The sequence below is a fragment of the Canis lupus genome, chromosome 9 (assembly GCF_048164855.1).
Source record: "Canis lupus baileyi chromosome 9, mCanLup2.hap1, whole genome shotgun sequence".
NCBI classification, from domain to species: Eukaryota; Metazoa; Chordata; class Mammalia; order Carnivora; family Canidae; genus Canis; species Canis lupus.
The window spans coordinates 66,180,799-66,252,887 of NC_132846.1; the positions used below are offsets into that span (position 1 = coordinate 66,180,799).

General features: G+C 45.0%; 1 long non-coding RNA gene across 4 annotated transcripts; it reads left to right on the top strand.

Moving 5' to 3' along the window:
- The first annotated feature begins 4,467 nt into the window (after positions 1-4,467).
- Positions 4,468-39,502, top strand: LOC140640441 (uncharacterized). Of its 4 annotated transcripts, none has more exons than XR_012037172.1 (5): positions 4,468-4,629; positions 27,953-29,852; positions 30,577-30,749; positions 35,078-35,194; positions 37,942-39,502. It is a non-coding gene; the product is annotated as an uncharacterized lncRNA (long non-coding RNA). The 4 variants fall into 4 exon arrangements; XR_012037175.1 differs by having other exon boundaries at positions 27,953-29,051; XR_012037174.1 differs by lacking the exon at positions 37,942-39,502 and adding an exon at positions 37,013-37,491.
- Positions 39,503-72,089: the final 32,587 nt, after the last annotated feature.

The window sequence follows — 72,089 nt, forward strand, 5'->3', positions numbered from 1 at the left end:
TGCAACTCTTTTCAACAGAGACAGTTTTGTTTGGGCCTCAGAAGCCCCAGTGATTTTTCAAGTATGCTAATTCAAAACGTATTGAGGGGAAAAACTTTCCAACCCTCTGAGCAGCCTCCCTCCCATTGGTTCTTCTAGATTATTTTAATCCACAGCCTGCAAATAAAGTGGCCAGGCCTGTTGGGTGTGTGCCGGGCGCGAGGGGCCGCACTCTCCTGCGTCTCTGGCACGCCCCGGTCTCAGTCCTCCTCTCACTTGGCAGGACCCAAGCACACACACTGCTTACACTCGCAGCTTCCCTGAGGATCTGGAGGCGTCTTCAGGGAATCAGGAAGAGACTGCCAATGGCCCTGGGTCTTCAGTCCTAAGTGCTCTGAGCCCAGCTTTGGGATGCGAAGCGCTAAGCACAACCACACCAGGGGTTTGTGCTCTCCCCAGCACTTTGCCCCCAACCTGCAGGAACACCTCACAGCGATCCCCATGAGATGTGTGGGCTTATCCCCGTTTTACGAGGTGAAGGAAAAGGCTCTCCAGAAGGCTGATTTGTCCAAGTTTGCACAGTTAGGAAGCAGCAGAATCAGGCTTTCGGCTATGCATCCACTTGCCGTGAACACGTTGCATGGCCCGGGCTGCGGGGCTGGGCGCCACTGGAGTCTGGCTGGTCCGGGCTCAGAGCACACTGATCCCCAATCCCCCATCTCCTGCAGCTGGTGGTCCCCCGGGCAGCGTGGCGGAATTGATGCATCTCATTTCTACCCCCAGGAAAAAAACTCAGAAGGCCCAGTCCTGGCAGCAGAGGAGGTCTGGAGCTGCAGAGTGCTTGCCTGGGGCCCGAATCCCACTTTAGGCTCTTAGGAGTGGGCAGTCCACGCCAGCTCTGCTGGCCCTGGTGTTCCTCACAGGGGCGATAATGGTCCCCAGAATCCGTCAGGTGGATATGTTTACATCATTTAACTGATGCAGGAAGTGTGATGGGCAAGGTGAGTCTACTGGGCAGAGGCCCAGGGACTGACTGTGAGCTCGCACAGCAAGGTGCTGGACCTAAGTTCTAGGGATGGCTGCCCGAGAATGGCATTGAGACCCCAAAGAAAGAGCCCCGGGGAGCCTGAGGCTCAGTGGAGGGGACAGGATGCCTCAAACACCTTCAAATTCACTGTGAGGGACCCAGACTCTGTGAAGGCAGAGGGAGGGGCTTGGGGTCCCTCGGATTCTATGGGATTGGGGGGGGTGCAGGACAAAGAGACCATTTCCCTAGGATTTTTTTTCTTTTTCTTTTTTTTAACCCATAAGCCACTGAAACCCAGACAAGATCAAGTCCCTTAGTCACATAACTCGAGAGTCCAGAGATGTCAAGGGAAGTCTGGTGAAAGAGAAATCTCCATAAAGAGATTTTTTTTTTCTTTTAAAAAGAGCTTCCTGGATATTGGCTGGGCCCCAAGGCTTTTTCCCAGTACATGTTCTGTGATTTCTATGCAAAGCGAGTGGCTTCTCAGGGAATCCTGAGCTCCGTGCCCACCTTGTCCTCCGGAATGTACCATCCCAACCCCCCAGAAAGCACAGCTCTTGGGTGCTCTCCTGCAGGGAGGGCTGAGCCTCTTTATGCTCTAACATAAAGGACCTTTCATTATTACTTGTCTTCTCATGAGTCACAAATGCATGGTCACAGTTGAAAAGAATTGATACTTAAAAAAAAATTCTGGGGGATCTCTGGGTGGCTCAGCAGTTTGGCGCCTGCCTTTGGCCCAGGGCGCGATCCTGGAGTCCCGGGATCGAGTCCTGTGTAGGGTTCCTGGCATGGAGCCTGCTTCTCCCTCTTCCTGTGTCTCTGCCTCTCTCTCTCTCTCTCTCTCTGTATCTCTCATGAAAAAAAAAATTTTGCATTTTTCTAAATTAAAATAATCTCCAGATATTGCCACCCAGAATCAAGTTGAGTTTTACTGCATACATATAGACCAGGTGGCTCGCACAGCTGTTTGGTGAGACCATTTTCCTTGCAATATTAAAATGCTGTTGCCTTTCGGCAAGGCACACTGTTTAGGACATCATCCCGACACTCCCTGTTATAAAGGACAGCTTCCCTTGTTTCTCTTACTTGCTGGGTCCAAAGGCATTCTAGATGCCCATCCTCAGCAGCCATCCAGACTCTTCCTCATGAGTAGGTTGGATGTTGTAATTAACACAAATGGAGCCACGCTGTGAACACAGCTCCCAGATACTTTGTCATTAAGGATCAAGACTGTCCTCGCATATGAGTGAATCTTGGGATTCTGTTGAGAGGTGCCCTCACCGATGTCCCTGTTTTCTTGCTGTTGGATTTTTAGGTTGTTGACAGTATTCACTATGAACCACTCAGCCTTCTCTTTAAAGCATCCCAAGCGTTCTGGGAAGACCCCTTTGAGAGGCGTCGGTGGCTTCCTTCATGACAGCTTCAAGGACACTGTCTGAAGGAGTCACTCTCCCAAACTAAAGTGGCAATGGGGATCCTCCGGATGCTCAGGCAACATGCACCCACTCTGGTCCCAGCTCCAGAGTGGACCCTCACCGAGTCTTTAGAGACTTCCAGGTGGTCAGGCATGTTTGCAAGTGGTTTGCAATTGGAACCCCCGGTGATGAGCTTGGCCAGGACCCCGGGACGCAGGTGGTTGTGCTGGTCTTAGATGGACCTCACCATCTCTTCAGCTGGGTTTCCTCATCTGTCAAAAGCTGACAGTGACACCCAGATCCCAAGTCATTGGAAAGTCAAATGAGACAATGCAGAGAGAGCTCCCAGCAGAATGCCTGGGAGAGCAGATGTGCTGTCTTGACGCCACTGTATACATTGAGGGATAGCAAGTCATAGGAAGTCTTTCAATTAAAATGTCAATCTCTCACTGTTTCCCTCCCCCTCCTGCCTCCCTCTCTCCCTATTTCTCTTTCTCCCTCTTTTGCTCCCTCTCTCCCACCCTTCCTCTCCTCTTAGCACCTGGGCCTCAGTCCGCTTTCCTGTGAACATTGCCATCGGCCATGCGTGACCTTGGGGCTCTCTCTTCCCATCAGCTGCCTGCAGAGGATCAGAAAGCCCACTGGTGGCCTTGTTTCCTTGTTCTCTGCAGAAACAACCCCATCCACGTGTAAGCACCTTCCTGAGAGCTACTTAGGGCACCCAGACTGGCTTCCATAATATCACACACTGGGAAGAGAAAGTTCCAGAGGCCTAATTCCTGATTCGCTCTCTGAGAGTGCTCTCTAGAAGACCCCGTTGCTTCCACCTCCCTAAAGGCAGAATTTCTGTGATGAGACTCCCCAGAAAGACCCCCTTGTGAGTTGGGGCCTGGTCTGACTTCACTACATAATGATTCTTCCTTTTCATGGGAAGCAGATGGAAGGAACAGACCACTGATATTTTCCATTGTTCGTAAACACGTTACACAAAATTGTACACACTTCTGGAAGAATAAGGGCTACATATTGCTGTGAGAAGCAAGATCACAAAATTTATCTGTAAATTTTTCCCTACAAGAGTCTTTGTTAAGGGGCATGTTTGCTAGACAATAATGGGGGAATTCAGCAGAATAAGAGTCAGATTCAGTGCTTCCACAGCAGAGTAATCAAGGGTCAGCGCACCTCCCTGCCTGGGATAACAGCCTGCCAGGTACATAGGCTTGGCCTTAAAGCCTGGACCTTCAACTCTGTTGCCTGTCCTGGTCACTGAGAGGACAGCACAACTCAATGTCCTGTTCAGACAGTAGAGGCATCCCACCTCCCAGCCAAGGGCAGGAAGCAGTAGGATAACAGCTGAACAGTCTTAAGCATTACAATTAGTAAAAAAAGAACAACAACAAAAAAAAAAAAAAACAAGGAAAACGTCTCTAGTCTCTGTCTTATTGGGACTAAAGGAATCAAAGTTAGAACAAACAGAGAGATGGGTCAGCCTTAATTCTGATAAGATCCAAAGACCACTCCCCAAATCCTCCCTACCTGTAAGCCACCATCTTCCTTTTCATCAGGAAGGGGTCACTCCTGTCATGAAAGGCCAAAGGCACAGAACGACGGTGATCCATTGGTGTGGACCAGCTACAAATTCAAGCTTCTGAGGTGCCTGTACATCACTTAATTTGTGGGACCTCCAGCCCAGGAAAGGTCAACTTCAGGCACTTCCTCACAAACCTGCGTATTCTAGAAGAAACTTGTAGGTTCCACTGGAGTCCATACATGGTTAGCTTACCTAACCCCTCGGTCAGCTCCCAAAGAGACTCATGTCTCTCCCTTAGAGAGAGACTCATGTCTCCCTTAGAACAGGAGTCAGGAGACACCTCACAGCACTGTTGTCCTTCCTGTGGTTATCGCCCTCCCCCTCTTCTTGCCATCTGAGCCCTCTATTGTCCCAGCCTGTGAAGTCATGATCTGACCTAGGCTGGCTATGTTCTCGCTTTGGTCACTTTGTGCTTCGTTCTGAGGAGTTTATGTTAATGTTTTTAGCTCTGAAGACTCTGCCGTAGAACTTTGGATTCTGACGTTCTAAGATTGCTTCACTATTAAAGAGATGTGTGAACTCGGCTTCAATGGAGCGCTCTGGGTTGGTGTTGGCTGGGCCACCAGAACTGGGCAACAGTTCTTTTGTATCCCACCTCCCTCTGGAAAACTCAGCGGGTAAGTACATTGACTTGGGTATTTAAGCAATAAATGTGTGCAGAAATCCCATCAACTCACTCCTCACCAATGAGTATCCCCTCGCTTTTTCTGAGAGCCAGGAAGTCATCCAGAAATGAAGCTGGGGTACAGGACCTGACAAATAGGTGTTTCAGTTCCAAATCTGCTACTGATCAATCATAGATCTTAGGCTGGAAACTTGATGTTTTAGAACTTCGATTTTCTAGTCATGAATTTAATAAATCTGCTCCCTCAGTGTAATTGTGTAGATTACATTTCTATGTAATATCATTTGGGGAACTAAAGAATGTAAGCTTCTATGAACTATTAACAACAATTAAAAAGTATGTGTATTTAAAACTTTTTTTCTACTAAGGAATGATGGTAAGGATACAGAAATCAGATTCAGTAATGTTTCAAAATCCTTTTTTTATTTTTTTTATTTTTTTAAAGATGTATTTGTTTGTTTATTTATTTATTTATTTATTTACTTATTTATGATAGACATAGAAAGAGAGAGAGGCAGAGACACAGGAGGAGGGAGAAGCAGGCTCCATGCCGGGAGCCCGACGTGGGACTCAATCCCGGGACCCCAGGATCGCACCCTGGGCCAAAGGCAGGCGCTAAACTGCTGAGCCACCCAGGGATCCCCTGAATCCTTTTTTTTTAAATAAAGATTTTATTTATTTATCCATGAGAGAGAGAGAGAGGCAGAGATATAGGCAGAGGGAGAAGCAGGCTCCATGCAGGGAGCCCGACATGGGACTCGATCCCAGGTTTCCAGGATCACACCTTGGGCTGAAGGCAGTGCTAAACCGCTGAGCCACCTGGGCTGCCCTCAAAATCCTTTTATGGACAAAATTAACTATGTAGCTTCACCTGGGATGATGGCAAAGGTCTATTTAATTGAAGAAATTAAATATTAGGGATTTGGAAGTAGCTACATATTGAAGTGTGAGCACAATGAACTCTTCATAAGGAATCTGAGATTTTAGCTCTGTCTTCTACTCACACACACAAAAAAATGAGCACAGGAAAAATCTTAGGACGACAAAGGTATGGGTGTTGCAAATAACATGGCAGGATGGGAAAGTGTTTACATTTCCTGTATAGACCGAACTTGTCATATACTTTAATCCCTGTATTCCAAGCGATCCTCAGAAGAATCCTTGTGGAGTGGATGGGGCAGGAGACCAACTGTCACTCAATCGAGAATTAGCCACATCCTTCTTGAATCCCTAGACCAGTGTTTCTGTCCCCTATGCTAGGAGAAGACAGAGCCACAGTCATGGCTGCTAAAAGGGGTCACCACAGGGCTCTTGGTCAGCTATAGTAGATGGCACTTAGATTCCTGAGGTATATCATTTCTCTGAGCTTCAGCTCATCTGTAAGATTGGATGATACTTTGCAAAGATCTGGTAAGGATTTCTAGATCATGTTTGCCCAATGCCTATCAGGTACTTGGCACATAGAAGGTACTTACTGAATGGGAGTTACTACCATTATTTCCCTAACACATAGGAATAAAGAACTTGATTCAGCTCCTTTGTGATCGGCTTCAGTAACCACTTCTTCCAACACAGCATTCTAGATCCTTTTTCCTAAGTGATCTCACATTGGAAAATGTAAGGAGTTGAAAGCTTCTACTACCTACTAGCTGTATGACCTTGAGACAAATGACTTGTCTGAGCATTTTTTTTTAGAGGGGGTATTGCTACCTGAATAGAATCTTCAGGAATGGATAGGGACATACCAAGATTTAGTGTTTGTAGCTTACTCTTGTTAGCTAGTTCCCATGCCATATGGGTGAGTAGATATTTTATTTTATTTTTTTGAGTAGATATTTTAGATGATCACTTTGCCTCCATCTGTTACCTTATCTTCAGGCTTCCCACAAAGGACCAGTACACTCCTCCACCTCTAGCACTATATCCCCAGCTTCTGTCAGCCCCCACTGCCTGCTTCTTTCCAGGTAGAAGAATCATTGAGAAAAATCTCCTGCAAAAGTTCTTATGATTGATCCAGCACTGATCCCTATTACAGGATATGCCATTCACGATGCCCAACTTCTCTTTCTAGCTGAGGCAGTCTCACCAATTGTACTCTACACAAAGCGATACCAGACTCTTCTTGGCTCAGGGATAGCCATCAAAAGTCCAAGGATGGACACTTGACCCATAGGTAGCCTTTCCACTGACAGGACACTTGCTTCATGTAGCCCGACTCAGAAAGTTGGACTGGGCCAATGTAATTCCCAAGAGATATAAATAGGAGTTTCTGATGAATGGATAAAGAAGCTGTGGTCTATGTATACAATGGAATATTCCTCAGCCATTAAAAACGACAAATACCTACCATTTGCTTCAACGTGGATGGAACTGGAGGGTATTATGCTGAGTGAAATAAGTCAATCGGAGAAGGACAAACATTATATGGTCTCATTCATTTGGGGAATATAAAAAAATAGTGAAAGGGAATAAAAGGGAAAGGAGAAAAATGAGTGGGAAATATCAGAAAGGGAGACAGAACATGAAAGACTCCTAACTCTGGGAAACAAACTAGGGGTGGTGGAAGGGTAGGTGGGTGGGGGGTGGGGGTGACTGGGTGACAGGCACTGAGGTGGACACTTGACGGGATGAGCACTGGGTGTTATTCTGTATGTTGATAAATTGAACACCAATAAAAAACAAATTTATAAAAAAAATAAATAAATAGGAGTTTCCAAGAAAGACCCAGTCAAAAAGAGAAATATATTGAGAGCTTTCATGACATAGACAAGGCTGGGAAAATCTTAGGAACCGTGTACACAGCCTGAAGGCGTGAGTACGGTGGTCAGAAGAGGCAAATGAAACATACGGACAGTGTGATAGATTGAATTACTGCTTTTGATTTTTTAGTCCTATATGGTAGTGTAATATGCTCTCTTTTCCTCTTCCACCCCCCACAGTTAATGCTTCAGCCTTTACTTTGGGTTTGGCTACATAACTTGCTTTGGCTAAAAGAATGCTAGTGAGCATGATCCAAGTAGAGTTTTAGAATTTGCTTTTGCCTTTGGGTTTTCGCTTTAGAGCTTGTGACATAGTCATGAGAGAATATACTCTGGGTATCTGCTGCCACTGCAACCTGAGTCGGAAAATAAGCCACCAGGATCAGAGTTTCCCCAGCCACCCTGCAGCCTGAGCCACCCTTGTGAATCTGAAGACATGCGATGAGAAATAAGTCATTGCTGTTGTATACCACTGAGCTTCTATGGTTGTCTCTAATCAATAGCTGACTAATACAGGCAGAGCAAGGTGGTTATACCATGGCAGAGAGAGAAGCTTTTATTTTTGGCACTTCCATCATGGACTTTCCCCGAACCTGGCAGTGCCCTCATTCTTCCTCTCGGATTTTCACAGAGCTCTCTCTCTCTCTCTCTCTCTTTTTTGTATTTGTGCATTAAATTATTTTTTATGGTTTTATTAACATGGACACAACATGCACATAAGCTGTCTATTCATTTTCTTCACTGTGCAGCCTGGCATTTGGATTAGTGATTTTGATGACCAGCTGCGCTGTTCTTTCCACAGTGGCTTTGTGGTTCTTGGAGGAGACACCGTGACCAATCTCTACACAGTAGATTTGTTGCAGATCAGCAGCACTTCAAGTTCCTTGACATTGTCAACTAGGAGCTTCCAGAAGCCACTGGGTAGCATGGGCTTTGTTTTCTTGTTGCTCCTGTAACCAGTATTGGGTGTCAAGATCTGGCCCTTGAATCTTCTGCTCACCCTATTGTCAGTGCTTCTGGGTTTCTGCCAGTTGCACTTAATTTTGACATATCGGTCTGACTTGTGCCAGATGAACTTCTTGGTCCTCTTTTTTTTTTTAAATTTTTTTCTTGGTTCTCTTTTTAATGATCTTGGGCTTCACCAGAGGTTTGAGGGTGGCCGTGATGCTGACTAGGAGAAGGTTGGGACCTCCACAGGCAGCACCAAGGAAGTGAGTGTAAGCTTTATTTTTATTTAAGAAAATAGTCTTGTGAGAGACAGACTCAGTTTGAGGGTCTACAGTTTCTACAACATGGGGCCCTCCTTGAGAAAAAGACACAGAATTACAAACACAAAACTAGGTGCTGACGTAAACCCTTATTTATAATGATAAATACATGACAACAAATTACTGGATTTTAAAAATCTGAGCAGACTTCTTACTTCTGGCCAGATGGAGTAACTGATACCAGACCAACCCTCTTGCCATAAACAATTAAAAACTAGACAAAAGGGATCCCTGGGTGGCGCAGCAGTTTGGCGCCTGCCTTTGGCCCAGGGCACGATCCTGGAGACCCAGGATCGAATCCCACATCAGGCTCCCGGTGCATGGAGCCTGTTTCTCCCTCTGCCTATGTCTCTGCCTCTCTCTCTCTCTCTGTGACTATCATAAATAAATAAAAATTTAAAAAAATAAAAATAAAAAAATAAAAAATAAAAACTAGACAAAATATATGAACCGACTGCTTCCAACATCATCAGGCAACAGGCAACACAGGGCTGATCCCTAAGAGAAGGGAAATACATGAGATGAGCCACTACACACCATTATCTCTCACTAACATAGATGCAAAATCCTTAGAAAATTCATAGATCACATTCAGCAATATATAAAAAGAATAATAAGTGACCACAAAGCAAATGTAATTGTTCTCAGAAATGTAAAGTTGGTTTTACATCTAAAAACCACTCATTGTCGTTCACCATATTAACAATAAAAGAGGCAAAACATGATCCTCTCATCCCAATAGATGCAGAAAAAGCAGTTGGCAAATTCCACACCCATTCATGATTTTTTGAAAAAAGATGTTTGTAAGTTAGGAACATATGCAAACTTTCTTTTTTATTCTTTAAAGATTTATTTATTTGAGAGAGAGTGTGTGGACAAGGAGGGGCACAGAGAGAGAGGGAATCTGAGTGTGGAGCCCACTGAGTGTGGAGCCCGATGTAGGCCTTGATCTCCTGATCCTGAGATCATGACCTGAGCTGAAATCGAGAGTTAGATGCTTAACCAAATGAGCCACCCAGGTACCCCATAAGCAAACTTTCTAAAGGTGTTAAAGGATGTATAATAAAATCCATTGATAAAATTACTAATCAATGGCCAAAAACAATGCTTTCCCCCTAAAATTGGGACAAAATGCCAATGCAAAAAATATTAAGTAATCAAAAGTAAATTAAAAAATATGGGCAACAACTGCTCATCGAAGTGACAGGTTTTTGCTAAAAGACATTTCAAAAGATCTAAATAAATGGAGAGATATTCCACATTCATGTATTCAAAGAGTAACATTGGTAAGATTTCAGTTTTCCCTATGTTTGACCTATCATTCCACACAGTCCCTATCAAATTCCAGCAGCCTTTTGGGTAGTAATTGACAAACTGATTCTAAAATGTATATGGATATTCAAAGGACATGTAAAAGCCCAAATAATTTTTTAAAAGAAGAATAATTATGAGGATTTACACCACTCAATTTCAGGACCACTCAAAATTACAATTAACAAAATGTTGTGGTCTTCGTATAAAGTGCAACAAAGGGATCAACAGAACAGAGTAGAAAATCCGGAAGTAAACCTGTAGGTCAACTGATTTTTGGCAAAGGTGCCAATGCACTTTAGTGGAAAAATTTAAATCTTTTCATGTGCTCAATTAATTGAAAATCCGTATCGGGAAAAAACTTGAACCTTGACTTTCTATCTCATACAAATAATGCAAAATTCACTTGACATGAGTCAAAGGCCAGTGTAAAGACTAAATCTATAACACTTCTACAAGAAAACCCAAGGGAATATCTTTCCACCTTAGGATAAACAAAGAATTCTTGGAGAGGGCACAGAATGCACTTACTAAAAACAGTAAATTGATAAATCATACTTCATAAAATTTAAATCTTTTATTCATCGAAAGACACCAGTAGAAGATGAATAGTCAAGACACAGACTAAAAGGAAATATTCACAGTACATTTATCTGACAAAGGACTTGTAATCAGACTATATGAAGATCTTATACAAATCAATAATAAGGACAACTCACTTTTTAAAAATGGGCAGAAGGCTTGGACAGACATCACACAAAGGAAGACATACAAATAACCAATCATGAAAACTTCCTTAATCATCAGGGAAATACAAATTTAAAATACCAACCACACACCCACATTTTGTATAAAGCTTTCCCATATTGTTTGTGTCTCCTGAGCCTCCAAAAATATTCACCAGGCTCTCTGAGATGTCATCCACAGTGCAAGGGTTGTACAGTTTCATAAAACATGGATTTTTTCCTTGCTCCAAAAGTCCAAGTTGTCATGTGCACTTAAAACCACCCAACCATGAGACTCTGGAAGCTTGAAAGAATCAGAAATTCTGCAGATAAGCTTCTTTCTTATATATTTCAAACCGTATTTCTCCTCCATTATTAACCACATGCATCTGGTGCTGGTGCCATAAATCATGTTCATATTGGGAATCCATCTCTGGCTTTGCACTTTTCGTCATAATGCCAGTTAAGTCAGTTAAATGAGAAGCAATTTTCCTGGAAGCTCTTCCTGCATTGGGCAAGCTAGTAATAGCTTAACTATATATGGAAGTAACTATGAATGACATACATTTATCTCACAAAACTAAAAATAAATGTGTCCCTAACTCAACATCCTTTTAGCCAGATACCAAAAATGTCCACAGCCACTCCAATGTCACCTCATACAGAAGGAGATGTGACAGAGGGGAAGTCAGATTGGAAAGAGACAGCAGCACTAATTGTGGTTAAAATATTTTACTTTTATAAAAACATATGGCCTGGTGAACACATTGTTGGCACCTCACCAAGGGCCTTATAAAAAGTCTGTTAGTTCATGGGAAATCTGGATCTTACAGTGGACACCTACTATCTCGTAGGCAACCACCCACATACCCAGCATTGAGTGGTCTGGGGATAGTCACCTGACCCAAGTGGGGGCAATTAGAACTAAAGATCCATCCCTTCAATGGCACAGCTGTGAGATGCCAGCGGAGATCATCATCATCATCATCATCTTCGACAAAACTTACTGACCACTCCATAGTATTTGTAATACTATTATATTTTATGCAACAGGCTTCAATATCATCTGCGTTATACAGATAGGAACACCGAGGCTTGAAGAGGTAAACAGGCCTGCTGATGGAACAGAGCTAGTAAATAGAAAAGCTGCAATTTGAAGGTTCCATGCTTCATTGGTGCTCTACATTGACCCTTTGATTTCTGCTGTGGGAGAAAGCTGATCTGAAAGAGTAGAGCCCACGTGCAATAAGACACAAAGATGAGTAGGAGGCCTTCAGGCTCCTGAGCTGTGGTTCTGGAAACTTAGAAAAATTTTGTGTTAATCTCCACCAGCAATCAAACCTCTTATCACACTCTGTTAGGGTCTATGTGCAATAGGATAGGAGGAAGAAAAGATACGAACCTATCCTGAGATCCTGCTGACCCAAACATTAAACATTACCTTCTCTTCCAGCCATCCTTTATTTAACACATCTGGTTACAAAATGCTGGTTTTGTTTTGCTAGATGCTGTGGACCTTCCTCAGCATCTGAACCCCTCTCTGTCCAGCTTGCAAGGACCCGTGAATTAACAATTATGTACACACAGCTAGGGGACCTTCAGCATCCTCTAGTCCACCCCTTCTGTTTTACAGTTGGGGAGACAGGCACAGGCAGGGGAAGTGACTAGCCCAAAGTCACACTCTGAGTAGGTGGCATAATCAGATGAGAACTACCTACCTGCCTAATGACACCAGGTGAAAGGGCCAGACCTGGTGTGGTTCCTACTTTGCAGGCTGCTCTGGACTACTGGCTGGCTACCTCTGTAGAGGATGCTGTTGCCAGCTGGTGGAAAGAAGACACAACCCATTTGCCTGATGTCACTTGGAAATGTGGCATTCCTTCCTGCCAAGTAATGTGAAATATTTATTTTCTTTGTTAACAGCTGGCCCCTAGTTTTTATGCCCTTGAGTCCCCATCTAAGTGGAGAATATATATTGGCTTCCTAAGTCTGGCATGCAGACTGTCAGATGTATAAAGAACCAGATTTGTTCTAAAACCCAGACTTGTGCAAACCCTTCTAAATGCCCATCCATGGACTATAACTCCAAATTTTTGGCACAATCCTCCTCATAGGGCTGTGTAGCTTGTCAAGCTACAATGAAGATGGAATTGAGTGTAGAGAATATGGCAGGGAGGCCTGGGCAATGCCAGCTGACCTCAATTCAAGGGGAAGGAGAATGGAGCTATGACTGATCAGGAGATTGTAGAGGACAGTGATTAAGACCAAGGTCTTAGAGTTCAACCCCTTGGTTTAGATCCCGTCTTTACTATTTACTAACCAGAAAACCTTGGCAAGTTACTCAATCCCTTTGTGCTTTAATGATCTTGCTTGTGAGGTGAGAGTATACACCTGTACAGCCTGTTGCATAGCTGTGTTATGAGAATTAAATGAGTTTTTGTACGTGTGAATAACCAAGAACAGTGATTTGCTGTTATGATGAAGGACCTGCTATGGCTCTATGCAATTCACAGCCTCCTTGAACCTTAATCACATCCCCATGAAATGCTTCTAAAGTCATAGTAATGAAAACACAAGGACTCAGGAATGAGGTACCCTTCCTTGCCCGCCATCCCGTGGGCAGACCTTCCAGATCTCCATCATTCATTCTGATCCTCTCTAAGGTATCTTAGCTTTCAGGTCAAGCTATCTTAGAGTTGGCTTATTTCCAACTTTCCCCTGTAGCTAGTACACAAAAATTATATAATGGGACATCTAATAGCTTTGACTGAGGCGCCGAGGTACACTGTTGTACATTGGTACGTATTTGATGTCAAAGTGGGTGTTGAGACAGCCCCTTGCTCACACTGGGGTATGAAAGGGCCAAGCATGGAGCTTGGGAAAGAGTCTGCATGGAGCAGGTCTTTGGGAAGGGACGAGGGGTAATGCATCCCGTTTTTCTGGAGGATGAGCAGTGTCTTCCTCTTCACTTAAAAGAGAGTCTTCAAGGATATGACTCAGAGAGTAATGGGAGTATCTGCAGGCTGAAAGTAGGTGACACAGAAGACTAGTATCTTAAGGACAAGGGTTTAACTGGCCATTGGTACACACCAACAGAGTGTGGTTAGGTTGGGACTGGCTGCATTCAGAGTTTGTCAGGACATCAGAAGTGTGGTTCCCATCCGCTACTTAAGTGACATTGGAATGACAGCCGGGAGAGCCCATTTCCAATCCTGCCCAAGAGGACCACCTGGAGGGGCAACGGACTTCTACAAAAGGAGTCTTATGGAGGAGTTTGCCAAATATAGAAGCTGGAGACAGTTAGAGGAAGGTACTTTGGTGGGGGAATGAGAGGTAAGTGGTCTTTCATACTGGAGTGGGATGAAGTCTCTGAAGAATCCACAGAAGTGCCCTCTGGGAGAAAGAATCAGGTTTAGAAATCCTCCAGGCTCAGCAAGCATGAACCAGCTGTTTCAAAGGCCAAAGTCAGTTAAGAGAAACAAAACAGAATGGAGCAGGAGCTCATGACTAGGAACAGTGCAGAGCTGTTACCTCCTTTAGCCTGAAAGCACATGGAAGGGAGAAGTCTCCAGAGCCCAGATGGAGTAGCTGCAGGGGATAGCTGCTTGACAGGAGCTGTGGAGACTCTGACCACCCAGGCAGTATAGCAGGGAGGGAGCTGGTGGTTCTCCTCTTCACTCCTCTCCCACTCCCTGGCCTCCTGCTAAAACTCGTATGAGGTGGACCAACTAGAAGTCAGAAGACCAGGATACCTGTTGATGGTTTATGCAGGTCAATGAAGGAATTGGCTGGAGAGTGAATCTAGGAGGCCAGTGGAAGATTCTAGCACACACAGCATCCTTGGCCTGCTTCCTTGGAAGCCTGTCAATCTATCACTTCTAACATCAGCAGGGCTTTGAAGGTCATGTGACTGAAAGAGAAGCTCAGGAAAGGTAGAGACTTTAAATGTCTGGTATATACTGGAGCTCTGGCACCAGGAACAGTGTCTGCCATACAGTAGTCATTGATTGAATGAATGAATGAATGAATATTCTCCCTCATGCATGGAAATTACCCCTAAAGCTGAAGGGATATGGTGTCTAAGACAAATAATATCCACAATATCCGTAATATCCTCAGCTGGGAATGAGGATCCATGGGTAGATTTTAAAGAAGGGTCATGGCTTGGTCTGAGTTGTGTTGTAGGAACATAACTCTTGCTGGAGCGTGGAGATGGATTCAGGTAGTAGGAATCAGGCTCAGGGAGGTAACTCAGTTCAGAACTTAGTTCAGCTCAAAGACACTCTGGACATAGTCCAGGACCAGAGCAATGAGAATGGAAAACATTGAGGGAAGAGTGAGAAACATGGAGTAGCCTGTTGACTGGCACTCTGGGAATTCCTGGAGAGCCCTCTGCATGTTGTCTGGGAAATGATACCCTGCAGAGTCCTGTCCTTGATGTCTCTGACTTTAGGTACAGCAGCCTGAAGCCATATTATTCATTGTGGAATATGTGCCTAGCGATCAGCATGTATAATCTCATTTAAGACTTGCGGTAGCCCAGAAGGCTAGGTATGATTATCCTTATGTCACAGACAAGGAAACAGGAGCACATAGAGGGTAAATCACTTCCCAAGTGAGTGACAAAGCTGGAGCTTGAACCAGGATTGTCTGATAGCAAAGGCTTTGAGATTTGGGGGACCTTGGCTTCATGTTGCTAAGAACTTCCACTGTTTGTCCCCTGAAATGTAAAGCAGGAACGGACTGACCTCCCAGGACTGGAATCACATGTGCATTCCAGGAAAGACCCCAGTGGCCCATTGTACATATCCCTTGCATTACTTTCTTCCTTTTTGAAACGTTTGCAATTCTGGCAGGTGCCCCCACCCCCACTCCACTGCGCCCACAGAACTGACGCAGCAGCCTGCAGTGGAATTTCTTACACAGCCTCTGTGAGCCCTTCCTCCAACACCTGAAGTTAGCATCTTCTGAAACTGCACCATCTACTGAGTTGCTTACTCATGTAGCCAAGCTGTATGGATCACCAGGCACTGTGCTCAGCTAGAGGCTCTGGATATGATTGTGACGTGGTCTCTGGCCATGAGGAGGAGCTAAGTTATAGACCAGTAGGGGAAACAGAGTGGTCATCATCCTATTACCCAGGAAGCTTCGTGAGCCGGGGTGAAATGGAAAATAATGGAAGCTTTCATAGAAATGTGACACTTGAAGAATGAGTAGGGTTTGGTCATGGGATTAAAGGTGCAAGGTGTTCTAGGCAGAGGAGACATCAAACACAAAGATACCAAAAGGAAAGAAACAATGAGGCTGTCTCCAGCCCCAGGGAAGACCTACTGGCACATATGTCTATTGCCAGAACTTTCTACCACTATGTCAGAACACTGGGTTGTCCAGAACCTAGCAGTTTGGTGGTTTTTAATTTTTTTTCAGATAAATAGACTTGATTTATTTGTTTATTTCCTTAACAGACTTAAGGTGGGCAGAATTTGATTAATCATTATCCTTGTTCCTTTCTGTCATTACCTGTTCAAGTTTGAATCACTTGTAATCATTTTAGAAAAAGTATTTATTATTATAGTTGACATATAATGTCTCATTAGTTTCAGGTGTATAACAGAGTGATTCAATAATTCTTAAAAAATGTTTTTTTAATTTAAAATTCTTTAAGTAAACTGTATACCCATCATGGGACTTGAACTCATGACCCTGAGTTCAAGAGTCACATGCTCGGGGTGCCAAGAATACTTTATCCAGCAAGGCTCTCATTCAGAATAGAAGGAGAGGTAAAGAGCTTCCAAAACAGGCAGGAACTGAAAGAATATGTGACCACCAAGCCAGCTCTGTAAGAAATTTTAAGGGGGACTCTTAAAATTCCTCTTTAAGAAGTCCAATGGAACAATCCACAAAAACAGGGACTGAATAGGTATCATGATGACACTAAACTCATATCTTTCAATAGTAACTCTGAACGTGAATGGGCTTAATGACCCCATCAAAAGGTGCAGGGTTTCAGACTGGATAAAAAAGTAGGACCCATCTATTTTCTGTCTACAAGAGACTCATTTTAGACATAAAGACACCTACAGCCTGAAAATAAAAGGTTGGAGACCATGTACCATTCAAATGGTCCTCAAAAGAAACTAAGGGTAGCCATCCTTATATCAGATAAACTAAAATTTATCCCGAAGACTGTAGTGAAAGATGAAGAGGGACACTATATCATACTTAGAGGATCTATCCAAGAAGAGGACTTAACAATCATCAATATATATGCCCCAAATGTGGGAGCTGCCAAATATATCAATCAATTAATAACCAAAGTTAAGACATACTTAGATAATAATACACTTATACTTGGTGACTTCAATATAGGGCTTTCTACACTCGATAGGTCTTCTAAGCACAACATCTCCAAAGAAACAAGAGCTTTAAATGATACACTGGACCAGATGGATTTCACAGATATCTACAGAATTTTACATCCAAACTCAACTGAATACACATTTTTCTCAAGTGCACATGGAACTTTCTCCAGAATAGACCACATACTGGGTCACAAATTAGGTCTGAACTGATACCGAAAGATTGGGATCGTCCCCTGCGTATTCTCAGACCATAATGCCTTGAAATTAGAACAAAATCACAAGAAGAAATTTGGAAGGATTTCAAACACGTGAAGGTTAAGGACCATCCTGCTAAAAGATGAAAGGGTCAACCAGGAAATTAAGGAAGAATTAAAAAGATTCATGGAAACTAATGAGAATGAAGATACAACCGTTCAAAATCTTTGGGATACAGCAAAAGCAGTCCTGAGGGGGAAATACATCGCAATACAAGCATCCATCCAAAAACTGGAAAGAACTCAAATACAAAAGGTAACCATACACCTAAAGGAGCTGGAGAAAAAACAGCCAATAAATCCTACACCCAGCAGAAGAAGAGAGTTAATAAAGATTCAAGCAGAACTCAATGAAATCAAGACCAGAAGAACTGTGGAACAGATCAACAAAACCAGGAGTTGGTTCTTTGAAAGAATTAATAAGATAGATAAGCCATTAGCCAGCCTTATTAAAAAGAAGAGAGAGAAGACTCAAATTAATAAAATCATGAATGAGAAAGGAGAGATCACTACCAACACCAAGGAAATACAAACAATTTTAAAAACATATTATGAGCAACTATACGCCAATAAATTAGGTAATCTAGAAGAAATAGACGCATTTCTGGAAAGCCACAAACTACCAAAACTAGAACTGGAAGAAGTAGAAAACCTGAACAGGCCAATAACCAGGGAGTAAATTGAAGCAGTCATCAAAAACCTCCCAAGACACAAAAGTCCAGGGCCAGATGGCTTCCCTGGGTAATTCTATCAAACGTTTAAAGAAGAAACCATACCTATTCTACTAAAGCTGTTCGGAAAGATAGAAAGAGATGGAGTATTTCCAAACTCGTTCTATGAGGCCAGCATCACCTTAATTCCAAAACCAGACAAAGACCCCACCAAAAAGGAGAATTATAGACCACTATCCCTGATGAACATGGATGCAAAAATTCTCAAAAAGATACTAGCTGAAAGGATACAATACATTAAGAAGATTATCCACCATGACCAAGTAGGATTTATCCCTGGGACACAAGGCTGGTTCAACACTTGTAAAACAATCAATGTGATTCATCATATCAGCAAGAGAAAAAACAAGAACCATATGATCCTTTCAATAGATGCAGAGAAAGCATTTGACAAAATACAGCATCCCTTCCTGATCAAAACTCTTCAGAGTGTAGGGATAGAGGGAACCTTCCTCAACATCTTAAAAGCCATCTACGAAAAGCCCACAGCAAATATCATTCTCAATGGGGAAGCACTGGGAGCCTTTCCCCTAAGATCAGGAACAAGACAGGGATGTCCACTCTCACCACTGCTATTCAACATAGTACTAGAAGTCCTAGCCTCAGCAATCAGACAACAAAAAGACGTAAAAGGCATTCAAATTGGCAAAGAAGAAGTCAAACTCTCCCTCTTCGCCGATGACATGATACTCTGCATAGAAAACCCAAAAGCCTCCACCCGAAGATTGCTAGAACTCATACAGCAATTTGGCAGTGTGGCAGGATACAAAATCAATGCCCAGAAGTCAGTGGCATTTTTATACACTAACCATGAGACTGAAGAAAGAGAAATTAAGGAGTCAATCCCATTTACAATTGCACCCAAAAGCATAAGACACCTAAGAATAAACCTAATCAAAGAGGTAAAGGATCTATACCCTAAAAACTATAGAACACTTCTGAAAGAAATTGAGGAAGACACAAAGAGATGGAAAAATATTCCATGCTCATGGATTGGCAGAATTAATATTGTGAAAATGTCAATGTTACCCAGGGCAATTTACACGTTTAATGCAATCCCTATCAAAATACCATGGACTTTCTTCAGAGAGTTGGGACAAACTATTTTAAGATTTGTGTGGAATCAGAAAATACCCCGAATAGCCAGGGGAATTTTAAAAAAGAAAACCATAACTGGGGGCATCACAATGCCAGATTTCAGGTTGTACTACAAAGCTGTGGTCATCAAGACAGAGTCAATTTTTTGTGGTCTGAGTGAGCTACCTTCAATTGGTTGGATGCCATCAATGTTCATAAGTGGGCCGTCATCTTGACAGCCAGCCTCAACTTCTAAAACATTTATGAAACATGCAATTGGCCCTTATCCACCCTCTAAAATATTTAGTTGCCAAAGGTAAGGCACTCCTGCAAAAAAGTGGGCTATACCCCTGGGCTCAGACTGGCTCCATTCTGCACCAAAGCACTCTTGAAACCAGCTCTTTTGTTAAAACTCAAATATTAATATGAAAGGTGAATAATTCATTACTGAGGCTGAGTTCCTGAGAAACTCAGTGGAAATCCCTGAGAGGAGATCTTGGTGCCACAGTGACTACAGACCCCACTCTTTCTACCAAGTTCAGAGTGAAAGGCACTGGTTCTAAACATAGGCCCTTGAGCCAGGCTGCCTGGAGCTGCCTGCTAGCTCCCTCACATAGCAGGGGTGCTGGATGTCTTCCATTTGTTTCTCCAAACCACTCTACACTTATCCACTCTGCTCTTTGCTCCAAGGGGCTGAGCTCCATGGAGAGCCGCAATGGGTGCTCTTTGCCTCTGGCTTCCGTTTGGGTTCAGCCCATGGGGAGCTCCAGGGGAAAATGCAGTAATTGAGAAAAGGTAGGTTCAGAAACTTATTCCTTCAGCTCCCTCCTTGATGGATCACTATGGGCTCATCAGAAGCCACATCTTCTCTTGGGTGGCCTCTCTCTACAGTTCTCTTGAAGCCTTGGTAACCACCTCCTCCTCTTGCTCCATCAAATGGTGTTCATTCGATGTGGAGGAAGGGAAATCCCATTCCATGGATATTAATTCCATGAGATAGAAGAGTCAGAAGAATGGACTCATGACTATCTGAGCAGGAAGGAAACAGGATCCTCCGCAATCTTCAGTGAAGACAAATGGAAATAATTTATGTTTATGTAATTGCCATCGCTTGGAAAATTCATTAATCTGTTCCAGTTTAGCTATTCAATTAAAAATCTATTGAGTGCCTGCTATATGGCCATCAGGAACCATGGAAATACAACAGGGAGCACACCAGGGACTCCCTCCTCCCTCTGCTCATCTCCCGGGAGGAATACAGTCAAGGAAGCCAAATGTTACATTGCGGAGTACTCAGTGATGAGGGAAAGCCAAGGGCAGCGTAGGGTCCCAAGGAGCACAGACCCTAATTCGGGAAGTTAGAGGATAACTTTCCACAGAGGGAACCGTCTGATCTCTGACCCAAAGGAAGAGCAGGAATCTTCCTAGCAAAGGATCTGGGCAGTGAAGGGAACAGTATTCCCATAGAGGGAACAGGATGTCAGAGGGAACAGGATGTCAGAATCTTCCTAGCAAAGGATCTGGGCAGTGAAGGGAACAGTATTCCCATAGAAGGAACAGGATGTCAGAAAGGTAAGAAATGAGAAATGATAGCCTATGTAGGGGGAGTCAAAGAAGTTCACCATGGCCGGAGCATGTCCTTGGTGGCCTAGATCAGTCCCCAGTACACAACAGGTACTTAGCAATTAATGAAGGAACACGGGGTAACAGCCACATCTCTAATATACACGTATATGGAGGAGAATATTCTCCAAGTATAAAGCTTTCTCTTCCTTTCAGTTTACTGAATGCTGCTGCTCACCTCAGTGAAGAACAGCGCCCTGGGCCCCTTGGGTAACCCCCTTCCTTCCTGTTCACTCACCCTGTATCTGAATGTCAGAAACAAAAAAAGTCAGATCTTCAGAACTCAGAGGGCAGGAGAAGGAAAATAGCAGATGGCGAGAAGTTAGAGGTCAAGCCTTGGGGGAAGGGCCTTTGAAGACAATTGAACGTATGTTGAGATTTCAAAACAAAGGAAGATTTTTTTCTTCTCATTCCAATACCACTTGCCCTTCCTGGTTCGTTTGCTTCACACTCCACTGTGGTTCATTTCCCTCCAACACATTGCTACTTCAAAGGTGTAGATGCCCAAGACAATCCATTGAGAGATTGGAACAAAATGTGAATTCCTATATTTTAATATTAAATTTTGTGTATATCATATACACAAATGTTGCTGCTGTAGTAAATGTATACAGTGCACAAATAATTTGTACATGTGTAATCCACAAAGAGAGGGGACCCAGCATAGGGGTTCAGAGTAGGGGCTCTGGAGCCAGGCTGCCTGAGCTCTGCTCCCATCTCTGCCACATACTTGACCAAGTTGTTGAATCTCTGCGTGCTTGTTTGTTCATTCCCAAAATGGCAATAATAAATGTCACCACTCATAGGTTTGCTATGAGAGTTAAATCACTGTATAAATGCAAAACACTTAGGATGGGACTTGAAACATAGTAAGTGATCTGTATTTGCTCTTTTCACTGTTACATAGTGCAGGTATGGGGTGAAGGGGGTGACAACTAGTTTAGGTTTTTGTGGTTATCCCCTCATCTGAAACACCCTCTCTTACCCTTCCTTTGATGTGAGGCATTCTCTCCTCCAGGAAGCCTTCCTTTCCTGTCCCCCCAACCCCTGCCCCCGTCGCCATGGGGGTAGTGACCTCTGGGGACATGCACAACCCTATGCCCACAGTACAGAGGGATTGCCCACGTCTGGATTATCAGCATCTTCTTGGAAAATGGACCTTGGAACAGACAGGACCTGCCAGATGTGTACTGACAGTTCCTGGCATAGGGTGTGGCACATGGCGGATGCTTTCAGTACACGAGAGTTAAAAGAAATGGAATTGATCTGAATTAGAAACATAACTGCTTTCAAATCCAAAGCAATTTACCATCACAGCCCATGTGCCTGGGGAGGAGGGGGGGAATCCTTTGCCAGCCACATAGAAAGAAAATTAGCAAGATCTCCCCCCCAGTTCCCATTCCCTCTGGAAGAGGCAGCTGAGATTCTTCTCTCTAAAGAGAAATTAATTCTACTCAGAATTAAATCCCCAATGAGCCTCCCAGGGAGGCCATTAGTGAGCCACGGCTATCTGCTGGCAGGAGTTCCTTCCTGTGCAAGAGTCCCACTGAGTCACCACTGAATTCTTTTCTCCTGTGTAGCAGCTGGCCGAGCTTGAGGGATGGCCCATAATTATGGTAGAGTAAATATTTCAGCAGCATGGAGTTAAGTTCTCGACAGCCAACAGGAAGCTGTTTCTCTTTCCTTTAAACTGTTTGTTAAAACTCAAGGTTAACTCCAGCAAGGGAATACGTTCCACTGCCTCCTCCTCCTCCAATTAGCCAGCTACTTCAGCACTGAGACTTTTCTGGCTTTGGCAAAGCCTCCTCATCAACTGCAGGTGGAGTGCGCTCCCCTCAGGGCATTACAGGCTGACATGGAACCAGTCAAATCCCATCTCTCCCAGGACCCAGCTATGTGACTTTAGGCAAATCACTGTGCAGTCTCCTGGACTTCAAGTTCAAGAAAATGGGGCTAGAAGCACCTCCCTGCATGTTGCAGAGACTTGCGGGGTTTAAAGAACATGAAAGTGGCCAGCTCCAGGGATAACACTGAAGGAATCAGTAAACTTCATGCCTACCCTCAGCTCCTGTCTAACAAAATTGCTGTTTTGTTAAATGAACAAAACAAGCCTTGGGCATAGAAATCCTAACCCCCTTCCATGACCGGCTTGAGGAAGAATGTAGGATGCACAATATGGGCCAATGAGATATGAGGGGCCGTAAGCTGGTGTAGGGCCTTCTGGCAAACATATCCTCACTTCCAAAAGAGGTACTGTAAGGAGGGACCTTGGTGAGAGGGGCGATCACCAAAATCCCCCCTCAGCAACAATAATTTGGCAGCCATCCATAACAAAAGTGCCTCTGCGGGAACTTTGGGATCTGGGAAGGAGATGGTGAAACCCAGTGGAGCCCAAGATCAAGAAGGCCACGTTGCAAAGGCAGATCCTTGCCCAAATGGCAGACTCGCTGACCGTGGTCCTGACTACAGGCCAGAAACAGCCCCATCCCCCTTGTGGACTAGGTCTAGCCCAGTTGACCTTGATCCTGAAACCTACTCCATTCAACAAAGGGACCGACAGGGGTCACGGCTGCCTATGCCCCATGTGACAGTCCTGCTGACCTCAGGTCCAGCAGCGGGTCCTGAAGCAGCCCATGGCCTGGCTTTAGCCCCCACTTTCACCTCAGGCCTGTCCACCTGGTGTTAAGACAGGAGGCACACTTATCCGTGTCCCTGAGGCAGGCCTACTGACCATGGTTTGACTGCAGATCCTGAAATGGCCCTGTAGTCTGGCTCCAGCTCCTCTCCACTGTGGAATGGAAGTGCTCCTGCCTGCTCAGGGACCTCTGGGATATGTGACCTTCGGTGCCTTCAGAGACAGACCTGCAGATCTTCATCCCAGCCTGGACTCCAAAGCAGCCCTGTGACTCATTTCCAGCTCTTCTTGGCCATCATCCAGGACCAATTCTGCCTGCCTAGGAACCTTCTCAGCAACCTGTCAAGAGCTCTCCCAGGGTCCCAGGGGGAGCCATCCCCATATGTGTACCCAGAAGAGGCCCACTGTCTATAAACCGTAAAATAGACCCTGTCCCAGTGCCAACCCTACTGATCAATGTCCGGAAGGTCATTCCATTCACCAAGGGACAAGACAGTACACATGCTCAGCTAAGCCCCTGGTAACAGGCCTACCAATCACAGACCCTACTGCAGACCCAGTAGCAGCCATGTGACCCAGACTCAACCCCACTCAACTGCAATGCCAGAGATAATACCATCAGCCTGACTACCTGACAAGGGAAGTCTTTACCTGATAAAACCAGTCTATAAATATTGGAAGAGAACAAAAAATAAATAAACATTGGAAGAAATGTTTGCTTCTTTAAAAGCAGACACCAGTGCAAGGCTACCTGGATCACAATGAATCAAACAAACATGATATCACCAAAGGAAACTAACAAAACACAAGTAATGTAACCAACCCCAAAGAAATGGAGGTCCACAAATTGCCTGACAAAGAGTTCAAAATAACCATCTTAAAGAAGCTCCATTAGGAGATGCCAGGGTGGCTCAGAGACTTAGGGTCTTAGCGGTTTAGTGCCTGCCTTGGCCCAGAATGTGATCCTGGAGTCCTGGGATAGAGTCCCACGTCGGGCTCCCTGCAGGGAGCCTGCTTCTCCCTCTGCCCGTGTCTCTGCCTCTGTCTCTGTGTCATTCATGAATAAATAAAATCTTAAAAAAATAAAAAATAAATAAAGATTTATTTATTTATTCATTCATGAATGAATGAATGAATGACACACACACACACAGAGGTAGAGACACAGGCAGAGGGAGAAGGAGAGAAGCAGACTCCATGCAGAGAGCCAGACGCAGGACTTGATCCTGGGTCTCCAGGATCACACCGCAGGCCAAAGGCAGTGCCAAACCACTGGGCCACCAGGGCTGCCCAATAAATAAATCTTAAAAAAAAAAAAATAAAAAAATAGAAGCTCCATTAGTTGCAATAGAACACAGATAGACAACAAAACAAAATCAGGAACAATGCTTGAACAAAATGAGTTTAATAAAGAAATAGAAGCCACAGAAAAGAACCAAACAGCAATCAGTCCTGGACCTGACAAACACAGTGACAGAAGAATTCAAGAGAAAGGCTTCTGCAGCAGACTTGAACATGAAGAAGAAAGAATCACTGAACTTGAGACAAGTTATGTGCAACTGTCCAGCAAGAGGAACTTCTCTGACTTTGTTAAATTAACATTTGCTAAGTGGAACACAGGGTGCCAGATGGTGAGCTATAGTTCAATAAAAGGCCACAAGAGAAATTGAAATAGAGAAGTTTATTACTCTCAGTTCCCAGAGCACATACATAGCATTCTTTTCAGAACCACATGAGACATTAAAGTAGAGTGTAGGCAGACAGAGAGCAGTAGGACGTGGGGCACATGTCTTCTTTTTTTTTTTAAGATTTTATTTATTTGTTTATTCATGAGAGATACAGAAAGAGAGAGAGAGAGAGAGATGCAGAGACACAGGCAGAGGGAGAAGCAGGCTCCATGCAGGGAGCCCGATGTGGGACTCGACCCCCGGACTCCAGGATCACGCCCTGGGCCAAAGGCAGGTGCTAAACTGCTGAGCCACCCAGGGATCCCCGGCACATGCCTTCTTTAGGCCGTGGTTGGAGAGCTTTGGAGTTCCCCAGCCAAGTCTGGATTGCTCAGGTCAAACCAAAGAGAGCAAGATTTTGGTAAACTCCATAGGGTTTTTCTCTAAAGGGTGCAGAATGGGAAGGCCCTGGGAGGTGGGGAGACTGTTGAGCACAAGGGCTACTCGGAAGTCACATCAGGAACTTTCTTTTACTTGTGACTCTGCTAGCTATTATCTAGAACATGTGCTTACATGAGGGCTGGTGTTAGTTTAAGGCCCCTGCAGGCTGCCTGGCCAACCAAAAAGGATGCTAAGACAGCAATACCATGGGGTAGCTTAACTAAACTCTCAACAAGAACAGAAAGAAAAATGAATGAAAAAGACTGAAGAAAGCATCCAGGACCTAGGGGACCTCATCAGAGGAACTAATCTAATACACATTAGGGGATTCCCAGAAGGAGAGAGAGACAGGAAGCTTATTGAAACAAACAATGGCTGAAAACTTCTCAAATCTTGGAGGGGATATGAACATCCAAATACATGAAATTCAAAGGATCCACCCAAAGGAAATTACCCAAGACACATTATAATCAAATTATCAAAAGGCAGAAAGGATACCTCAAGAGGAAATATGTAAACGTAGTAAGGAGATGTTCTGCATTACCAGATATTGATGTCTGTCTGTGATGTCTGGAAGTGCTGCAACCATCTTGTGACCATGAGGCAATAAGCTTGAGAATGAAAGCTACCACATAGAGATGACAGACAGAGTAGAAAGACAGGAAGGACAAGAGGCCATGATAATATCATTGAGCCTGTGAATTCAGCAATGCCGACTCTACCCTATTTCCGGTCCTAGTCTAATTTCTGGGCATGTGAAATGATTAACATCCGTTATTGTTTAAGTAACTTTTCATGGAGTCGTCTATTACAGGCAGCTGAAATCATGCTAATAAGAACACCCACCAAAAAAAAAAAAAAAAAAAAAGAATACCCACCAAGAATAAAAGCTCAGACTTGTGGCATATTTATCATGAGAACTTTTTCTGGCTCTCTACCCAACTAGCCAGCAGCCAGCAATTAATAAACACCTACTATGCATGCATAATGTGCTGTCTCAGAGTCTGCAGTGTCATGTAAAGTAAAAAAAAAGGAAGAAGAAAGAAGAAGAAGAAGAAGAAGAAGAAGAAGAAGAAGAAGAAGAAGGAGGAGGAGGAGGAGGAGGAGGAGGAGGAGAAAAGAAAAAAAGAAAAGAAAGAAAAGAAAAGAAAAGAAAAGAAAAGAAAAGAAAAGAAAGAAAAGAAAAGAGAAAAGAAGGAAAGGAAAGGGAAGGAAAGGAAAAAAGATACCAGGACATTTTTTTTTCTTGAGTCATTTTAAATCCACAACATAAATCATAACCATGATGATGATGATGATAGGATTTTTAGTTGTGGACAATAGGATCTAATCTATTCAGTTTAGATGGAATTAGAATTTATAATGGTTATTAGGCGCTCACAGACTCTTCAAGAGAGCCAGAAACTAGGGCCTGGAGGCCACATGTCCAGGAACAGCATCCAGATCACCCTCCTGCGCTGCTCCTAGCTCGTCAGATCTCATGGCCTCTGGGTACAGGCCCCGCAGATGCTGCGTGCAGGACACAGCTGCTGTGTCCTTGGGCCCTGCTGGCTCTGCCATCCGGAGGCTCCCCTGCCCCTCCCCTCTGCCATCCTCACCAGGAAAGGAGTCCATGTGGGCTCTGCGTCCTTCTTCCAAATCAAAGCCTTGCCTGGATCCCTCTGTTGGTCTGAGGGTAGCCTACATTCTTGCATTCATGAAAGGCCAGGAACTGATCTCTGGTCTCCACTTAGGAAAGAGGGCCTCAAAATATGGCAGTTTGGACAAATACAGATAAAACGTTCTTAAATGTTGAGTGACATGACAAAAGTCCATTATACCATCTATCTGGGACTTTGATTTCTCTAGAAAACTCCTTTTGGACAAGGGGGTGGGGGGGTTGTGGGACAATTTGGTGGTAGTAATGGTTAAGTTAATGGTTAAGTTCCCATCCTGGAAATCTGAAGACCTGGCTTCATGTCTTTGCTCCAACACCAGCCTGCTAGGATCAAGTAACTTCCTGTACTGCTAATAGTGATCTGGTGATCCCCCTGAGACTTCTGCATCTGGACCCCCAGATTCTCATGCCTCCTTGGGGAGAGCTCAGAGCCAGGGCGGGGCTGGGGTTTAGTCCTGGCTTGGCTGCTAACTGCCTTGGTGACCTTGGTAATGTCATAGAACCTTCTTGGGCCTTGGCATCCATGCTTTTTAATGGTAAGCCAGACCAGCTGGGGTCTAGGCATCCTTCCTGCTCCATTCCTTGACCCTAAAAACGTTGTCACATCCGATGACTCTCCAAAGTGCTCAGTAGTTTCCGTCTCTTTTGTAGAGACTACAAAAAGCAAATTCCCCAAGGAAATCTGATGCTCAAGCATTAGTAAACTTGCTCCAAATATCTCCCAAGTTAAAAGTGACCAAGTAGAGTTTTGCAAACAGAGCACCACGTCAACACCTTCTAATAATACAACAATCTCTCCCCACAGGCGTGCCACCAACCCCGGCTGCCCAGCTGACTCATCCACCTTGGGAAGGCGGACGGGTTGGCCTTGAACGCCAGCCTCTGCCAGCCCCTCTGGCCCCTGCTGGTCCACGTGCGACATTCCACTCCACTTTCTCCCACCAGCTGTCCACGGAATGCCGTCCACGCCGGCTCCCAGTGAGAAGGAGTGACTTCTTTCTCTCTCGCCATGGAACATGCATGCATTATAAACACAGCAGCCTGTGTCTCGGAGAACTCCGTCCCCCAGCATCCCATATGTACCACGAAGACTCATGTCTCCATTCCCACTTGAGGGCTGGAGCCCAGTCTTCCCAGGGCATGGCAGTTAGCAGTGACATGCCTATTCGACCGCGGACGAGCTGCTAGCTCCCCTTCTGAGCTAGCTCTCTGTCTCTATCCTCAAAATAGGGACAAAAATACCCACCACAAAGAATCGGCAAGTGAACGTGTGCAGCAGCTCCTAGCCGGTGGCAGGCAGAGAGTATAAGTTCCTTTTCTTCCTTCAATGCCCCCTTGTTACTTGGGTCCCCCTCTCTTTGTAGGGTGCTCCCAAGTGAGCCCCCAGTCCTCCCTTCAGACTTGTCTTCTGGAGCCTGTAGGGGTTCCTTCTAGCACCAACGTTCCAGAAACCCTGCTCTCCCCTCACTCCTGTCTTCTCTTCTGACCCCCGAGAAGCCTCACCCTGCCTGAAAACAGAGCAGTGGCCTGTGTAGATGAACTAAAAGGACACTCCAAACTGATGATTGAATTATGGCCGAATACATATACATTAGGAATTGCTAGAACTTTCATTGCAAAATCTTACCTGGAGAGAGGTGGTGCTATAGGGGCCGTGACAAGCCTTCTTGGGCTTATGGTTCCAGTTATTCAGAACCTGTCCCTGGCTGGCAGCTCCCAGAGAGCTGGTGCTGTGTTCTTTGTGTTCTTGTTTTACCTGTGACCGGAAGCTGGGCTCCTGGTGGCTGAGGGTCCTTGTGCACCGGCCCCATGAGTCAGTGGCTCTACAGTGCACCAGGTGTCACACCCACCCAGAGAACCAGGTGGCTGAGCCCAGCCCGACGCCACTCGTCCTGCACTAACTTGTGAGGCTTTGGGAACAATCACCCCTCCTCTTAGCTACCCTTCCCTTTCCCTTAAAATAAGTGTGTTCCATAAAATGGCTGTCCGTTGAGCATGAGCTACGGGTCAGATGCTCCAGCTGAGCACTTTCGGTCTATAAGCTCTAGCACTTTCGGTCATTGCAACAGCCCTCGGAAAAGGCTCATGACCATCGCCACTGAGAGGAGAGGAAACTGAGGCATGGCCCCGGGTCACATAACTGCTAAGCAGGAGGGGCAGGATTTGACCCTCAGAGCCTGTGCATTGCCCACCCCACTGATCCGCCCCTCCCCACCTCAGGTGACCTCATGAACTGACAAGAGGACATGACATTCAGGGCACTCCAGTGCAAGAAGCAAAAATCTTTACAAGATCCAGGTCTTGGGATCCCACCCTGAAAAATACACGGGGAATAGTCACTGCGGCTTGCCACCACCCACTACGGGTTATGTCCATGGCAGTGTGGCAGAGGGTGCCCATCGCAGGCTCTGGAGCCAGGCAGACCTGAGTGCCAATCCTGCTCTGTTGCTGTGTCGTCCTTGGGTGCAGGCACTTACCCTATCTGAACCTCAGTCTCTCCACCTGTGAAACGGGCCAATCCTCTCTCTCAGTGGCAACCATGATGAGGCTTAAATGATGAGGGTATGAGGTGCCGAGCAGGAAGCCTGCCCCAGGGAGCCCTGGGGAGCTACTGCTGTTGTTGAAATGTACTACTGCCTTGGAGTCATAAAGCAAGCTCAGCTGATTTGCTTAAAAAAGGGATGGGTTTCCTTACAGGCTCAAAGGTGAGTCCTGCCCCGGCCCCAACTCTCCCGTTTGGTCCCTCTTACTGTTACCTCCCCTCCTCTCTCCCTTGAAGAAAGAAAGCTGCTCATCGGAGAAGGACAGACATTATATGGTCTCATTCATTTGGGGAATATAAAAATAGCGAAAGGGAATAAAGGCGAAAGGAGAAAAAATGAGTGGGAAATATCAGAAAGGGAGACAGAACATGAGAGACCCCTAACTCTGGGAAACAAACTAGGGGTGGTGGAAGGGGAGGTGAGCGGGGGGTGGGGGTGACTGGGTGACGGGCACTGAGGTGGGCACTTGACGGGATGAGCACTGGGTGTCATTCTGTATGTTGGCAAATTGAACACCAATAAGAAATAAATTTATAAAAAAAAAAAAAAGAAAGCTGCTCATTTAAAACAAAGAGAGAAAAACCACTCTCAGCAGCCTCAGGCTGCCTCCCTCCCGCCAACTGCTGTTGCCATGGTAACCGTCGGGCATCTTCCTGCCTGTTTGGGCTGTGCCTCTCATGTGCACTGGTCTTCCCCCACTCTCACCACCACCACCCCCGGGCCTGGGAAGCTCCAGAAAGCCATTTTTGGGTTCCCCTATCTGTCCTTAAATATCCCAGCCAGCACCCCACCCTCCCTGTCTTCCCTGTCTTACACTCAAGAGGTAGGAAGGCCTGTTGCAGCCGCCCCCAAAGCAGGTGACAGCCTTCTTTCATTCGCTCCACAGCTGTGTGTGGCTGGCCTGCTGTGCGCGCCAGAAATCTCCCAGCTCCAGAATGGATGGAGAGGACCCCCCCTCGTTTTACCAATGGAGAAACTGAGACCCAGAAAGGGAAGGAGACTGCCAGGTCCTATACAGGGCAACAGAGCCTGTTTTCAAAACCTGGCGTCAGAAGCCAGGTGAGTACGGTGCTTTTGTATCCGTTAGCCTTCGCCAACAACCAGGCACACGCGTGCCCAGGCTTTCCATCTGCAAATGCAGCGGAGCCTTGGAGCCAGTAATGGGCAGAGCTGGCCGGTCTTCAGAAGATCCCACCTTGCTCGGCTGCAGCTGGCAGGGTTAGGGCCCAGACCTCCCCAGGAGCATCCTCTAGGCTCGGCTGAAGCAGGCCTCCCCCACGGCTGGCTGCAGCCTTCCAGGTGTGTGCGGAGCCCCTCCTGCTGCCCCCGCCCCGTCTGGCTTCTCAGCGCAGGCCCAGCTGGAGCGGTTGTGGCTGCGGCCAGCGCTGCTCCACTCACCTGCCAGCTCCATCTGGGGGCTGACGTGGCCTGAGCCGGGCGCTATTCCCCCCAGCGTTCCCTGCTTATTGAAACGCCGTCCTCCTCTCCTCCACCATGAAGAGGTTTGCTCGGCAGCACAGGCTCAAGCTGCTGTCCCTGGCTGGCAGCTCCCAGAGAGCTGGGAAGGGAGCTCGGGGAAGGGAGCAGGGAGGGAGAGGGGGCATCCACAGGTTCCCAAAATTAATGTGCAACGAAACCTCAGCTCTGGCTCCCCGTAGGGGGGCTGGTTGGAGAGGCAGGTGGATGCTAACAGGCTCTGATCACCTAGTAAGGAGTCTTTAAAAAGCGAGCACCCACTGCTCCATTGCTCTCCCTTCAAGGACGCATGGGAAAAATGCTAAGGGAAGACCTCTCCGGGTGGGGCTCTGGGTGCACGAACCAAGTCACTGTCACCATGCCCACGGCTTAGTGAGCACTTCCTGGGTGCTCGATCAGGCCTCCTCATTCCTCCTTGCACTCACACCTGCTTCCTGCCCGTGCATCTCTTCTGCCTTTAACACTGTCCCGCTCCTCAGGGACAGAGGTTTCTGATTCTTTCCCCTGATCTGTTGCATATTTGCTTCCATAGGTACCTGCTTGGTTTGGGGCATCCTCTGTTCCACGTGGTGAGTTTCGTTTTCCCAGGGGTGGCGACCCCAGGTACACACCTGGCAGACGTCTTGCTGCGGGAGTCAGCCTGGCTGGCAGCCCTGGCTGCCGCCCCCTTGGATCCACTGCCACATTCTCTCCGGGCCACATTCCTGCAGCCCCGTGACTGAGCACAGGCCTGTTCCTGCAAAACTCAAAGCTCTTCCAATGGGCATCTTTGGCTGGAGAAAGTCCCATCCTTCCAGATGCTTCTTTCATGGAAATGCACTGCGGTCCAGATCCTTGAGGCAGCCCTGCATACAGTCCGCGGGCTCTCCTGACCTCTCTTCCCCCTTCCCCTCTGTCATTCGGTGTCTCCCCAGTCAATCTCCATCTCAGGGTCCTTCTCATCCAACCTGACCTGTCAATCACTGTTTCTCCCCCACATCCTTTGTCTAGATTTTTGCTACGTGCTTACCACTAATTCCACCCTGGACTCTCCTGATGGGGCAGTCTCTCCCGGAAGTGTCCCAACACACAGGGACACCTGTCAGTTTCATCACCAAGCAGCCTCTCCTGGAGCCTCTGACCTGCTACTACTGGACTGACCTCCTCCATCTGTCCCCCTGGGGACCTCTCCCTTTTTGTTACTCCCCACTTGCCTGCTCGCATGTCTTGCTCTCCCATGACTCATCCCCTCATTTGGTGCAGCACACCCTCCAGAAGCTTCTCGAGGAGGAGTGCAAGAGCTGTAAGCTGTGAAACTGTCTTTATTCCACCCTCGTGAGGTGTCGAGGGTCCGGCTGGGCATGGCGTTCCAGGAGGGAATCGTCTTCCTGCAGAATCTGGAAGGCTCGGCCCCACTGCTTGCTCACGTCCAGGGCAGGTGCTCGGAAGCCTGAAGCCATCAGATTCTCAATTCTTCAGGGGACATCGCTCCCCCTCCGAAAGCCTGTGGGATCCCTCTTTGTCCACAGTGCTCTGCAACCTGGGGGCGGTGTGCCTCAGCCTGGGCCGACCCATCTCTAAAGAAACCCAGTTCCTTCCAAGCTGGGAAAGCGACCTGAATTTTTTCATGGAAATTTTTCATGGATTTTTCATGATTTTTTCATGAACAGAGGATGCCCCAAACCCCTCTCCTCTCCTCTCTTCTTTTCCTTCTTCACAACCACTTTTATCTAGATGTCGGGGAGGACTTAAACTGGTCCTCACGTTTCTTATCATTGAACTACCCTCCCCGCCTCTGTTTCCAGATTTTTCACCTTTTTATCATGCTATACCCCCCTAATGGAATTTTTATTTCTGCAATCATATCTTTTAATTTCCGAGCGTTCTCTTTCGGCCTCGGAATGGTCCTTTTTATAGCATTTCTTCCTTGTTTAAAGCATTCTTTCCTGCAAGAGAAGATGTTAATGACACTAACTGTTAAGACCAGCGAGGATAATTTATTTGAAGTTTACTCCTCTCTGCATAGCCTCTGTTTCTTTCAAGTGACTTTGGTTCATTTGTGTTGATGGCTTTTATACATTAAGCGTGACCTCAGATTTTCTCGGCTGATTGGTGGGATTTACAAGTAGTCATTAAAAAAAACTGACGGGAAGTCTGGCTGAGGTGGTGGGTGAGCTCTTGATGGTGCTCATAGTGGGTGATGTGACTGGATATTTTCTTGGCAAATCCCAGCTCTTAGTGTCTATAGTTCTCTTCTATCAGACTGGTTACATTTCCCAGAGAGACTCCTGATGTCTTTCCGGTTGGATGTCATCCAACCTGACCTGTCAATCACTGTTTCTCCCCCACATCCTTTGTCTAGATTTTGCCAAAATCTTCATGCCAGTGAAGGAAGGGAGCCATCATTTTCAATCCTGTTAGAAGAGCCATACCTAGACTATTTCTAGAACAGCTCATATTTACAACCCCCTCCTCTATATGAAAAATCATTTTCAGTAATAATCATATAAGGATTCTAATCTCTCCATATCTTGGCCAACACTAAATATTTTCTGGGTTTTTTTTATGATAGCCATCTTAATGTGTGTGAAGCAGACTGACCTTTAATCAGTTTAATAGTTTTTGCGAAGGTCCCTGTGCCCGACCCTTCCACCACCTGCCCTTGTACTTGACAGAACCTCTGGCATGTAGCCTTCTCCAGCAAACCCCCTATTTTCCAGCATGACGCCCTGGACATCCTAAGCCCAGAGCCCCACAATTCACCTCCCCCAGACAACAAGGCTCCCATCTGCTGGAGTGGGGCAGGGGCACACCAATGAAGTGGAGGAAGCTGGAAGTCTAACCATTGGTTGTGAACTTTCAACCAGTTCTCCCATCTGTAGCCCCAAGTCACCCCCACTTCCAAGAGTATGGTATGCCCCTTCTAGTCTCTAGGGGTTCCACAGTGTTATCCGTTGTTTCCTAGGCCCAGATGGCTGGAGATTTTGTGCCTCTAGGCTGCTCAGCCATCTTCTCTCACCACCTGCTTTCTAGCTGGATGGTTCCGGTTGCCGAATGTGCTGTCTCCTCTCCTTTCCTCTTTGGCCTTGAGAGGCGGAGGCTTCTTAAAAACCCCTTGGCTGTGATCTTGATGGGATTCCAGAAGGGAGCCAAGCCGAACACATCTGTTCAATCTGCCATTGTTAACCAGCCTTTATTAGACCTTAATAGGCATTATTTAATTTACCTTTTACTAGTAAAGATGAGAAAACTCATCTCACAGCCAAACGGCAATAAGTAGTGAGGCTGGGATTCAAAAACCGAGTCAGGGGCTCCCTCCCCTGTGCCACACTGTCCCCAATCCACAGCTGAGAGTGAGCCCTGGCAGTCCAAGCCGTGCCCGGAAGGTCGGGGCATGTGGCTGCCATGGGGGAGGAGCCCAGACAGGCCAGCTGGGATCCAAAGGGCCAGATGAGGGGCTCAAGGGCTCGTGCCTGGCAGGGTCCTGAGCCCAGGAGCTCGGGAGGACAAGCACCTGCGACCACAGGCTCATTCTCTTAGAGTCAAGGCTTTTGGCTCCTGCCATCTCATCCAGTCGTGGTGGCCTGGGGCCGTGATGATTTCAATGGCCAAGGAGGGAAGTCCACGGCTTCACTCTGCCCAGTGACAGTGCCGTGAGCCATCCTACCCAACAAGCAGGGGGTCTCACGCAGCCACAGCCTACTGCACCTCTGCCTTCACTGCCCTCCTCTGAATGTACCCAGCCTGCCTCTCCTCAGGGGAATTCTCTACACGGCTCCCTCCCCTACTCACACAGCCCACCCAGCCTACATTTCCAGGGTCCCTCGGGCATTCCTGGGACTTTTTCCTGTTTGCACACACATATACTTACAACCACTCTACACTCAGTTACCTTTTCTTTGTTTGTTTGTTTGCTTATTTCTAATTTTCAGGTTCCTTCATCTGCTCAACAAACACTGACTGAACACCTGTCATGCACCGAGTCCTCAGTGGACCCCAGGGATACAGTCCCTGCCCCCAAGAACTGACAGTCCCTGGGATACAAGCAGGTAAACAGGCAGTCTGCAGTGTGGACCGACCTGGGATGGGGGGAAGGAGGAAGGGGGATGGAGGAAGTTCGGGGAGGAACTCTAATGCAGAAAAGAAAGGTCAAGGCAAGCTCCCCAAGGAGGAAACTGTGAACTGAATCTTAAAGGGGGGGGGTGAGGGCTTGGTTCAAATTACATCTGTTCTGCAGGGAGGACTGAGGTGTAAAATTTGAATTGGGGTCCTCATCCATCATCCAGATTAACACCTAGTGGCTCCCACCACATGCCAGGCCCTGTATACGTGCTGCTGAGTCTCCAGCACATCACCCCAGCCCTGGGGGGCTGCCTTTGTGTCCTCAGCATTCCGAAACAACCCCACTGAGAAATCACCTGCTTTCTGAGGCGAGCCCAAGACCCCGAGAGGGCACTTCTCCCATGTGGCACCCCCTTTGCTCTGCTTCCAAATACTGTGACTCTCTCAAACCCACCCAATTCTCCAAATGCCCTGTGTGTAACCCACACACAGGGCAGCTCCATAGACTCTCTGGGATGTCCCTCCCTCCCACCCTCCGAGAGAGAGAGAGAGAGAGAGAGAGAGAGAGAGAGAGAGAGAGAGTGAGAGAGGCAGGTTTCGCAAGGTCACACGCAAGGTGCTGGGATGAACTTCTGAGACGGTGCGGCATTCACCGCTGATGACAGCCGGGAACAGATAATCCTGGAGGAAGCCTCAGAACTGACTTGAATCGCTGCCCGCCGAGAGGGAGGGGATCCAGGATTCGGCGTGACCTTGAACAAAACTTCAGTCCGCTCCTGGACTGAGCACCACCTCTGCATAATTAATCGGGAGCGCTGTCCTTAGGACTGACAGGCTGGCCGCGATTAATTATCTTAATATTTGCTCCGGGTTCTGAGGATATGCAAAGCGATTAAAGGAGGGGGTTTGAAGCAGGGATTTGTTTGTTTTGGTCGTTTGCTAAACGATTCCTCGTAATCACATGTAACACCTCCATGATCCTCCAGGTAATGCGTGCATAATATGGAAGCAGAAGGGACATCCCCAAATCGCAAACACAGTGGGTGTCGGGGGTGGGCTGAGAAATTCCAGAAGGCATCACTCACGTGACCCACCAATCCAAGGCCCCCACGTCACGTCCTGTCCAGATTTGTAGACTAACCCGAGCAGGGTTCACACACCGGGCTCTGGCCCGGGGCCAGGTCACAGACGATGTCCACAGAGGTGACGCTGTGACAGTAGGTGGGGCAGTGAGTTAGCTCCCATGGCACCAGGAGATGGGGTTCTAACCCTCATGCTGCCACATTGTCCCTGAGTGTGGGAAAGAATCTGAGACAGAGGGGCACGTGAATGGCTCAGTGGTTGAGCATCTACCTTCAGCTCAGGTCATTATCCCAGGGTCCTGGGGTCGAGTCCCGCATCGGGCTCCCCGCATGGAGCCTGCTTCTCCCTCTGCCTGTGTCTCTGCCTCTCTCTCTGTGTCTCTCATGAATAAATAAATAAAATCTTAAAAAAATTTAAAAAAAAAGAATCTGAGACAGAGTCCAGTGGAGCCACCATGGGTGTCATAGAGCCACGTTCCCTGACCTGTCCCCCGGGGCCCCCACAGATGCTGGACTTTGTGCATAAAGAGGAGAATGGAATCCTGGGCCTTCCTCCTTTTCTGAGAGGCAGGTGGAGCCACTCCATGGCTCACCCATCCTAGTGGGGCTCACAAGAGATCAGTTGGTTGAGGTGGGTAGTAATGGAGAGCATCCGAGACAGACGTTGGGGCCCCCCAGGTCCCAGAAGTTCCCATCCCGATGCCAGTGTTCTTTACTCGTCAGATCACGGACAGCGACAGTTACTGCAGGTTCCAGAAAACAGAAATCAAAGACTCGGAGATACTAGACCTGAGACAGTCTGCAAGGTCATGGAGTCCCTTGCATGTGAGGACTCTGAGTCCCAGGGACCGAGGGGCCTGCCAGCATCCATCCAGGGCCAGCTGCTCAGGACCAGCAGCATCTGGCTACTCGTGCCGCATGGGCGGCTCTGCCTCGGCCTGGCCCCTGGGTCCCCTGAAGGCAGGGGCTGCACCTTGCTCGTCTGTATCTCCAGGAGCCAGCATAGGCCGGCCACAGAGGGGGTGCACAGTGGACATAGTTTGACTTCTGTCAATGCAAGTCCCAGGGGTAGCCCCACAGGCCCAGCCGCGGGTGGAGAGGCCAGCCCTGAAACCTGGCATCTTCATTTCACGCCTTCTGGGTGTTATTGCACACTCTTTCCAGTCTGTAAATTGTCTCCACCATAAACTGGGAATTATGAATTCATAGTCTCTCAATCCTTAATGATATCTGGCACAGATGTGTAGGGGATCCACGTGAAGTGCTGCCAAGAGTAGGGTGGGGGAGAGAGAAAAGAAGGGAAGGGAAGGGAAGGGAAGGGAAGAGGAAGGAAGGGAAGGGAAGAGGAGGGAAGGGGAGGGGGGGAGAGAGAGACAGACAGAGAGAAGGAAACAGTTGGAGGACACAGGGACACTAACCAGAGAGCGAGAACATTGCATCACTGAGTCGCTACTACATTTTAAGAGCCCACCATGCAAAGCATGAGCCCTTGGAGCAGGCGGGCTCACCGGCCTGAATCAAGACTGTGCTTTATTTAGTCTGATCCAAAGGTGAAAGCAAACTTCATGACTCACTGTTGCTTTACAAGCAGCTCCCCCACCCCCAAACCCCAAATGCAGGACAAGTATCGATTCTATTAATCTTCCCTCCAGTGTATGCCCTGGGCAACGCCTCTGCGTCCACGCATTAGTCACTGGCTGTCACTTGTCTGCAGCGGAGGAGCATGCTGCTAAGGAAAGCTTCAGGTCTGCAGAAGCGTCCGTGTGAGTCACAGCCGGGGTGCCCGGGCTCTCCTGCGGACAGGCTACTTGGTGGACACGTGTAGGAGCCGACCAGCCGAACGACCATTTCATGCACAGCATGACCATTTCAAACCTCTGTACCTTTGTCTCTGTCCCCTCCCTGTCAGGAATGCCCTTCCACCCTCCCCTGCCCCAGTTAGCTGGGGACCCCCGGGCATCTTTCAGGTCCCAGGGTGAGTCAGCCTTCTGTCCTCTGCACCCCAGAGGGGAGCCTCGTGTGTCCCTCCACTCTCTCCTGGATCAGATGGTTGGCTTACTTCCTCCATTAAGCTGTGAGTCCTGAGGCTAACAAGCCTGTGTCATGGGCACTGGTTGTCCAGTATTTCCCTGCCCCATTGCCCCACTGTAAAGCAGAATGAAAAATAAGAAACTGATGCAGGGCTGAGGATGGGCACGTATTAGGCCAAGCTATTGAAGTAACCATATCCTCACCAGTGGTGATTGTCAACACCTCAGGGCTAAATCAATCAGTGCATGGCCACATGGCATCACCATGGAGATGGTTGCTGGGTCAAACACAGGCATGAGATCTGGTCCAGTCAGAGGAAAACAAGAGCTTTGCTTGTACGTGGCGGAGAAGATCTCTCTCTCTCTCTCTCTCTCTCTCTCTCTCTTTCAATATCTATGTCTCTCCTGTCCTCCCCCCATTGGCCATGAGCAAGGAAGAACATTGGCCCAGTGGTTCCTTGACCACGAGGAAAACCGGCCTCCATGTGGATCCAGCTTTGAGCATCCCAGAAGAGAGAGTTGGGACAAACTGCATCCCAATGACACCATGGAACCTCTGGATCCTCCAACTATGCTCTGGGTTGCTAAGTCCACCAGCACAACATTTCCTTACTGGATGAGCCAGTGTGAGTTGGGTCATCTGTCCCTCCCAGTTGAAACCCCTGAACCCATACTGTACTCACCTTTGTAGCCCAGCGGCCAGCATCCTGCAGGAAACTCGATAGCTGCTCAGGAATGCAAGAGTCAGCATTGGGGGCTCAAGTTCTGTGTGAGTAAGGGCCAGCGCGGGAGGAAGACGAGAGAAACCAGCTGAGTGCAGTCCCTCCCCACCAGGTTGGGATGCACCAAGGTCAGGTAACAACAATGATCTCCCACAGATTTAACCATGGAACAGGGACTCACCCCAGGTCTCTCTGGCTCCAAGCGCCTGGCTTTTCTCCACCAACCGCCCTGCCAGGGGGCACGGACCCCAAGGAGGGCATTATCAGGGGACGCTGTGTATTCCATATCCCAGGTGTCTTATCAGGAAATGCTTTAAAGGGGGATCCCTGGGTGGTACAGTGGTTTGGCGCCTGCCTTTGGCCCGGGGTGCAATCCTGGAGACCTGGGATCGAATCCCACGTCGGGCTCCCCACAGGGAACCTGCTTCTCCCTCTGCCTGTGTCTCTGCCTCTCTCTCTCTCTCTCTGTTACTATCATAAATAAAATAATAATAATAATAATAATAATAATCTAAAAAAAAAGGAAATGCTTTAAAGGTGTATTTTACTACTGGTCCAGATAATATTATTTCATGTCTTCTTTGCACATCAGCATTATGTAAAAATATAAAATTCTGTTATCTTACCCAAACATCCAGTGATCTCTCTCCAGGGCATCTGCTGGTCATTATCAACAAGTCAGCAATGTTTTTTTATGTTTTGTAATCAACATCTCTTCCTGCTTCCTACATTTTTCCACCTACCTCTTTCACCACCTACCTCTTTCACTGACAGAAAGATCTCTCCTTGTCTACGTGATCATCAGTCATCATTTTAAATGGCTGCATCCCTTTCTACCATGGTTACAGCTTGTCTCTGCAGCCTCTGATGGTTGGGTGTGTGCACTGTCTCTGATTTTTCACTGGAATAATCCAGCCATATTGATAGAACAGCTACTCAGCATGCTAACTGGACAATACTTTTTTCTTTTTTAATAACTGCTAGAGGGTAGAGTGAGAGGTAGGGATCCTGGGTCCCTCCCACCTAACAGTTTCAATCAGGGTGTGTCTATGTGCAAGGACTGAAACTCACTCCCACTGGCAGAGCTAAAGAAAAGGGGAGTCTAGGGCACCTGGTTGGAGCAATTATTGGTTAAGCATCTAACTCTTCATATCAACTCAAGTCCTGATCTCAAGGTCGTGAGAATGAGCCCCACATCAGGCTCTGTGCTCAGCTTGGAGTCTGCTGGAGACCCTCTCTCTTTCTCCCTCTGTCCCTCCCACTTGTGCTCCTTCTCTCTCTAAGATAAATAAATAAACCTTTAAAAAGAGGGTGGGGAGTTCAGTGTAGGGATAGAGGGATAGGGACACTTGGGAACCAAGAGACAGCCAGCCTCAGGGGAGCAGCTGGGAACCTTCTTTACAATTTTTTTATTCTCCCTCTGTGTCTGTCTGTCTGTCTCTGCCTATCTTCTCTCTCTGTCTGCCTTTCTGTCTCCATCTCTGTGTGTCTGTCTCTGTATCTCTCTCTGTCTCTGTCTGTCCATTACCACTAGGCCCCTAATGCATACTGCCCTTCTGGTCCAGTGCCCATCATCAGTTGCCCCTGGGCTGAAATTCCCAGGGCATGGTGCTCATGTGTGGCCAGATGTGGGGTGTCAAGGGGGTGTCATGTGTTGTAACTCTACCCACAGACTTGTGTCTTCGATCAGGACAAAAGCCAGGGCACATCCTTCAAAAGCAGGCCTTCTGGATTTGAACCTGACTCCACCACCCACTGCTCTCTGACTTTGGGTAAATGGTGCCTTCGTAGTGATCTCCCCATCATTGGATGTATTCAAGCTGAAACACATCAGCTCACTGTGCTTAGCTGACATTAATCTAGCACTTACTCTATGTCAGGAGAGTATAAGCATTGTACAGGACTTACTTAACTCAGTGGGCCTCTGCAACCTCCTAAGCCGGGGAAATTGAGACACAAAAGGTGAAGGAGCCAGCTCTGGACCAGGGAGCAAGCATTCAGTATTCAGGGAAATGCAAATCACAGTCAGTACCACTCTGCATTCCTCAGAGGGGAAAAGTGAGAACTGCTGTTGGGTGAGGCACGTGTGAGCCTCGATGGGAGGGGAGCCGAGCGGGGTCTCCTGCAGCGCTGACGCATGTGGACTTGGAGAAGCAGGTCTGCAGAGCAGTGGTGTGCTCACACTCAATGACCAGCGAGTCCCCCTTCAGCTTCCAGCCCCAGAGAAGCTCTCACCGCCACCCGAGGAGACATTCAAAGATGTTCTTGCACAGGGACTTACACAGCAGCAAAGGACTTCAAGCAGCCTGAGCCACCACCACTGGTGGGGCGGGGCGGGGGTGGGGGGGTGGGAAGGGCCGTGTACACACCACACAGCTGTGAGCTTGACTTCTCACCTAAATGTGGAGTGAAAAACATGAAGAAAGTGGAATCTAATCTCTTATCCATTCTATACGCGATACACATATATTCCCCAAATGATGCTGCAGGATTTCCTGGAGACCCACAGGGAAACACACGTTTGGAAGGACACACTGCACGTGACAGAGGGCGTGTGTGGAAGGAGAGGACCACTGCATCGGGAACAGCAGATAAAAGAGGAAGAAACATTGAAGTGGAATGAAACCAAAGCCAGAGGCCACTTCCCAAGCTGCTGAGGATGAGCAGGGCAGGATCAGGCTTCCCGAGCTGGAAGGAGGACATCCCCACCCCCCACCCCCATCCCCACCAGGTGTCCCATCCCCCACCCTGTGCCCTGGCCACCCTTCTCTGAAGCAGGCATCCCCCAAATCTCGGTGGGGTGCTTGACTGCTGCGTCACATTATTCCTGGGTTTTTACCCGCGTTTGCAATATTTAACAAATACTAAAAACCTACTTGGTACTTGGGAGGGGTGGAAGCAGCTCATCTGGCACATTTTATTTCTCCCCAGATCTGGTGTGAGTAGAAATCTGAGGGGAAAATGAGACCAGTGGAAGGAGAATCTTTAGAGAGCTCCCAAGGGACCCCCCCTGTTTGCAGCGTGCACCCCGTTCTGCTCCCCTGGGATGAAAGCCTGATCCCCCTTCCCCAAGGCACCACATCAGCAGGTCCTGACCCACCACAGGGTTGGAGGAAGCTGAGGCCCAGGGAGGGGACACAGGTTGAGTTATCTGAATGGTGGCCCCCTCCCTCCAAAGGCAAGAGGTGGCCGTGATGCCACCAGACTATCACCCAGGGCACAGGCTGCCCGTCCTCACCCTGCCCCCTTCCTCCTACCCCTGTGCACCATCTAAGCCATGAGGGCTGCAACCCCGGGGTCCCCTTATTCACTCCTACTTAAGGCTGCATCCAGGACAGTATAGATATTTTTCTGATGTGTGTGGAAAGGACCTGTAATTTCCGAGGATCGAGTAAGATGCTGTTTGAAACATTTCGGGATGCCAGGGTGCTCTTCCCTGCCAACTGACGGTATTAATAGCCTCAGCCTGGTTTTCTATAAAGATGAGAGGAATTACACGTGAACCGTGTAAGGTCAAGCGCAGAGTCAGTGCTCGGCATGGTTTTATTTTTGTTTAAACTCTGGTTAAAAAAAATTAAATTTAATTTAAAAAATTAAAAAATATAATAAAATAAAATAAACTCTGGTTAAAAAACAAAACAAGAACAATAACCACATAACATAAACTTACCATCCTAACCATACCTAAGTGCGTGGCTCAGCAATGTCACGTACATACACATTGTTGTACGATCTTCTCCGCAACATGTTTTTATCCTGCCTAAGTGGAGCTCTGTCCCCATTTGGACCCCCAGGCCCCCTCCCCAGGCCCAGAAACCACCCACCTACTTTGCGTCTCTATGAGTTTTAATTACTCTAGGTATCTCAGGTAAGCGGCATCATATTACAGCCGTCCTCTTATGTCTGGTTTGCTCCACTCCGCAAATGTCCTCAAAGTCCATCCGTGTGGTAGCATGTGTCTGAATTTCCTTCTCCCTCCCTTTTTTTTTAAAAAAAGATTTCATTTATTTATTTATAAGATGCAGAGAGAGAGAGGCAGAGACACGGGCAGAGGGAGAAGCAGGCTCCCTGTGGGGAGCCCAATGGAGGACTTGATCCTGGGACCCTGGGATCACGCCCTGAGCCGAAGGCAGATGCTCAACCACTGAGCCACCCAAGAGCCCCTTTCCTCCCTGTTTAAGGTGGAATAATATCCCATTCCATAGATAGAGAATGGGAGAGTATACCTATCACATTTTACTTGGCCATTCGGTGGTCGATGGACCTTGGGTTGCTTCCACCTCTTGGCCATTGTGAGTAGTGCTGTTGTGAACAGGGGCACGGACACCAAGGGCAGGAGAACTCAGAATCTAGCTCAATGTTAGACATTAGACAGACATTCTGGAACAAGGGGCTCTTTGGGTGTCCACCTAGATTTGGGGGCACTATCTCTCAAAACCTGGTCTGCAGACCTTCTGCATCAGAACCTCCTGGGGGTGCTAACCAGGCAGGCACTAGCCTTGCCCTTGACCTTCTGACCCAGACTCTCCACGAGTGGGGCCTGAATGTTGACATTCCCTGATCAGCCCTCGGGGAACCCTGTCCACCTGAAGTTTGAAAACCAGTCTGCAAATCCCCACGAGGGGGTAAGACTGCTTCCAGCTGCTTCTTAGAATGGGCGCTGCATTAGCAGGCAGGCTGCTCCCACACCAGGAGAACTGGAATGTGCGTAGGACCCCAGAGCCCTCTGTTTAAACAGAAAGCCTATAATGCTGGGGAAGGTCCTTAACTCGTGACTATAGATTCATTTTCCCAAAGAAAAAACTGTTACCTTAAAATAGTGATTCTTAACATTTTGGGAGTACAGGCTCTTCTTTTTTTTTTTCATTTTTCTATTTTTTTTATTTTTTATTTTTATTTTTTTAATAATAAATTTATTTTTTATTGGTGTTCAATTTGCCAACATACAGAATAACACCCAGTGCTCATCCTGTCAAGTGCCCCCCTCAGTGCCCAGCACCCAGTCACCCCCACCCCCCACCCTCCTCCCCTTCCAACACCCCTAGTTAGTTTCCCAGAGTTAGGAGTCCTCGTGTTCTGTCTCCCTTTCTGATATTTCCTACCCATTTCTTCTCCCTTCCCTTCTATTCCAGGCTCTTCTGAGACCCCAATGAAAACAGTAACCCAGTCCTCAGGGAAACACGCCCCCCCGGCCTACACCACACATCTGTATGTAGGGAATGGCAGTGGATCTCATGGTCCTGTGTTGCCAGTTAGGACTGGCTTGGGAAGCAGAGAACAAAAGCCAGGGCGTGTGGCCTCCCTTCCTTCCTCCCTTCCAAGAGTGTGGCTCTCATCCCCAGATGTAGGGACTCGCTGCCTGCAGACAGAGTCCAACCCACAACCTCTTGCAAGACCTGGGGGGTCCTAGAGACCTTGATGCAACACCCCGCTCCCTGCAGCTTCCCCCTGGAGGAGCCCTGGCCCCAAAGACAGTCTCTGTCACCCCGGAGAAAGGCACTGGCCAAGGCAGGCTCGAACGCCCGTGCAGAGTGTTACCTGATTTTACACGTGTTAGGACCACGCAGCTGACCCTACAGGGAGAAAAGGCACCTACTTAATTCCAGTTGGTTTCATCTTTGTCCACATGAGCTACCACGTAGCGGCTTCATTTCTGTAGGACATGGTCCCAGGAATGGGATTGCTAAGGCAAGGTTTGTATGAATTTTTAATTTTCACAGATGTTGGCAGATTGCTTTCCTGGAAGATTGTTAACAACTCACATGTCCACCCACGACGTAGGAGGGAGCCTTTTTTTTCCCCCACATGCCCTCCTCTAACTGTTATCACTCTTAAATTTTGCTGGGCTTTGGGGGATAGAGTGATATATCATTGTAACTTCGATTTGCATATTCTTGACTGCTAGTGAATTTCCATATACTTTTTGCCGTTGGGATTTGCCTCTGTGTACACGACTCTTCATATAAGCAGCCCCGTTCCTACTGTGTCATTTGTCTTGTCAAAATGTAAAGCACGGTGTATAAATTGCGTATGTGTTGACTGTCATCGCTGCCACAAATTTTGTTTCCAAATCTACAGCGCCTGTGATTACCTTGTTCATGAGAGCTTCCTGCCACATATGTTATAAAATTTTATATACACAGATATATCTACCTTTTTCTTTACAGCATCCAGGTTCAGAAAGTTAAAGTTCCTCCCATCCCCAGATCATACACATCTTGCAAAGTTTTATCTTTCGTAACACAGTCAGTAATCCATTGACCTTTTTGGGGATGACCTAAAATTCACTCTTGTTTCCTTCCAGATGGATAGTCAGTTCCGCAACATCATTTCTTCAACGATCAACTTTCCCACCTACCGAGTCCCCACATTTTCTCAAGCTAAGTGGGCCCTGCCTGATTCAGTCTGCCTGATGGGGTTCTCTAGTCCTAACCCAATACCAGCTTGACTTGGCTGCAATGGCTTTGTAAGATATTCTGAAATTAGGTAAAGACAGTCATTCATTCTTCTTCTGTACCTTTCATGTCTCTGGCAGGTGGCCTCCTACCAGACCCACACACATCTGGTGTATGTGGAAGGAAAATAAATCAGGCATTTATTTTTCCATATAACCTTATATATTATCTTATTCAATAACTTATCCTCTCAAAGACTTTGAAATTCTAATTAAAATTTTATTTTCTTCACATGCTTTAGATGAGCTGATACTTTTATAAGACATATCCTTTTTAACTCACTGTGTTTCTTCCTTTGATCAGCGCTTGGTTTTATATTACTCAATGAGATTTTTTTTAAAGATTTTATCTATTCATAGAGACACACACAGAGAGAGAGAGAGAGAGAGAGGCAGAGACACAGGCAGAGGGAGAAGCAGGCTCCATGCAGGGAGCCCCATGTGGGACTCGATCCTGGGTCTCCAGGATCAGCAGCACTAGACCGCTGAGCCACCCGGGCTGCCCTCAATGAGATTTTCTAATGATATTCACACAGACCCTGGTTTTTCTTTATTATATTTATTTCTAAATATTTTAGAGTTTTCATCATTACGCAAATGAAACATTACTCCCCATTTTGTTTCTATTTCTATGTTTATTATTGGAAGAGACAAAGCCTACTGATGCCTGTATTTTTATCTTGTAACCAATCCATCTCTGCTGTCCTCTTCATTTTAAACATTTGTGACTGATTAAAATTTTTTTAACCCAATACAAAAGTCTCTGCTTTTGAGTGGGAAAAATCCAGCCATTCACATTTAGTGTAACTACTGATTGACTTTATTCTATTCCTTACAATTTATTTTGTGTTCATTATTTGTTTCACCCTGTGTCATTTTTCCATCTTCTTGTGTTTTTTTTGGGGGGGGGGGGAGGGGTGTCACATGACCAAATAGCTATTATTCATTTTCTTTTCTCTCTTTATTAATTTGGAAACTTTCTTGACTTTTTTCACTTCCATCAGTGCCTACTTACCCTTGGCCTGCTGTCTTCATCAGGTATAAATTTTGTTAGAAATTTTTGGAGGAGAGATGCTTTTGTATATTATGCTATTTTATCCTCCCGTTAACCTCAAAATTGGATATAGTTATCCCCAGTTGTCTTAGCTCTGGTCGCTAAAATATAACACTACAGACTGAGTGCCTTAAATAACAGACATTTGGTTCCCACTTTCTAGGGGCTGAGAAGTCCAAGATCAAGGTGTCAGCTGATGAGGTCCTTGCAAGAGCTCTCTTCATGGCTTGCAGGTAGCTGTCTTCTCACTGTGTCCTCATATGGCAGAGAGGCAGAACTCTCGTGTGTCTTCCTCTTCTTATGAGGGCACTAGTCCCACCATGGGGGCTCCACTCATGTGACCTTACCTAACTCTGATCACCTCCCAAAGGCTCTGCTTCCAAATACCATCACAGTTAGGGGTAAGGTTTCAATATATGAATTTAGGGGGGTCAGTACATAAGCATTAAGTTCGTAACCCTAAACACAGATGAGAAAGCAGTTATAGCAGAGAGACTCAAGTGGATTGAATATCTTGCTAAAAGTCCAACAGCCAGAAGAGGCAAAGATGAGATCTCCCTTTATCCCAAGAGCCCTAATCTTTGTCTTACACCATATTGAACACAGATATTCTTTAAAAAAATTTTTCGTAGGAAAAAAACCCATAACAATCCACTTTGTCCAGGAGTGGCTGGTTATTTTATGAGGCTTTATAGCATTTGCTTCTCCCTGTGGTGACACTACTTGGATTGAACCTGCTGTTCCTGAGCAGAGGAGGAATTCATTTTCTTCCTCGAGAATCTGCTCAAACTAAGAATAGGCCAGGGATGATCTGTGTATGACACTCTGAGCCAGGAACACCAGCCTGGCGAAGCTTCTCCTGTGCAGGGGACGAGCCTGGAGAGGGGAGGCAGAGAGAGGCTTGTGGTCTCTACACTGAGGCAAGGCTGGGGATCACCTGGACTGGCCTCTTGGAGATGTTAGGCACACGCACACACATGTGTACACATACACACATGCACATGCATGTACAACGTACGCACAGCCTCTCATATGCATGTATGCATATGTGTGCTCATGCATACAGGTATACACGTGCACACATGTACACACAGACACATATGAATGCATGCATGGATATGTATCCACGTGCATACACATATACATACAACGTACATAGCAGATGCACATACGACGCATGGCTTAATACCTTTTCCCACTTGGGTGCATTCTGGATTCATGAAAGAGCTTTGACATGAGAGGGGAGGATCAGAACTTCCCAGCGAGTGCCTTTGTAGTAAAGAAAACCCATCTTTTATTTCACTGCTGATTTGTATATATTGCACACGCAGCTTTATGCCGGCAATAAAGGAAATGAGAGAGGAGGGGAAACCTTGGGCCGGGATCCCTCCAGTCCAGCACAACACTTTGTCTTCATTCCCCCATGTTCCCCTGCATCCCTTATTCAGATGGAGACATATTTTTACAAAGCTCCAATCACTTTTCACATAGTCTTCTCCTGTGTTGCAGATTATTTTCAGAGTTATGGCTGTTATCAGCCAGGGTTTATTCCGCTGAGTGGAATTTCCTAATTTACTTTGTGGTGTAAATATCCCTACCGCTGTTGCTTTTTGGTTGTTTGCAAATTTCCGCCACCATAAATAACATGTTCCTGAAGAGGGGTTCTGCTGTTTGGGGAGAATTTCCTAAGGATGGATGGGTGGCCGGGTGTGCGGATAGGAGAGGCTGGGCTAAAGCTGGGTTTTACAAGTATCATCTCCATGGGGCCCTCGGAGAGACGCAGAGGTGGTGCTCGCTGCTGCTCAGGGGGAGTGAGAGGTAGAGGCTGAGCTGGGAGGGTCCAGGCAGCCCCGCCTCCCCCCAGTCAGGGCTTTGTTCTCACTTCTGATGTGTTAGATTTCTGCAGACAACTTCATTTCAGAAAAGAGTAGCACTGCTGAACATGTGTTTGAAAACCAGAGGTCACAATTATTCCTCAGAACATTCCTATCCAGGGGCGCCTGGGTGGCTCAGTAGCTTAAGCAGCTGCCTTCAGCTCAGGTCATGATCCCAGGGTCCTGGGATCCAGCCCTGCATGGGGCTCCCCGCTCAACCAGGGGGCTGCTTCTCTCTGCACCCCTCCTCCCACTATGCACAAGAGCACTCTCTTTCTCCCTCTCAAATACATAAATAAAATCCTTTTTTAAAAAAAAAGAATATTCTTATCCAGCTCTGTTTTTTCACGAATGCCTATTTTCATTCCTTTACTAATCCATAAATGGGTATTTTCATTTTATTGAAGCATTCATTCTGCACTTTTTGAAGATCCCAGATATGCCAAGCTAGACAGAAAGAGCGAGCCCCTGCTCTATAGGGTCCGTGATTTAGCAGGAGACAGAGACATCCAAATACTGATCGTGTGCAGATAATGAGGGCATTATCTCATTTCTCACAAAAGCCTTCTGGGGCATTTCCTGTCGTATCCCCCATTCACAGATGAGGAGACTGAGGCTTAGTAATAAATTAGAAATCATACAGCTAATAAGTGCCATGTGGGGCTCACACCGAATCTCTCTGCCCAGAGTGTGAGCTCTCCACCGTGCGACCCTGCAACTACTATCCAGTATAAACCATGAGACCTGTGAGAGACTCAAGAAAAAGAGGTTGAGTTAGGGAGGCCCAGGGATGGTTAAGTGACTCCCGCAAAATTTCACAGAGAAGGCAGGAGAGAGCTGGGGCTGAACCTCTGGTGCCTTGACTCTCCATCCAGTGCTCCTGCCTCATCCGTGAAGGGCGAGCCCCTGGCTTTTTGCCCTTGCGTGGGGTGGGAGTGAAACTACGAAATTTCCTGAGACATAATGTGCTGTCCAGGGCAAGGACGACAGAAGCGACAATGAAGGAAAATTTCTTTGACAAGGGACAACGGAACTGTGGGATTTTAAGCACAGCAAATCCTCGGGTTCTTTGAAAAACTGGGTCAGCTTGTGATGCTGAATGCCCTCTTTGCCTGGAGTTTCCTACCTGGAACAGCATTTCACGCACCGCAGACATCATTACTGCCCCCCAGGGGACTGAGTCGTCTGACAATGCTCCCCAAAGTTAATGACCAAAATCATGCAAAATCTCAAGGAAATGAGAATCATGGGAAATGTCCCTCACTCCTCACTACCCTCCTTCCCTTGGGGGCTGAGGTTCTGAGACAAGAAAACCAATCCGCTTTAACCCAAACCCTGTGGCTTTTGCATAAAACGAAAGAGCTGTACTTGAAAGGAGATGAAAGACAGCAATGGGGGCGCTCAGCTTTCTCACCACTACAGAGCTCAGGAACAGGCCTCCGGGGGCAGAAAGGAGCCCCTGTGGGCCAGGACACCTGGGATCCAGCTGCCACCTCGGAGTGTGACCTTGGGCGCATCACTTCCCCTCGCTGCTTAGTCTCTCATGCACCACATGAAGGCATTAGACTTGTCAGGGTTCGCTGAAGACACAAGACTATAAGATGATATTTATATAAAATTTCTTTTTCTAGGGGCAGCCCGGTGGCTCAGCGGTTTAGTGCTGCCTTCAGCCCAGGCCTGATCCTGGAGACCTGGGATTGAATCCCACATTGGGCTCCCTGCATGGAGCCTGCTTCTCCCTCTGCCTGTGTCTCTGCCTCTGTGTGTGTGTGTGTCCTGCATGAATAAATAAATAAAATCTTTTTTAAAAAATTTCTTTTTCTATATATTTATATAGGTTTACATATAATACATATATCCTCATATATGTCTTATATATCTACACACAGATATCACATATCCGCATATATCTTTAAATATCTATAAATCCTTATCCATATATATTCATATACATATCCATATATCTATTTCCATATATATGTATCTATATATATTCACTATATATTCATCAACATAGCTACAGAAAAAAATAAAAAAATAAAAAAACCCAAAAAACACAGATACATGTATAGGTGTATAATGAGATTTATTTTAAGGACTTGGTTCACATGTGTGTGGACACTGAAATCTACAGGGCAGGCCAACAGGCTAGAGACTCAGGCAGGAGTTAGAGCTGCAGTGTGACAGCAGAATTTCTTCTTTGGGAAACTTCCATTTTTTACTCTTAAGGCTTTTGACTGATTGGATGGTATGATGAACATGATGAGATGATGACCATGATGGCATGATGGTGATGAAGATGATGGGATATGATGATGATGGTAGTGGGAGGATGATGGAGATGATCACGATGATGATGATGATGATGGAGAGGATGGGATGATGAAGAAGGTGGGATGATGATGGTGGTGGTGGTGGGATAATGAAGATGAAGAGGGTGGGATGATGAAGGGGAGATGGCGATCATGATGATATTGATGGGATGATGATGATGGTGGTGTTGTTGGTGGGATGATGATGATAACAGTGGAACTATGATGATGGTGGGATGACCATGATATGATGATACTGATGGGATAACGATGACGAAGAGGGTGGAAAGAGGACATTGATGGCATGAGGATGGCATGATGAAGGCAGGACATGCCCACAGGTGCTTCTCTGACAATACTCAGCTGGGAAAGAGGCAAAGATGTGCAGGGACAAAAATATAAACTTGATGTCATCACATCCGAGTTCTCATCCTGTTTCTCTCGCATTATAGCAAGTAGTTTCACCTACCTGACCCTCATCCATCCAAGAGACTCAGACAATATGCATCCCAAGAACCAAGAGATAGTCCAATTCTGCCTCTGACTGCTATCACTCTCCATAAGGCCTCTGAGGAAAATTTGGGCTCAGAGAAAACACAGCAGGGAAGCCTTTATGACCAGCTGGGACCCATGGAAAAGGCAAGTACATCCACACCCATGTGCTCCTTTCCTGAGCTAAGCTGGCTTGACTACCCTTGAGTTGAGGTGGGCTTAAAGGCCTGCTTGGCTCCCACACCCCACAGGGTGACCACGTGGGTCAGGGCTCACCGTTCTCCTTCCCTGACCTCCCTCCCTCACTCTTTCTCTGATTCCTCCAGCCTCTTAACCTCCAAAGACTCTGCCCAGAGCCCTTGGAGTGGCCCTCCTTTCCATTTCACCTCCTGCCTGCTTCCCCTGCATATACACTTCAATTATCTTAATCATTGTGAGCTTAAGATATTAAATCCTACTTTCCCATTCAAAACCATGCCCACTCAATATTATCAGTTGTACTTAGTCGCTGCTTGTTATTTTTAATACCCACAAAGGCCCAGCAAGTGAGCTGCGAGATCGTCTGTCACACACTCACTATGTATCAGAGATGGGCTCTGTGCTAGGTCTATCTTGGCTTCCAAAGAGCTTACATCCTGGCTGCATGATTGCATGCCCACACTCACATATTCCATTATTGGATGTTTGGATTGGTTCCAATTTCCTCTTTTGTAAATGATTCCAGAATTAATATCTTTGGGCATAACGTTTTCCCCAATTTTTGGATCGTTCATATCTTTGACCACCTATAGAGCACCTCTACACTGTCAGGGGTTCTGCTTCATTGGCAGCATCCCCACCTCCTTCTACTTTCATTGCAAGGGAAATGCACGGACCAAATTTCCCAGCATCCTATTCCAACATGGTCCCTATTTAGTTTTTTGCAAATGAGAGACCCTCTACTGAGAATGGAAGGGAAAAGAGAAGCCATTATTATTTTAGAAGAGCTGGGGGCAGGCAACTTGGATAATTAGTACCAAATGCCCTTTGCCTCAGTGTCCACTGGAGTCAGGCTGCTCTAGTGCTGTGGGCAGCAGGGCCAGTGATTGCTCTTTCCCTGTAGCATCTGGACCTTCGTACTACCTCAGATGGATACCACAGTGTCCCCATCCAACTCCACTCTTCAGGCATGATGTACACATTCCTGGCTGCTGACAAACAGCTCACAACTACATCTCTCACTGGGAATTGCCCTCTGAGTGGGTAAATCCACACCCAAGCTATCGCCAGTAGCCAGCGACTGACTGAAGCCTGGATACAAAGACCTAGTTCTCTGGCTCCAGTTTGAGACAACAATGAAAAGCCATCCTAAATCTAGAGCTCCCCTGTCAGATTGGCTGAGGCCTCCAGGCAACACATTGCAAATCAGCTCCTCCTCTACCCAATCCTGCCTTCCTTGTTTCCTTACAGGTGCATCTCCCAAGAACACTCTCTGATAAATTTCCACACACAAATCCTCAGAGCCTGTCTCCAGGGAGCTTGATCTAAGACTCTGGTCTTCACTGTCCAAGCCCTTCCATTGGTCATGTAAACCAAGCAACTTTAGGGTTGGTTTGTTGTGACAACCTGGCACTAATTATAACAGAAATTGGGACTGGAAGTGGAATTATGCCAGAGCAACAAACTTAATATATGGGATACTTCCTTACTGGTAGAGTAATGGGCATCAAGGACAATTAAGACAGAATAGAAACATGTCAATTCAGCTTATTATAAAATAGCACAACATATGGTGAAACTGTTGCCTGCAGTTATTTGGGAGGCAGACCACAGGCTACTGAATTGGCAGTTCTAGGGCAGGGGTTGGAAAAATATCATTAGTGGTGTGTGCTCACTGCTATTGGCTGGATTTGATAAGGTATTATAAGAAGAGGTGAAGTCAGATAAAAAAAAAAAACAGGGCGGGGGGAGGAATAGAGAGTCCAGAAATTTGGGGCTTTGAATGGATTTTTTAAAAAGCCAACTCTTTGTAGATCCAAAACAGGAAGAAATGGAATCAAAAGAGGCTTTAAGGTATAAAGTCCAGCCAAATTTCCCAGTCAAGATCAAATTTACAGCCAAGATCAGAGTAAGGGTGTGGGTTACCCACCTACAGCTCCAGATAACCTTAATGGGGCCCACATTCAGTAGGGAAGGGCATGGGGCAAGGGAGCAAAGAGAGAATCAGACTAGGAACAAGGTTCAGAACACGGTTTAGGTGGTTACTGATGCATGGACCCAGCTGGAAGCTACTATACCAGAAATGTACTGTTTGGGAGGTCATATTACCAAAGGAAACTCACAGCCAGACTGAACAAGCCTTTCACTGGTCAAGTCTTAAGACAATCCTTTTGCCAAGCTTCTAGAACATCAGTGGGACAGAAAGCCAAGCAGTCTCCCAGAGAAGGATTATTCCTCAGTGATCAACTTCCATGCTACCAAGAAGGGTCTAGAAAAAAAAAATCCCCCAAAACACCCAGAGGATGGAATCAGGACTAATAGGATAATTAACAAGGAGCATCTCCCAGAGAGTAATGTCAGGCCTCATCATGGATCGTCCCCTGCCCCTAGGATAGAGATTTTGAGTGTCTGCTCAATAGGACTTCAGAACCACCATGGACAGACTGCTGTGTATCTCCCATCCTTCCTCTCTCCAAATAGGAGTGTATATTGAGGTTATATTTTTCCAATCCTATCAGTATATATTGAGGGTAGGGTTAAGCAAGTCACTTTTTTTTTTTCTGTTTAGAGATCTCTAGACCAAGAGGAGCCATGTACAACTGATGGGAAGATGGTTTAATAGCATTGGGAAATCTCAAGTTTGCCACTGCACGTAGCAGCTGGGAGAGATTTTGGAGGAGGGGTTAAGTGAGCTGTGGGAGGCGGAGGTGGGGAGAAGTGATCAAAGGGACATGAGGAGCCCAGAGGGCATCCTGGGTAGAGATAGTATTCGCCTGGTATTCTGCATGCTTCCCTACACTTTTCGGCCTCCCTTGCAGCTAGGTTGGGGCTCTGTGATGAGCTCTGACCAACAGTCTGCAAACAACATCACATGTGTCTTCCTCTCTAGCAGACGGAGGACGCACCAAGGTGCAGGAGGGCCCCCTGAGCACACTGAGCTTTACACAGAGTTCCTTGAATTTCACACTGTATTGCATTATGTCACAGAGAATTGTGTTTGTTTCTGCAGCACAGCCTAGCCTGTCCTGACTAATATTCCTACTATGTGCTGTTCTCCTCTAGTCACTGACTAGAAACAGATGTTGGATAACAAAGTAACACGATTAGGTTGTTACAAAGATTCCAACTTATAGAATTCTAATGCTGCTGCTCCTTGGACTTCTGGGACATCTTTTGGTTAGACTCATGTTTCTGCTGTTACTTCTGAGGGATGAGGGAGAGGCTGGAGGACTCACCCATGCCCTCCCTCCTTTTGGTGATTCAGCCCCTCAGGAGGCTGTGTGCTCCGGACTCCCCTATGAAGTCCCCTCTTACACTGCTCATCCCACCAGGAAAGAGTGCTGGGTACCCAGCAAATGATCCCCACCCTTTCTCGACCCAGTTAGCCTGGGCAATGGCTCACTTCTTAGGTTCCCAGCTCCAACCAGAGCCAGATTTCTTGGAACATTTCTCTCCACACCATGGTAGCTTTGTTCCAGTGCACCTAGGCCAGAAAGTCTTACCCTTTCTGAGACCCAGAGCTCTTTGGGGAGCATCTGTTCCTTGTTCCAAGGATGCCCCACAGGAACTTTGCACAGCAATAGCTACTGCTTATCGAGCACTCACTCTGCCTGGCACCTCATAAACATCTCCAATCATCTCCACAGCAATTATGGTTGATGTGTCCATCTCCATTTACACAGGTTGAATCTGAAACTCAGAGCGGTTAAGTGACTGGCCCAAGATCCACAGCAAATAACAGAGCTGGGATTGCAAATCAGATTTGCTGTATTTCAAAGCTTATGCTGTTTCCACCTCCAGTTTATTTTTGCACCTGCTGCTTTGTCCCTTCCCTCTTAGAAGTCAACTCTCCACCATTCCAATTTTGCTCAGCCATCGTTGGCCTTCTGCTACCATGTACCAAACACTGTGCTAGCTAGTAAGAGTCTGGGGTGACAAAGAAGTCTGCAGTTAAAGCAAGATAATCAATTAAAGTTTGGATCATTTAAATCATCAAGGCTGATCTTTGACTGTAAGACAAAGGCCCAGATGGTCAATGTCCCCTTCCCATTCCAGCTACAAACATTCCCTGTTTTGCAACCTTCTCGAGCTGTTCTCTGATACCAATATATTCAAGGTGCCCTGCAATGATTCTCCAACTTTCTCTAGTATGGCTTTCGCTTCTCATCAAAGTTGGCCAATGCCAGTGTCCCAGAACTCAGCTGCCCAAACCCTGTGCTCTTTCTTCTCAGAAGCTCTGTAGACAACTCATCCATTAATTCATCCAGCAGACACTTAAAAAGCCCATTCAGGGTGCTGGGCACCATTTGGCAAGCCCTGGGGTTACAATGATAGATAATACCCTGGTGCTGCCTTCATGGAGCATAAGCCAGGAACCAGATGGACACACCTCAAGGTACTGGAGTCTGACAGGTAAGGTGATGTCTGGATGTGGCACAAGGTTACAAGGGAAGGGAGAGTCGATGTATTCTGAGGTGACAGCTCAAATTAAACATGAAGCATGAGCTGCTGATCTTGGGTTTCCCGGAGTGGTGGGTTGGTGGGTTGGCGTGGGAAACATTCAGGAGAAGGAACTAACATGAGCAAAATCACAGCTGTATGAATCATTCAGGTGTGTTCTCCAAAGTCCAGGCAGCAGGGGATAGCCAGGTTCCAGCACATGGGGGCGTCTGTGTTGATGGAAGAATGGTGCCCAGGGAGGTGTGCTAGGCAGGGACCGATTCTGCAGGGCTGGTGAGTGAGCCAGAGCAAGGCTGGACTTCATCCTGTGGGCAACAGTCTCACACTTTACTGAGCATCAGGATCTCCCAGAGCTCCGTTAAGAGCAGGTCGCTGGACCCACACCAGCCACTCTGGCTTGGCCGGGCTGGGCAGGAGGCGGGGAGTGTGCCTACTTGCCAGGCAGCCAGGGGAGCTCTGTGCCTGTGCCCCCAGGGGGTTGAGCTTGCTTTAGGAGATGGAGCTTGTGGACAGCACCTTGACCCATCCCCACCCCGGCTAACAAAGATGAGAGCCAACCACACCACAGTGCCAGTGTTTACACCATCATCTCATAAAATCAAGACTTAGAGCCTCCAAGAAAACCAGGGCTCATGCTATGTCTTCATTCACAGATGAGGCCTAGAGAGGGAGGAGCTTGCCTGCTGCTGGAAGCCAGGTCCACCAGTGGCTGAGCGGGGAGTTAGAAGCCACCTTCTTGCCCTGCTCACACCGCCACGGCCATGGCCACATCTCCACAGAACTGTGCTCGCAGAATAGTCATCTCCAGCTCTCAGTTGACCATCAGGGCCCAGGGCCAGTCTGCTGAGGGGCCCTGGTGTTCTTCTTACAGACCATAGTCACCAACAAAGTGCTCTTGGGAGCCAGTGGAATCAATCTGTGACTGATGTGACATCAGCGCAGGGGCTGTGACGAGAGAGAGCGGGGGCAGGTGAGGTCCTTCTCCCAAGCTTCCAATTGTGACAAAACAGTTCCTTGATCACTGCAGAGATAATTTCATCCAAGAATATCATTAGGTACTTCATATTTTATAAGGCCCAGTACAATGGCTTACATAAAGGCATCCTGGAGCAGGTTGATGGTCAGACCTTGGTCTCTGGAAGGCGAATAGAAACGTTTCTGCTTCTGAGTCCTCCAGCACAGGAAGCGCACTATTTAAAACAGAGTATCCTGTGTGGGGAGGCTGGGGAGTGGAGTTCAAATCCTTCTCCCCCGACTTTAGGCTGTCTACACCATCAACAGCAGACAGAGGCCTCTCCTCTGTGCACCCCAGCCCAGAGCTGGGGAGAGTCTAGTGCTGCCAATTTCAGAATTGATTTTGTTCAGAGGAAGCAAACTACTTATTGGGGGAATTGAACCTGTTGGCAGAGGCCAATTTCTTATGCACCAGAGCCCCCTGCTGGCTGTGTATGGATCATGATGGTCCTGTCTACATTGACCTTCTAAATGGGAAAGTTTCTAATTGAAAATGTTCAGACTTCTCATTTGTGAAATCAAATCACACGCCATTCAAAACCCAGAAGAATAAAGTGGCTTATTTGATAATGAGAGCTGGCAGTCAACCGTGGGAGGAATTTTCATTAGATCCCTCTTCATACATTACACTGATAGGAATTCTCGAGTTACATGTAGAAATATGGACTACTAAAACTAAGAAAATACGGGTGTATGTTAATTTGATTCCTGGTGGAAAATGCTTTATACATGTAGAACCAAAATGATATTTCATAAGGGAAAGTATTAATAGGCTTGACAAGGAGAAATATGTTCATTTTCTCATGGTAGTTGCCTTCGATGGAAACAGACTCGGGATGGAGATTTTACTGGAAGGGCTCTCATGATGACATCTGTTAGGGAGGGAGTGGGAGAAGCAAGACCAGAGAGGGATGCTGAACTGCAGTGTGATGAACAGATCCCACAGGCAATCCTAGAGCTGGGTCAGTGCTTCCAGCTGTCCTGAACCCAGGCAAAGGGCTTGGGCTTTTGGGTCCATGTGGGCTTTTGGGTCCATGTGGACCAGAGATGTCCTAGGGGACACGTCTCAGGGAAGGACTAGGTTGTGGGTCTTTTGCCAGCAGGCAACACTCTCAGCAGCTGGGCAGTGAGTGCCTCCGTCCTTTAATGGAAATCCAATGACACATTACACCACCCACTACACTAGTGCTTGTGCCCATTTCATCCTATCCTTGGCAACTTTCATGTTGCCATGACTGATGTTTTTAAATCTCTGCCAGTTTCATAGGTGAAAGTTGAATTTTGTTTTAATCTACTAGGGCACCTTTTTGTTCATATATTTACTGATTTTCCCTCATGTTCCGTGACATGCCTCGTTAGTTTCCTTGCTCCTTTTTCTACTAACTAAACTTGGCTTCTCCATCAAATGGGAGTTTGGGTAATAACCACTCTACAAAGGTAACTTGGGAGCAAGTCGAAGGCTTATTTTCTACCATCATAATCATAAAACTTTACATGTATTCTTTTTTAAGATTTGGTTTATTTCAGAGAGAGAGAGAGAGAATGAAAGAGAGAGAGAGAATCTCAAGCAGACTCTGTGATGAGCATGGAGGCTGATGCAGGGCTCAATCCCACAACCCTGAGATCATAACCAGAGCCAAATCCAAGAGTCAAACGTTCAACCAACTGTGCCACCTAGGCACCACCCCCTAAATGTATTCTTAAGAACAGAAAACCTGTACAACCTGATTTATTCTTACTCTCCATTCTAAACAGCTATATTTCACTTGGATTCCATTCTCTTTTTTCTTGAAAGAGTCAAGGCAACAAATCTGGTGAAAGCTGCCTGTCAACTGCTACAATAATACTCAAGTTCTTTTGAGAGACATCTATCTTCCAGCAAAAAAGCACTTCGCTCCACTTTTAGATGGTCCAAAATCTAGACATTATTTCTGAATTTTCTGGATCCCAAGAAATGCACATGGGTACTAGCTTCTTTAAAAGGTGTGGCTGGGCAGCCTGGGTGACTCCGTGGTTGAGCGCCTGCCTTTGGCTCAGGGTGTGATCCTGGGTCTCCCAAGTCCCACATCGGGTTCCCTGCATGGAGCCTGCTTCTCCCTCTGCCTGTGTCTCTGCCTCTTTCTCGTCTGTCTCACATGAATAAATAGATGGAATCTTTTAAAAAATAAATAAATAAATAAATAAATAAATAAATAAATAAAAGGTTGGAGTTAGGGTTTTTTTTAAAGATCCTTTTCTGAAGAAAAAAAATCATCATATCATCAAAACATGAGACTTTTGTTTATAATGAATATCCACTTCACATGTTGGCATAGAGACCATGCTGGGGCCAATGCTGTTGTTAAAACAGATGTGGTGAGCCTGAAACTTTGAAAATTGCCTCTAAGTGAAAGACAACAGGTGGTTCAAGATAGAAACAATGAAGTTTCCTAGCTTCATATCCATCTAATTCAACCGCACAGGTGACTGCTGAATATCTACTCTCTGGAAGGCAGCAAGCCAAGCTTGAAGATCTATGTCCATATTTAAAAGTACAGTTCAAGGTTCTTCGTGTTTTCTGCTTAGCTCTTACCATCCAGACCCTTCTCCAGCCACATGTGGGCCCTCAAAGCGCCCCCACACAGGACCCTGAAATGGCCCCGCATTCCCCCCTGTCTCCCACCCCCTTGTATTTGTTGACACCCCCTCTGTGATCATTTTTCTGTACACTGTAAATTGTTGCTATGGCCTCCAACTACAACTCGAGTCTGCTGGGTAAACTTCTCACTTGCCCTCCATCCCCAACAGAAGTCCTCCTGTCCTCCTCCACATGCCTGCAGCACTTGGTAGAGTCTGGACTACAGTCTCTATAGCTTTCTTTTTTTCCTAAGATTTTCTTTATTTATTCATGAGAGACACACACATAGAGAAGCAGAGATACAGGCAGAGGAAGAAGCAGGCTCCATGCAGGGACCCCAGTGCGGGACCCAATCCCAGGACTCCAGGATCATGCCCTGAGCCAGGGGGCAGACCCTTAAACCACTGAGCCACTCAGGTATCCCTCTACAAAGGGACACCTTTCAACAGTGGTTCTCTCCTACTGCCTACGAGGCCACCAATTCTTTAAAGAAATGAGCTGCACCCTCCAAATTGCACAGAATGCAGCTGGCAGAAATTTGTGAATGAGCAAATGAAGAGATCTGGAAAGCACTTTGTAATTTACCAAATGTCTTCATAGACTTGAGGCAATGCAGTCAACACAACAGCCATGCAGGCTTGATACTGTTTTTTCCCATTTTTTTAAAAGTGGAAATAAAAGAAAGAGAGAGAGAAATAATAAGTTCCTACCCTCAAGGGGTTTGCAAGCTACTGGAGGAAACAGATTATAAGCTCTTGTCAGTAATAGAAACCTAAATTAGATATTGCAGAATCAGTCTTGGAGTCCAAGAGGTAAAGGAATTGAATTCCAATTTAAGAGGAAAATGAATAACATTCATTTTGATTTTTCCGTGTTAGAAAAATCCTAGCAATTACTTAAACATGCCACACAGGGGCAGAAGAGGCTCATTATAGTTAGGATTTCTTTTTTTTTTTTTTTTTTTTTATAGTTAGGATTTCTTATTCCTTAATGAGTTTGCCCCTGTTCATAATTCTACATTGAGTGGAGACACAGAAGGAAATTAGGTTCCTCACATTTATTGAGTGCCTACTGTGTGTCAGAAAGTTTACATAGGATGGATCAGTAAATCCTCTTAATCCTGTAATGGATTCTTCTCTGCCCCTCGAAGCTCCTCCACCTCCATCCCTCCCCAAGAGGTGATGTGACATGTCCAAGGTCACATATTTATGGTTAGCGGTGGAGTTAGGATTCAAACCCATGTCAAATTCCAAAGTCTGTTGTTATTCTTTTCGTTTCCTGTTTCCTTTTCATGCGTTTTAGATTCTACAATAATACAAAAATACATTCTTATTGTTAATAAAGTCATTCAAGATAAACATATGTCACCCTAGGCTCCCACCCAGTCCTATCCCTCTCTTATATCAGTCTTCTGTGTCCATTTCCAAACTTCTACCCCTGCATTTACAAACACATAGATATTTATTTGAACACAAATTAGTTGACACTGAATTCTTATGTCATTACTGTGATATACTTATTGACTTAAAATATATCTTACAATGACATATTATGTTTAAAATGTGATGAGGTATAGGATTTGCTGCAAAATAATTCTACTGGGTGGGAGGAAGTGAGATGAAATAAGAGGAGCCTTGGACTGACAGCTGCTATAACCGAGTAATAAGGTTCTTTGAACTGCAATTTACCATGCTAAAAATCTTTTAGATACTCTTGACTTCCAGTCTCCATTTAGGATACAGAAAAATGGAAAGAACACTGCTTCCATCTTTACGACATCAAAAATGTCAGACAATCTGTAAATTCATAACTTTTCTTGAGCCCTCAGAGACCTGAGGTCAGGGGGCAATCAATTATTGCCATAGGGCAATAAACCTTATCACCTTTGGGGCACTGGTGAAAACTCATTATAGCTAGAGAAAAAGGGAGGAGGGAAGTCCTCTACTTCTGAGGAAAGTGCGTGATCACTGTCCACTGACCAAACCTACAGTTGGAGGTAAGGAAGATCAGTGAGAAGCCTCACCTCCAAAACTTAGGAAGAGCTTTTCCCCAAAATTAAGGCTTAGTCAGAACAAAAGAGAATATCTCCCAAATCCCACCAGAGAAAGGAATGATACTGTGGGCATGTGAGGTGTGCAGTCAAAGAGGGCCCATGCTTTAACGGGTCTTGTGGTTGACTGGACACTCTGCTGTAACCAGCTTAACATTTTAATAATTTTTTTCCCAGAGTGCCCCATATTTTCATTTTTCACTTCAAATTGCTTAGTTGTTCCCACCACTGGGCTAACAAGTGTCAAGCAGCAAGTAACTGGTAGAAGAAAGAAACAGAAAACTTCAAGATTGTTTCATTGAGATTATCCATTCTGATGAACAGAAATTTTAAAAAGAGTTTAAAAAAAGAGAAAAGTAAATGAATGAAGCTTCAGAAAACCATGGAACACCATCAAATGTGACAATATACACTTAATGGGAGCACCAGAAGAGAAAGAAAGAAAAGGATAGAAAGTATATATTTCAAGACAAATTGGCCTAATATTTGGTGAATTTTCATGAAGAACATTAATATGCACATCCAAGAAACTTAACAAACTCCAAGTATGATAAATTAAAAACTTTCCATGCCTAGACATATATATCATAATCCAACTTTCAACATCCAAATACAAAGAGGGAATCTTGAAAGCAGCAAACATACAAGTGATTTTTAATAAAATTAATCAATTATTTCTAAGAGAAACTCAAAGGAGCCCCAAAGAACAATACATTCAAAGTGATGAAAGCAAAAACCTGTCAAATAAGAATTCTATATCCAGCAAAACTATGGGTATAGCTTGCTATAAAATCCTGAACTAAAGATATGGAAATTAAGTTACTCTCAGGTAAATAAGAAACTTAGATAATTAATTGCTACCAGACCTTTCTTACAAGAAATACTAAAGAGAATCTCATTAGCTGAAAGGAAAGAACACTAGAAAGTAACTCCAATCTAAATGTCCACATGAGGAAATAAAAAGCACTGATAAACACAACTCTATGGTAAGTGTAAAAGATGGCAAACATGTATTTTTTATATGTAACTTCCTCCCTTTCTACCTGACTAAAAAAGCTGCATAAAGCAAAAATTATACATCTGTGTTTATGGACATAAAACATATAAAGATCCAATTTGTATCATACTAATAGCACAAACAAAAAAGATAGGTCAAGGGTGGAAGAAAGTGAACAGAGCTCTATAGGAGCAAAGGCTTTGTGGACTACTATAATTAAATTGGTGTTCATTTGAACTAGATTACCTTATATATGTATGGTATTAACATATATAGAGACATTAAGAAACAAAGGAATCAAAATAGTGTTAGAAAATATCTACTTAGGGCACCTGAGTGGCTCAGTGGTTGAGTGTCTGCCTTTGGCTCAGGTTGTGATCTGAGGTCCTGGGATTGAGTCCCACATCAGGCTCCCTGTAGGGAGCCTGCTTCTCCCTCTGCCTATATCTCTGCCTCTATGGGTCTCTCATGAATACATAAATAAAATCTTTTTAAAAATCTATTTAATAAAAAATAGTGGAAGAATAGAGGAATTAAAAAGATCTCAGACATAGACAAAGCAAATACCAAAATAGCAGACATAATTCTATCCTATCAGTAACAACATTAAATGTAAATGGCTTAAATACTCCAATTAGTAGGCAGAGATTAGCAAGACATCTGGGTGGTTCAGTGGTTGAGCATCTGCCTTTGGCTCAGGGTGTGATCCCCTCATCGGGGATCAAGTCCTCCATCAGGCTCCCTGTGGGGAGCCTACTTCTCCCTCTGTCCAAGTCTCTGCCTCTTTCTGTGTATCTCTCATGAATAAATAAATAAAATCTTTTTTAAAAAATAGGCAGAGATTGGCAAAATGAATAAAAAAACCCACCATCCAAGTATATTTTATCTACAAGAGACATACTTTAGATTCAAAGACACAAATACGTTGACAATAAAAGGATGGAAACAATACACTATGTAAAGTGTAACCAAGAAAGATCTGGAGTGATTCTTCTAATATCAAACAAAATGGACTTTAAAAAAAAATATTACTAAAGACAAAGAAAGACATTAAATAACGAGAATAGGGTCAATCCATCAAGAAGGCATAACAATTATAAACATATATACAACTAAGAACAGAGTCCCAAAATATACAAAACAAGAAATGACAGAATTGAGAACAGAAATAGACAATTCAACAATAATAGTTGCCAATTTCAACACCTCAATTTCAATATAATTTTTTAAGACTTATTTATTCATGAGAGACACACACACAGAGACAGAGAGAGAGAGAGAGGCAGAGACAGGCAGAGGGAGAAGCAGGCTCCATGCAGGGAGCCTGATGTGGGACTTGGTCCCAGATCCCAAGATCACGATCTGAGCCGAAGGCAGATGCTCAACTGTTGAGCCACCCAGGAGTCCCTCAATTTCAATATTAGAAGGAACAACTATGCAGAAGATCAGCAAAGATAGAAAACTTGAACAATATTATAAGCCAAATAGGTCTATCCCTGAGGAACACAAGTGTCCCATGGAATACTTTCCAGAATAAATCATAAGTTAGGCTATCAAACAAATGTTGAAAAATTTTAAAGGACTGAAATCATACAAAGTATTTTCTCTGGTTATAACAGAAAGAAATTAAAAATCAATACAAGAGGAAGTTTGGTAAATTCACATTTATGGGAATTAAACAATATATTCATAAATAATGGATAAAAGAAGAGGGATCCCTGGGTGGCGCAGCGGTTTGGAGCCTGCCTTTGGCCCAGGGAGCGATCCTGGAGACCCGGGATCGAATCCCACGTCAGGCTCCCGGTGCATGGAGCCTGCTTCTCCCTCTGCCTGTGCCTCTGCCTCTCTCTCTCTCTCTCTCTCTCTCTCTCTCTCTCTGTGTGACTATCATAAATAAATAAAGAAAATTTAAAAAAAAATAAAAAAGAAGAAATTACAAGGAAAATTTAAAATTTTTGAATAAATGAAAATGAAATCACAACATACTACCAAGATTTATATGATTCAACTAAAGCAGTAGTAGAAGGAAAGTATAGCTGTAAATACCCATATTTAAGAAGAGGGATCTCAAATAAAGGACCTCACCTTACAACTTAAGATTCAGGAGGAAGAAAATCAAACTAAATCTAAAGCAAGCTTAAAAGGGAAATAATAGAAATTAGAGTGGAAGTTGAGCATCTTTTCATATGTCTGTTGGCCATCTGTATGTCTTCTTTGAAAAAATGTTTATTCAGATCCTCTGCCCATTTTTACACTTGATCTTAGCCAAAAAAAAAAAAAAAAACTGAGAAGCAACTCTCTGCCCATTTTTAAATTGGATTGTTTGTCTTTTAGTTGTTGAACTGTGTAAGTTCTTTATATATTTTGGATACTGTCAGCCGTCTTTTCATTTTGTTAATTGTTTCCTTCACTGTGAAGAAACTTTTTATTTTGATGTAGTCCCAATACTTTATTTTTGCTTTTATTTCCCTTGCCTCAGGAGACAAACCTAGAAAAATGTTGCTATAGCTGATGTCAGAAATTACTGCCTGTGAGCTCTTTTAGGATTTTATAGTTTCAGGTCTCACATTTAGGTCTTTAATCCACTTTGAATTTATTTTTGTATATGGCGTAAAAAAGTGGTTCAGTTCCATTCTTTGGCATGTATATGTCCAGTTTTCCCAACACCATTTTTTAAGAGATTGTACTTTTTCCATTAAATATTCCCTCCTCCTTTGTCATAGATTAATTAACCATATATTTGTAAGTTTATTTCTCTGTTTTCTATTCTGTTCCATTTATCTATGTGTCTATTTTTATGCCAGTACCATACTGCTTTGATTACTACAAATTTGTAATATAATTTGAAGTCTGGAATTGTGATACCTCAATTTTTTTTTCAGGATTGTTTTGCCTATTCTGGGTCTTTTGTGGTTCCATAAAAAGTTGAGGATTGCTTGTTCTAGTTCTGTGGAAAATGCTGTTGTTGTTTTGATAAAGATTGCATTAAATCTGTAGATTGCTTTGGGTAATGTAAACATTTTAACTGTATTTGCTCTTCTAATCCATGAGCATGGAATATCTTTCCATTTCTTTTTGTTGTCTTCAATTTCTTTTTGTTGTTGTTGTTGTTGTTGTTGTCTTCAATTTCTTTCATCAGTTTTTTATAGTTTTCAGAGTACAGGTCTTTCACCTCTTTGGTTAAGTTAATTTCTAGATATTTAATTATTTTGGAGCAATTGCAACAGATTTTTTTTCTTAATTTCCCTTTCTGGTGCTTCATTATTAGTGTATAGAAATGCAGCAGATGTCTGTACATTTAGTTTTGTATTCTGAAACTTTATTGAATTCATTTACCAGTTCTAGTAATGTTTTGGTGGAGTCTTTAGGGTTTCCTATATATAGTCTCATGTCACTTGTAAATAGTGAAAGTTTTATTTCTATCTTACTAATTTAAATGCCTTTCAAATATTTGTGTCTGATTGCTGAGGCTAGGATTTCCAGTACTATGTTGAATAAAAGTGGAGAGAGTGGACATCCTTGTCTTGTCCCTGACCTTAGAGGAAAAGCTGTTTTTCCCCACTGAATATGATGTTCACGGTGACTTTTTCATAGATGGCCTTTATTATGCTGAGGTATGTTCCCTTTAAACTCACTTTGTTGGGGCACCTGGGTGGCTCAGCAGTTGAGCATCTGCCTTCAGCTTGGGCCATGATCCTGGGGTCCAAGGATCCCTAAGACCCACATCAGGTTCCCCGCAGGGAGCCTGCTTTTCCCTCTGCCTGTGTCTCTGCCTCTCTCTGTGTCTCTCATGAATAAATAAATAAAAACTTTAAAAAATAATAAAATAATTAAAAATAAATAAATAAATAATAAATAAATAAATAAATAATAAACTCATTTTGTCGAGGGTTTTTTTTATCATAAATGGATATTGTACTTTGTTAAATTCTTTTTCTACCTCTATTAAACTGACCATATGTGTTTTTTTATCCTCTCATTGATGTGATGTAATCACATTGACTTGTGAATACTGAACCACACTTTCATTCCAGGAATCAACCCCACTTGATTGTGGTGAATGATTTTTTTAATGTATTGTTGGATTCAATTTGCTAGTATTTTGATGATTTTTGCACCTATGTCCATCAGAGAGATATCGGCCTATATTTTTCTTTTGTGATGTCTTTATCTGGTTTGGTATCGGGATAATGCTGGCCTCATAAATTGACTTGGAGGTTTTCCTTCCTTTTCTATTTTTTTTGGAATAGTTTGAGAAGAATAAGTATTAGCTCTTCTTTAAATGTTTGGTAGAATTTGTCTGTGAAGCTATCTGGTCCTAGACTTTTATTTGTTGGGAATTTTTTAAAATTATTGATTCAATTTCATTGCTGGTAATCAGTCTGTTCAAATTTTCTATTTCTCTTGATTCAGTGTTGGTGGGCTATTTGTTTCTAGGAATTTTTATCCATTTTTCTGAGTTTTTCCAGTTTGTCAGCATATATTTTTTCATTATATTATCTTACAACTGTTTGTATTTCTATAGTGGTGGTTGTTATTTCTCTTCTTTCATTTGTGATTTCATTTATTTGAGTATTCTCTCTGTCTCTTTTTCCTTTCCTTTCCTTTCCTTTCCTTTCCTTTCCTTTCCTTTCCTTTCCTTTCCTTTTCCTCCTTCTCTTCCTCCTCCTCCTCCTCCTCCTCCTCCTCTTTCTCCTCCTTCTCCTTCTTCTTCTTATGAATCCAGCTAGAGGTTTATCAGTTTTATTAATCTTTTCAAAGTGTCAGCTCCTGGGACGCCTGGGTGGTTCAGCAGTTAAGCATCTGGCGTGACCCAGGATCGAGTCCCAGGTTGGCCTTCCTGCAGGGAGTCTGCTTCTCCCTCTGCCTGTCTGTGCCTCTGTGTTGTGTGTGTCTCTCATGAATAAACAAAGTACCAGGTCCTGGTTTCACTGATCTGTCCTAATGTTTTGTTGCTATTGTTGTTGTTGTTTTTACTTTCTATATCATTTTTTTCTGCCAGTATCTTTATTATTTTCTTCCTTCCACTGATTTAGGGTTTTGTTTATTCCTTTTTTTAGCTCCTTTAGGTGTAAGGTTAGGTTGCTTATTTGATAGTTTTTTCTTGCTTCTTGAGGTAGGCCTGTATTGCTATAAGCTTCCCTCTAAGGACCACTTAGGCTGTGTACCAAAGATTTTGGACAGTTCTGTTCTCACTTTCATTTGTTTCCATGTAATTTTTTTATTTCTTTTTTGATTTCCTGGTTGATCCATTCATTGTTTAGTAGCATGTTGTTTAACGTCCGTATATTTATGTTGTTTCCAGATTTTTTCTAATGGTTGACTTCTAGTTTCATAGCATCATGGTCAGAAAAGAAGCATGGTGTGACTTCAATCTTTTTAAATTTGTCTTATGCCCTAATACGTGATCTATTTTAGAGATTGTTCTATAGTGCAACCGCTTTGGAAAACTGTTTGCCAATTCCAAAAAGTTAAATATAGAGTTACCATCAGAGCCAGCAATTCTACTCTAAGAGAAATGAAAACATATATCTATAAAAAAAATTACACATTTACGTTCATAGCAGAATTGCTCACAATAGCCCCAAAGTGAAAACATTCAAATACCCATCAATTGATGAGTAGGTAAACAGAATGTGGTCTATACATACAATGGAATATTTTCAGCCCTAAAAAGAAATGTAGTAATGACACATGTTACAATATTGATGACCCTTCAAAACATTAAGCTAAGTGAAGGAAGCCAGGCACAAAAAGCCAAATATTATGTGTGATTTCATTCCATGAAATGTCCTATATAGGTGAATCCATAGAAAGAGAAAACAGATTAATTGTTGCCACAATCTGAGGAAATTGGGAACAAATACTAATGAATATGGGGTTTCCCATTGGTGTGATAAAAATGTTCTGGAATTAGATGGTAGTAATGGCTGCACAACTCTGTAAATACATGATAAACCACTGAATTATATACTTTTAATATAGTAAATTTTAAGAGATGTGACTTATAATCGAATTATGATTATAATTTTTAAAAAACTTGTATATGAATGTTTATAGTGGTTTGTTTGTAATTGCCAAGCAGGAAGAAGAGGAGGAAAGAGAGAGAGAGAAAAGGATGGAGAGAGGGAGGGTGGGGGAAGGGAAGGAAAGAACGAAGGGAAGGAGGGAGGAGGAAGGAGGAGGGGAAATCACCCAAGTTCCTTAAGTGGAGAATGGATAAACAAACTGTATGTGCATGCAGTGGAATATTCCTCAACAATAACAAAGAGAAGGAACTGGTGAGACACACACCACCACGGTTATACCTCAGATTCATTAGGTAAAGTGACAGGAGCCAGACTCAAAGGGCTGCACACTGTATTATCCCATTTCTAGGACCTTCCTGCAAGGCTAAAATTGTACAGATAGATAATAGGTCTGTGGTTGCTTGTGACTGGGGGTGTGGGGAGAAGTTGACTACAAAGGAACATGGTGGGAAGTGCTTTGGGGAGATGATGGCTTTTTTTTTTTTTTTTTTTAGATGATGGCTCTTAATCTTCTGTATCTTAATAATGTCGGGGATTACATGACTGCCTACATTTGTCAGAACTCACAGACTTGTACACTGAAAAGGATAAATTTGACTTTATGTGCCTTATAACACTATAAAATGTGAGTAATTTTTTAAATATCTAAATGTCTTAGAAATCTTGCATGTCAGTGTTTGGAACACCACTTCACTTTTAGAATCCTTCAGAGCACACACTACGTCTATATCCTAATCTATTTATCCATTCCTTAATTAGTGATCATTGAGGTTGTTTGCTTTCCTTTCCTATTATAGCAATACTTCAATGAATATTTCTATACTTGCTTCCTGTAAGCATCATGTAATGATGTTTTTATTTCCTTGAAGACGTCACGTCGTCCTAGGTCACGTCTCATCCTTAGCACTCTGCTGACCATAGATAACCCTTAGGGATTCTTCTACCCAGTAGCAGCCTAGAACATCTCCTCTACAGCCCAGTATGGGCCTGAATACTGAGCACTGCTACCCAGTTTCATTGTCTAAGGTTGGTTACTTTAAAAAAAAAAAAAGATTTTATTTATTTGAGAAAGAGAGAGCACAAATGGGCAGAGGGATATAGGGAGAGGGACAAGCAGATTCCCCACTGAGCAGGGAGCCCAATGTGGGGCTCAATCCCAGGACCCTGAGATCATGACCTGAGCCAAAGGCAGAGGCTTAACCAATTGAGCCACTGAGAAGTCCCCAGGTTGATTACTTTTTTATTCAAAGACTTGTCTCCAGCATTGTCGCCCTGTTTGGTCAATTGAATGAGCTGATATTTATCCCCTCTGTGGCTCATTTATCTTGTTTCCAACAATCCTGCCTTTCATGAAGTAGGTGATAGTCTCGATTGCAAAGCTACATGGGGTTTTTTGGGCAGCAACGCTGATATTTTTTCAGCAATGCTGGATAGCCTATTACCACAATTGGAGGCTTTATTTATCATGCACAGATGATTCGTGCAGGTTTTTTCTGCAAATTTGAAATCCCTAGGAAGTATTAATTTCCCAAGGTGACATAAAAACACACATTTTTTTTTTACATACATTTAGCCATGGAGTCTTGAAACTAGGAAGGACTCACTACACTTATAAGGGAAGCAACCATGGATGAAGTTATTAATTGTGGAATACTCAGTATCTAGTACAGTGTGTGGCATGCAGTAGTTGTGTAGTAGATGTTAAATATACAATCCCTCCAGGTGACTCAGTCTCTGAGTATCTATGCTCACAAACTTTGAAATCAGACATCTATCTGCTGGAGCCCTTCTCCAACCTCTCTTTCTCCATTCTGGGATTCTTTTCAATGAGCCCTAGAACTATGGGTGTGCCTGCCTGCCAGACATCATCACTGGGATGGCCCACCAACCCCTCAACAGAAACATGCTTAAGAGTGGAATCTTAGCTTCCTCCCTTCTCCCCCTCCAGGGTCCTCATCTCAAGAATGGTAAAATAACCCACTAGGCTGGCCACACCAGAAACCCAGACATCATCTTTTTTAGTCTCCCACACCTAATCAGTTCCCAGTCTTGTTGACTCCACTTCAATTTTTTTTTAAGATTTTATTTATTTATTAATGGGAGACAGAGAGAGAGAGAGAGAGAGAGAGAGAGAGGCAGAGACACAGGCAGAGGGAGAAGCAGGCTCCATGCAGGGAGCCCGACATGGGACTCGATCCCAGGTCTCCAGGATCACGCCCTGGGCTGAAGGCGGCACTAAACTGCTGAGCCACCCGGGCTGCCCTTGACTCCACTTCTTAACCATCTTTCATAAATGCCTTTGGAAACCACTGATTCTATCCATCATGTCATCACAGCTGTCTCCAGGCCGTGTTCCAGAATGGCTGTATCTTGCTCCCAACTTCCTTCTTAACTTCTGTGCCCTCCTTCATGTCATTCTCCAATTGACAAACAGTGTTATCTTTGGAAAGATGCCTTTGGAAGTTGAACAAGATACTTGCTTTTATAACCAATTGAAACCTTGGCTTTCATGACTGTTGCCTTAGCTATGAGTATAAAAATAATGTACTTATAAACCCAATTGACAACTTTGTTCTCCTAGAGATCAATAATTTCCCCTGAGGCTATAAGCCTCAGCCACCTAGTCAACTCTTAGGGGTGGAAAGATGGTAGTGTAAAAGGAATTACCTACAATAAAAAATACATATATTGCAAATGTTTCAAATATATATACTATATAAGAATATATATTTTATTTCATTTTATATATATATTTATTTCAAATGTTTCCTGCCATTCTTTTGACAGTATAAAGATAAATAACGTCAGTTTCCACATCCTTGTAATAGGATGAGCCTGGTGTTTGAGCCTAGGTGCTCAGTTCAGTGAAAGTCCTAACAATAGCAACTATATTTCTGATTCTGAATTATGGGGAGGAAATTTAGACATAAAACGATTTGATTCATTGACTTATTTTTTTTTCTAAGAATTAGTATGTGCTAGAGACATATTGATTGCAAGGAATAGAAATCTACTCAGATGAGCCAAAATACAAATGGGATTACAAAATGTCAAAGGGAAGGTCATGGATATCAAGTGTAGGGAGTACATGGAAACTGGAAATGTGCCAGTCTCCTCTTTGCAACTGGATAGCTAGAAGGCAGACATGGAGTGGGGTTAGGGGTCTTAGACCATGAAGTCAAGGACAACATCAAGAGATGGTACAACAACAAGATGGAAGGAGCCCACACTCAAGCAATTTTTCAGACTGAAGCCAAGTTGACCAACTTGGACTACTTGGTGTGAGAGAATATGCTTCAGTCTTGTTTAATTCACTGTTGTTTTGGTTCTCTACCATGGCAGCTTAACTTACATCCTAAACATTGCACTCCCTATCCCTTCTACCTCTAACTCAATGCAATCTCTACATTTATCTCTCCCAGGCTGTGTGGTTTCTCTTAACTTGCTCTCTGCTTGCCACCTGGGTTCTCTCTCAGTGCTAACTCTGCCAAGCCCC